Raw genomic sequence first — 72,089 nt, forward strand, 5'->3', positions numbered from 1 at the left:
AATATCCAAACATAAAAAAATTTGAAACATACCCAGGCAATGACATTCCACACTTGGTTGTCCGCCGTTAGTCTCCTTTCATCGTGGTTCCATGTAACGGTCGGGTGATTTTCCACCTATTGAAACGTGTAAAAGTGATCTCGCAGTTGGTCGACCCTTGTATACGCCCAAGCGTAACTTATTCGCGTGTGGAAATCCCTATTCACGTCGAATAGGGCGGAATGGATGGCTTGCATGTTGTGGTGGTTTGGGCGCCATATACCGAGCCATTTGCAGTATATGAGAGATTGGACAAATACGTCCTCCATCTCCCTTGTCCACCATTCACGATAAAAAACGACATCTTGAAATATATAACCGAATACCACCATGTTACGATTTTATGAAGAAGAAGAAAAATTTTGCTTCAATTTTGCTCAAAGCAGTAGTTAAATTTTGCAGTGATTATAGCCGAAGAAGGTAGTTTCAAATGGTGCACGAATAAAGTTTGATGTCATTATATAGGCAAAGTGTTAAATTGGAAGGTTGCATGGGAATTACACTAAAAAATAGGGACATACTAGTAAAATTTGATGCAAAATACATCATTACAAAAACAATTTGCTGCAAATTACTTGGAGAACTCATTGCTTCCTTCCACAAGCAATTGACATTTGATTTGATGTGTATTTGGTGTAATTTTTTTTAGCCAGCTAAATATATTTAATATTCACTTTAGTTCAATAATTATACCTAATTTTTTTAAAATCTTGCAGCTGACAAAATTAATGACGTCAGTAAAATGATGAATTACCATAACCAACATACATGTAATATTTAACCTCTCTTGCTTTCATAAGTAATGTTCATATTCACCTGCATCCACAAGAAGAGAATGTTCATTAAATTCTCCATACACAAGCAAAAAAAATATTCCAAAAAGATAGAATGACCTAACTAATTCAAGCTTCCCAATCATGATATAATCCTTTAAGTTACATAATGAAAAAATGATCCATATATATAGAGAATATTGATTTATGTGATCAATGTTAAAATGCATTCAATAAGCTTCACAGCTGCAAGGAGCAGGTTTAATGTCATTCTACAGCACAACAACAAAATTCGACAGCAGAACACAAGGCATAATTGTGCACAGGTGTGCTGAAGAATAAGTTGCAGCAGAATAACGTGTATTCTGCCGCAAAATATTTGTGCATAGTTATGAAGTAGTAAACAACAGACTCCATAATTTATTTCCATTGACGAATGAGTTATAAAGTAGATCTCTTGCTCGGTAAAGCGGTGTTGCCCTTATACATCATACAATGTGTTCATACGTTCATTCTATTAAGAGATATTGAAAGTGCAAAGATGAGGGCTCATTCTATTAAGAGATATTGGAAGTGCAAAGATGAGGGCTCAACCTTATATAATTTTTGAATTAACTCAACTTTTTGTTGGCTATAGATCATTGACATACAAGAAAAAATGCAAGAAAAATGATGCAACAATCGTAGATATGAAAGAACGCATTACGATCATTAGAAATATATAAATGCATGACTACTCCTTCCACTAAACACTATCTAGATGATTGATGGAAAATATTTTCTATGAGCAAAGCATATCAACGTACCATTACAATAGGAATAGCCATCTCCATCTCCCTTAAGGTGCACACCATTTGACTTAAGGGAACAGCTTTCGTATTGAAGCATCTCTAACTCTCTATCTCTCTTTTTTTTTTTAACCTCTCCTTTTCTCTCTTTCTTTATTTTTATTTTTTCAAAAAAACTCTCTTTTGCTTCCATGAGTAATGTTCATTTTTGTCAACTGCATCCACAAGAAGAGAATGTTCATTAGAATCTCCATACGCGAGGAATAAATCGCCATTCCAAGAATAATTCAATCTTTCCAATCATTATATAATCTTTTAAGTTACATATGCAAAAAATGATCCATATATATATAGAGAATATTTTGATTATGTGATCAATGTTAACATGCATTCAATGAGCTTCACAGCTGCAAGGATCAGGTCTAATGTCATTCTCATCACAACAACAAAATTCGGTAGCGGAATACAAGGCATAATTGGGCACAAGTGTGCTGAAGAATAAGATGCAGCAAAATAATGTGTATTCTGCCGTAAAATATTTGTGCATAGTTTTGAAGTAGTAAACAACATACTCCATAATTTATTTCCATTGATGAATGATTTATAAAGTAGATAAACCAAATACCTATCTCTTGCTCGGTAAAGCGGTATCGCCCTTATACCAAACATACAATGTGTTCATACATCCATTCTATTAAGAGATATTGGTAGTGCAATTAGATGAGGGCTCAACCTTATATTATTTTTGAGTAACGTACCATCAAAATAGGAATAGCCATCTCCATCTCCCTTAAGGTGCACACCATTTGACTAAAGGAAACAGCTTTCGTCTTGAACCAACTCTAACTCTCTATATCTCTTTTTTTTTTTATAACCTCTCCCTCTCTGTTTTTTTTTTAAATCTCTCTCTCTCTATCTTTCTTTGTACTTTTTTTTATTAAACTCTCTTGTTTCCATTAGTAGTGTTCATTTTTGTCACCTGCATCCACAAGAAGAGAATGTTCATGACATTCTCTATACGCAAGGAAAAAACGCCATTGCAAGAAGATAGAATGACTAAACTAATTGAAGCTTTCCAATCATCATATAGTCCTTTAAGTTACATATGAAAAAAATGATCCATATATATAGAGAATATTGATTCATGTGATCAATGTCAAATGCACTCAATCTGCTTCACTACTTCAAGCAACAGGTTCAATGTCATTCTATAGCACAATAACAAAATTCGGCAGCACAATACAAGGTACATTCTAGATCTTTGACATACAAGAAAGAATGCATGAAAAATGATGGAATAATTGTAGATATGAAAGAACGTATTACGATCATTAAAAATATATAAATGCATGACTACTCCTTCCACAAAGCACTTTCTAGATGATTGATGGCAATCATTTTCCATGAGCAAAGCATATCAACGTACCATCACAATAGGAGTAGCCATCTCCATCTCCCTTAAGGTGCACACCATTTGACTTAAGGGAACAACTTTCGTCTTGAAGCAGCTCTAACTCTCTATCTCTCTCTTTTATTTTTAACCTATCCCTTTCTCTCTTTTTTTAATCTCTTTAACAGCTTTCGTCTTGAAGCACTTTCTAGATGATTGATGGCAATCATTTTTTAACCACGTCAGTGGGCTGTTCCACCACCACCACCATCGACACCACCAACAGTCCCCCCACCATCAACGTATCAGTATATCAGCCTCGATGACGCAAGGTAAAATTGTCTATGAATATTTTTTAGTATTATTTATGAAAAATCACTAATTACCACGTCCTCTTAGGTCTTACCGCCGCTTCCACAAGTGCATCAATATGATGGTGCAAGGACACTATCCCCACCCATGGGCATGTTTGAGGTAGGTGCCGGCAAAGCACCAACATTTCTGGTTCGAGTCAATGAAGGTAATGTACCTTAATACTCAATTTGGTATTATTTTATAATCTAAATTACTTAATGAATTTTGCTAATGCTTTTTTAATTTGGGAGATATAGATGACTACTAGTGGGACTATGACAATGAGTCCATGTTCCGGGTCTTCGATATGTGGGCTGGAAAATATATTCTAAAGAAGTTCTCTATTGCTCGGGCGACCCTAGTCAAGCCACTTTGGTTGGCCAACAAGGTTTGGCTCCAAATCCAGACGTACTGGACCAGCGCGGACTTTTAGGACGAGTTTGCGAAGAATAAAGCAAACGGGGCAACGAACCCAACGGCGTCCTCTAGTGTGTACCACGAGGGATCCTCCTTTGTCGGTATGCACAAGAGGAAGATGGTAAGTACATTACTTTTTTTTTTTTTAAGTTTTATCATTATTTTACAAATATTATGCTAACCATTTAATTTTTCTATAGGAGGCAGCGCTCGGTCGACCGCCGAAGCAAATGGAACTTTTTGCCAAATGTTACGAGAAGAAGGCGGATGGCGGGTGGAACGAGCAAAGGATGGCTGAGGCGGCGGTAAGTCAATTAGTCATTTTATTTTTTCTTAAATTATTTTGGGATAAAGTTCTAATAATTTTATTTTTTTTTGCAAGATACATTCCAAAAGCTGATGGAGGATCATCGACTCAGCCCACGACCGAGGACCATGATATCCGGTTGGCGAAATCGGAGGCTTTGGTGGCGATGACCAAACATCAAATATGGCTGGCTGCAGTTCGTGGCAAGAATAAGAGCTGTGTACTAAGCCTTAGTTCTGAGGCCCACATCTCCAACTAGATCTACACATCACTGTTGCCACCCCCATTGTCAGTGTCACAACCAAACCCAGCTATGGAGGACCACATTGGCCGACTGGAGTGATGATGTCCATCATGATGGAAATGAGGACCACTTCTCACTGCGGGACCATCACAGTCGACCACCTCCGCTGCTGCCTCAGCAGAACCTCCGACAGACCCTTCAGTGCCGAACAACCACGATATCGACGACGATAACAAGGAGGATTTGGATTGATTTTAATTTTTTTAAAATTTTATAATTAGATAATATTTAAAAATACGGGGAGAGACTAAATTGTTGCATTTTTAATAACACAGAAACATAAATTGCTATAATTTTACTATAAAAGATAATTTACTCATTTATAATATCACAAGAGAGTTATAGCATTTTTTTCCTTTTCCTTGAGGTAGTAAATCATGTTGTATTTCACAAGTATATTACACTCAATATTAGAGAGTTGTACATATTCTACTTCCATATTACAATAAATAACAAAACAAAAATAGCTACAATCATAGCCTTTATAATTGCTTGATTCTCCTCCAACATATGGATGATTGATCTCAATTCCTGGTAAATAGAAAGCAGTTTCACAAAGCTCTCTTCCAATGATCCTCCAACTCTATTACAACTACCCTCATCTTCAACTTTTGGCATTTGGGTTGAGATTGCGGAGTTTGTCCAAGAAACATGAATAGGTTCCAACCAAGCAAAATAATTACAGTGATTTCTCCTACAGTTGCAAAACAATTTGCCCTTTGTTTCTCTATTTATGTCAGCAAGTCTAATTACAGCAGCTTTTTGGCAAAAGCATTTGGGATTTTTATACCTCAAATCAAGATTTTCGTCGTGCTTTAAAGTTTTTTTCTTAGAACAGAATGACATTTTAGGGATAGAAAATAAAAAATAAAAAAAAAAACTTATGTGTATTAATAATTTGATTTAAATATAAATAATTAAAATAGAAATTGGAATTTCACCATGTTTACAGCACCAACTATGGGGAAAAACTCAACTGATCACAAGTGCAATGGACATGGCGAAGTGGGCTTCAGTTATTTATATTAGACGTTAGGGATAAAAGAGTCATTTCCACTCACCAAAGAAGTGTGGAAAGCTATGAAAACTATGTGCGTCGTACGTATGTACGTTCATCAACGACACAGTTTTTTTGTCCAAAATGGGGTTTGTTCAGATTTTATTAGCAGGGCGTAACGTAATTTACCTTCGTGATATTATAAATAGTAATTTACCTTATGTATTTTTTTAAAATGATTCAATTTACCTCTCTGTCTAAGGAGATAAATGATTCATTTTAGAAAACAAAGGGGGTAAATTGCTACACTAAAAAATATAGAAAGGTAAATTGTTAATTTTTTTTTTTATAGAGGTGTACTTTGCTCATTTACAACATCACATGAAGGTGCTTGTATTTTTCCCTTTAGTAGTACAAATGGGGTTTTTTAGATTAGTTTTTATAGTATAATTTCGCTAGTAAACAAAGAATTTTTTATCACATTTTACCCCTGAAAAAAGAGACCATCATAGATGTTGAAACAAGACCTAACAACATTTCAATTGGAATTTTTTGAAGGATTTTTTTTTTAAAAAAAAAATTGCAATGGATTTAAACAATATTAAATAATGCAAATAATATTACACTAATATAGATCTGACTATTGAAGTGGCATGATCCACATTAATTAATTATTTTTCTCACTCGATTATATAAGAAAAACTGGACGTTGAGTTGAACAGTAGTTTGTTCTTATCCTTCTTAACTCATCATCTTTATGACAAGGTCAATGTGGTGAAACTCTTATACAAATGAGATTCGGTCGAATGACTATTGACATAAAAATATGATGCATGTGTATTTGTTATGTGATTGGTTATTTTTTTTAAAAAAAAAATTATACATCAATCACATAACAAGTATATTACAAATATCTTATAATTGTATGATTGGAATCTAATCGAACCAAATCCAAACTAAAATTTTGTTATCAAAATAATTGTACAACTTTAATGGGGAGTTCAACTTTCACATACATAGTCAAATACAAGAGACACTATGTTGATTTGTTACTTTTAAAATTTGAAGTGTTGCTTTAACTATGAGACCAACAAAAATAGGGACCCAGAAGGTCAAAACTAAATGTCCATCCCTTTTGCATGCATTTGGCCTAAACACACAAGTTGATTATTATTAATAGGGCAAATTACATCAACACTCCTCGTATTAGGTCAAAGAGATGTCGATATGATTTATTTTATATGTATTTGAAATTTTACTTTTAAATAAAAGGTATATATAATTATAATAACAATTATAATTTTAAGGAATGTATTTATAATTTTATAAAATTTATGGAGTTTTGTATGATTAAACTTAATCTGAAAAATGTCCACGGTATTTAGAATATAAATAATGACCACGACGGCGACAACTATAACAATGACAATGATAAGTATAAGGGTAAAATACCGCAAGCTCCCTGAAGTTTGGCGTAATTTTAAATTCTTCCCCGTTATTTGAAAAATTATCAATGCTCCTAATTTTAATGGCCGTCGAACAATTAACCCAAGCCGTTAGTTTCTATTAGTTTTTCATCCATATTTTTACGGTGAACAACTAAAATGTCCCTGTGGATTTTTTTTAATTTTTTATGGAATATTTTATGGACTAACTGTACAATGTTTCAAAAACTTTCATCCAATTTTTGTATAATTTTATAATTTTATTTAAAAAATAAAAAATAGTACAATAAGGGTAAAGTCGATAATTCTAAATATTCATCCAAAAATTATTTAATTTTATCAAATATCAAAAAATATTAATAATTTTTCAAATTAAGAAAGCTTTATTCGGATGTCAATATTTTAGAAGAGTTGGTGGTAATTTACTTTAATTATAGTAGTTGATAAATTGTGGGTTGTTTGGCGGCCTGGAAACTTACACGCAAATACCATCTCTTACCACAAACTCACCTAGTAACTCTCTCTCTTTTTTTCTTTTTGGTTTGCAAACAAAGTGGTCAAATTGCAAATAATCAACTGTGTTGCTACCTTTCCTCACTCAGTCTTCCAAACAACCCCTCCAAGTTGACAACATTATACATACGAAAAAACATACATACGTACATACAAGCACTAAAAGGATAGTCTTTTTGACTCTTTTCTATGGTGTCCAAATAGTGTGTGTCTGCCCAATTTCGGCAAAGCACTTCATTGGACTTTTAAGAGCCTCAAACTTGGTGGAGAAAGAAGTGAAAAAATGTTTGGTCAACTTCGGTAAAATTAGGTCCTATTCAAATATATTTATCGTTTGATATATTTTCTAATAACCACTTATAAATAAATTCCACCAGAATTATGATTTAATAAAAGCTACAGTTTATAATTTTTAATTCTACTGTAATTATTTTTTATCCAGTTAAGCATTATTGCCATTTAATAATTTCTAAATTTCTTCATTAATCGTTAAAATGAGGTTCGACTTTGGCATTCATGAACAATAATCTGCATTAGCATAATTAATTATAAAATTATGAATTCAAATAGAAAAATCACTTTTTCTAATCACATCAATTATTCCAAAAATAGTCGTAATCGATTATTTTGTAATCAATTAAGCAACTGTCGATCCAAACTGGACCATATATTTTATCAAAGACATTAGGACAACTATTGAAAGATAAAACTACAAAGAGATTGAAAACTTTTATATTTTTCATACTCTTTTATTTAAAATTTATTTTATTTTTCAATTTTAAAATTGGGCAATGAAAATGAAAGGGTTTAAATCCAAGATTATGGTGTTCCTCTCACGATCTTGTTTCTTAATATTTAACCCTAATTTCCCACTTCAATTATATATATCATGCTCTTGTGCATTTCAATTTGTCTTCCAAAAATGTTTATGTCGGTTTGCAGCCATAATATTTGCTGTCGACAAGTGATCAGTCAAATGAGAGTCCAGAAAAATGTTTAATTCCTTACACTGCCAAAATTAAAGAGTGAAATAAGGTTTAATTGTATGATTTTAGTCCCGTAAATATAATCATTTAACACTTTACTTCTGTAATTTGTTAGGGTTGTAAAATGATCTTTCATTTTTCTAATTCTTCAATTCTAGGACAAAGTTGGTTGAAACTCGACACTTTGAAAATTCATGTCAATTTTATCCTAAAATCGTAAATTAAAGAACATGAAGGACAATTTTACATCTGAAGGATATATTTATAAGATTAAATATACAATTAAACCATAAAATATTTATCATGCACTTACCGAAAAATATTTGCTAGATGTATTATTTCATTAAATATATAACACTTGTTGGGGGAGAAATAGGGAGTTCTTGTGCCACGTTCAAGATCAACAAGGGCTTTTTGGCTATTTTTACGAGGGGATTTTCTCTAATTTCGCATAATAACGGGGTCAAACCGAAAATTTTCCATTTGTGTAAAATTCCATGCATGTAATAAATATATTGGTAAACAAGCATATAAGCCACCATTAACTAACCTCTTCTTATATTTTTTTTTTCCTTAGTTGCAATATACCTAATCATCAAGAGTCAACCATTTCTTCACTGCAGTCCATCAATCTCTTCGATAATCTCATACAGAAAGCAGTCAAAAACTCTGCACCAAACCCTTTTTTTTCCAATCCATTTCAGCTCTTATATATATATGTTCGCTGCTCGATCATAACACAAATACCCTTCCTTACAAGATATATATATATATAGAGAGAGAGAGAGAGAGAGAGAGTGTGTGGGAGAGAGAGAGAGAGAGAGAGATTTTGTGTAATTTTTGAGCAGTTGCAGAGGAAGAATTATGAGGGCAAGAATTACTTGGTTTGTTACAGTTTTCATCATTGTGTTATGTTGTTCCTCCTGTTATGGGAGAAACTGCCGTTGCAGAACTTCCAGACACTCTTCTAAAACCGGCCATGCAAAGAGGCTAGCTGGGCCAAGACCTATACATGATTACACTAAAGAACAGGTGCTCAACGTCGAGGATTTTGGAGCCAAAGCCGACGGAAAATCAGATAATTTTCAGGTATATATATATATATGTATATACATATATATGGGTTAGTAATTGGTACAAGAAATATGATTTTTTTGATGTGGCTAAGAGGGTTTGAGCTAACGCTTATTTGAAAATTCTTATAAGCTCGTACATTTTATAAAATATTTTTAAAGCTTATAAAATAAAATTATAGAGCTTATACGATGTTAATAATATAATTACTTTGAAGGAATTTGTTAAGATCTTTAGATAAGTTGGCATCGATCTCCTTACGTTTTTTAAAGAGTTTATAAGCTCCAAACACTTTACTTTTAAAGTTCATAAGATCTTTTTCTAAAAATATTATCAGATACTTTATAGCATCTTATAAGCTCTGAATCATCTTATAAGATGTTTACAGCATCTAATTTATTACCATAACTGAAAGAGACATGTCGGAGCAGATACTAATTACTCATTCATGGTAGTGCAATTCTTATCGATGGTCGTTGTTTAGGAGACGAGGCCAATACATTAGCTATAACTATAATCAGGACAAATATATGCTTTCGTTATAGTTAAGAAACCATAGCAGATATTGATAAACTGCAGTTAAAACTTGAGTTTGTACATGCATTTTTAGACCATGATGATAGTATTGATTTGCTATAATTTTTAAGATGTGATTATTTTAGTTAAACTTATTAAGCTTGTTTCTATGATTTTATGTCAATTATTATTAGTTGTTGATATTTTGTAGCATTTGTAAGGTGGGTTGTTGTTGAGTTTTAGTCTGCCATAAAACAAATAGTAAGTAAATTTCAGTTAATGTTTCTAAGTAGAATGTTTATTGTTAATGTATTTACTTTTGCATGCAGGCATTCAAGAAAGCTTGGGACAAGGCTTGTGATTCTTTAGGATCAACCAAAATTCTGGTGCCCAAAGACAAAACGTACTATGTTAAGCATATTAATTTCACAGGTCCTTGCCGCTCTAGTATTTCTATGGAGGTATGTGTAATATATATATATATATATATATATATATATGTTTATGTACATGCACTTAATTACGGGCAAAATATTCTTTTATTTTTTGGTACCACAATTTGGTAGGTGCCGCTTTTAGTCCCATAAAACTCATAATGACGCATTTTTAGTTTCAAAAAGTCATGTGTGTTATAGTTTTGAAACTAAAACGACTTTGTTTTACACTCAAAATGCTTTGTGGTTTTGGGACTAAAAAGTCCCAAAATCACACTTTTTGAGACCGAAAAGGCGTGATTTTAAGTTTTATGGAATTAAAAGCATTACATGCCATAATTGTGGTAGCAAAAAAATTTTACCCTTATTTTATGGGACTGAAAACATATTTTGCCCCTTAACTAATGCTGGATTTAGCTTTTTTAACTCTAAATTCTATTACATTTTATGTTTTATTTAATTTATAGATGTTATGTAAGAATACATATTATTTAAGATTGGTTTGGTTCAAGCGAGAGGAAAAGAAAAGTGAAAGGGGGAGGGGGAGGGATGGAAAGAATAATAATTTTTTTTAAAATTATTTGGTATGATTGGAAGGGGATTAAATTTCAAATGAAACCGCTTGTTTGGACGAGAAAAACAGATTGAGAATAAAAGATTATTTTTTGTAATTTTACTAAATAACTCTTCTCTTCATTTTGTATCAAAAAATTAATTAATTAATTAATATTATACTACTATAATTTTAGTATATCAAAATTTTAAAATCTTATTAATAAAGTATTTATCAAATAAGAATAAGAATATTTCTTATTGATAAAACTAATTATCATTTCTCAACGATTTTATTATCTTTTCTCTGGCGATTATGTAAGGTATTACCAGCATAAAGGAGAAAAAACTTGAAGAAAAAATATATATACACGGGCAATAGAGTAAATCTAAAAATAAAATATATACTTTTTTTGTATTTTTGACCTTATACTTTCACTTTTTCGCCCAATTTTGAACAAAAACAAAATTGGACTTTGGAGGTATTTAATATAAATCGAGTTTTACTTCGTCTTCATCTATTCCCTCTAACCAATCACATAACTATTTATTATACATTTTTTCTCCTTTCACATCTCTTGTACTTTCACTTTTTATTTCAACCAAATATACCCACTATTCTAAAAAGAAAAATTCTACATGTGTGTATATATTAAATGAAAGTGAAATTATACTAGCCATTTAATCAAAATAGAAAATCCAATCCGCCGGACACATGCATATAATTTTCATTAGATTATCTTTTTTTTAAAAAAAAAATTCAAAAGACAATCGATAATTTTGTAATCAGTAATTTCTTTTTCATGTGGATTTTGTAGATCCAAGGGACAGTCAGGTCTTTTCCTACGATGTATGATATCCCTAGGAGACTCTGGATAATGTTTGAAGATGTAAGAAACATGGATGTTTTCGGTGGCGGAACCATAGACGGTAATGGGGATGTATGGTGGAAAAATTCTTGCAAAATCAAGAAAACTCAGGTATATACGTATACCCTTTTTATTTTTATTTTATTTTTTTTAATGTAAACGATCAAATATTACTCCATTGGAATTATCAATATCAAATATTTATATTTAACGATAATCAATAATTGGATCAATCATATACTAATTATAGATATTAGATAATTATATTTAATCAATACATACTATTAAAGTAGATTAACATCTCACGCGTAGGTGGGCTTCGAATATAATCTTATAATTATATCCTTTTTATTATGTAGTGTTCTATAAGCCCTTTCTCCAACTATCACTTTTGGGATCAAATTCGACATCAAAATCACATTTTGTTTAAAAGCTACAATTGCAATTATTTCTCATCTAATTATCCAATTATTCACATTAAATACTTTTCGTTGATTCCTCAAAAAAACCATAGGAGTGAGGTTAGTTTGAAGTTTAACAACAATTTACATTTATATAATCAATTATAAAATCACGAATTCGAACACCATAACCACTTTCTAAACTTAATTACTTCATAATCAATAATGTGCGATGGTCAAGCTGATTTGGACCTTTAAATTCCTAATAATTATCATTATAATGTATATTTTTCGAAATAAACATTAATTGAGCATAAAGTATCAGGAAAGCATTGCGAACAACCTACTTATGATATTGCAAACGAGCAAATTACCACCCCCAATGAAAAAAAATAGTAATTGCTTCATTTTAGGAGGGGTAAATCGCTATTTTTTTTTATCATAATAAATAATTTGTTTATTTGCAATATCACAAGAGGTAAATTGCATCAAACTCTAAAATATCGTTGCAAAACATAATACTGACATGTTTTTGCTGTTTCTCTCTTTTGCAGCCCTGCCAAAGCCAAAGTGCCCCAACGGTACGTTTTTTGGCTATTGTCGTTACTAACATCTTACATAAAATCGAAAAATTCTTGGACCGGACCCCTAATCCAGTATTGTTTTTTCATCCAAACAGGCTCTAACGTTCAAAAATTGCACGAATTTGAGAGTGAGCAATTTGAAGCTAGTGAATGCACAGCAAATGCAAGTGAATTTCCAGGACTGCAACGACGTCGAGGCTTCAAAACTTTCAGTGGTAGCACCAGCAGAAAGCCCCAATACAGATGGAATTCACATCACAAGAACAACCAATATCAATGTTCTTGACTCTGAAATTAGAACAGGTAATTACATAAATTCCTTTTGTTAATTACACACAATGTTTTTTTATTTCAGTTTTTCTTGTTTTGGGCTACCATGATTATTATTATGGGCGAATAGCAATTTAACCCCGTAAATAGTGTAAATGAGTAAATTATCCCTCTATGAAAAAAATAGCAATTTATTTCCTTATATTTTTAAAATGAAGCAATTTACCTCCCTGTTTAAGAATATAAATTGCTTCATTTTAATAAATATAAGTAAATTGCTATATTTTAGAAAGCACAGGGAGGTAAATTGCTTTTTTTTTTTTATCTACCCATAAGATGGTAATTTGCTCATTTGCAATATCACAAGGAGTTTGCTTGTATTTTTTTTTCCTGATTATTATGGATAATTACATAAAAACCCCTGAAATTCGGCCATACTATCAAGAATCCCTAATATTTTGAAAAATATATATATTGGCACTTTTTGCAGTTATATTTCACAATGTGACAGATTCATGAAATGTACGTACCATGAAATGTTCAAGTTGGAAAACGAGTTTTTAGCACTAATTTTCAAAAGTGGTTTGCAATATGCATAAGTTTGAGGGATGTTGGTGTAATTATTTCTAATTAAAATCATTTACATTTAATTAATTTTTGGTTTGGATAATTAGGTGATGACTGTGTTTCCATAGTAAATGGATCAAGAAATGTGGAAGTCAGAAATATAGTGTGCGGACCAGGCCATGGCATCAGGTACATATCTACCTAATCTATTACATATTACTAGCACATGTGCAAAATTAAATCTATATTTAATAAATTAATTATTTTTTTAAAATATATTTTAATTGAATAAGTATAAAATATTAAAAAATAGAAAAATGTTATAAAAAAATTATTGAGAAAAAATTTGATAGAAGTAAAAGCAATGTGAAAGTTAAGAAAAGAGAAATAAAAAATTGAAAAAAGCGAGAATTGAAAAGTTGAAGAGAGGGAGAAAATAGTTAAAAATAAATAAAAATTAATAGACCATAAATATTAAAAACACACCAAAATAATTATATAAAGGTATAATTATTTGAAGGGGCTCATTGTCCCAAGTTCTTTAATTTTGAGCAAATTTTGAATTTTTTAAATTATTAATTTGTAGAGTAAGCATTAATGGCTATGTTAATGCTTTTCAGTTTATTTGGTCCTTTAAAAAAAATTGACTAAAATATTTGGCCTCTTTAAATTATGTCCCCTGTATAGTATATATATATTATATTTTATAAGAAAAATTATAATTTTAGTTCTATAATAATTTTGAGGGGTACATTTTTTTTGCCTGACAAATTCAATTTACGTAATTTAGTCTTGTAATTTAATTTAATTTTTTGATAATTTTAGTACTTCTCGGCCACTTCAACAGAAAAATTACATATGACTTCCACATGATTCAAATTAAATTTTAATTTTAGTCTTGTAACTTAGTTGGGTTAGCATTTGTGGTCCTGCAAGGAATTGATTTATAAGATTAAAACTGTAATTTACTTGGATTTTGTACAAATCACATTTAATTTTCTAGCTAAATTGGCTAAAAAATGACTAGATTTTTTAAAATTTTAAAGTTACAAAACTAAAAATGTGAAATTAATTTCTATAGGATCGAAAATACTATCCCTAAATTACAAGATTAAAATTATAATTTTCCTATTTTATGATTTTGAAAATATTTGATCCCCCCCCCCCACCCCGAAACCTACACACTACGTGATTAGTATAAAGTTAAGAAAAATAATCAGTTAAAAAACAAGTGTGGTACAATTGCTGGTTCAGTTCGACCAGACCTAATTTGAGCGAAAAATTTCACGTAAGACTTTGATCCCACCTCAACACTTATGAAATTTGTGCATTGAATTAATTTTTATTTCTCAATTTTGGTGAGAAGATAATGAAAGCAATATTAATTAGTGACTGATAATGTTGAATTGCAGCATTGGAAGCTTAGGTGAAGATAATTCAGAACATTATGTCTCAGATATTTCTGTAAAGGGAGTAAAGATGACAGGAACTAGCAATGGAGTAAGAATAAAGACTTGGCAGGTAATATATAATTCTAATTTGAATTTTGGAGAAATACGCTAATAATCACAATTGAATTTTTGGCAGGATGTAACATTTTATTTAATCGTTTAAAGTAAATTATACATTTTATATTAAAAGTTACACTTTCCTTTCTTAAAATTTGGTATAATTATAATTTAAAAAATTACATCTAGCACTCTTGAATTTTACTTCCACATAACAAATAAGTCACTCGATGAGTTAAAATTCACCGAAATTGATGTTATTAACAAAAAAAATTACATTTACCCCGAATTGACTTAATAGTGATTTATTGCAGGTCAAATAAATCTTTTTATGATCAAATTACCCTTGTACGTCTTCACATGTTTATGCATGTGAGTAGGTATATTTTCACCGTTACAATAGTAGTTCAATCGAAAAAAATTGGTCTAACCTGCATACGTCAGTAATAAGTCAATGGAGGGTAAATATCAATTTTTATTCAGTTTATTATCGACATCAAGAAATTTAGTGAATTTTGACTAATTGTGGGACTTATTTATTAGACGGAAGCAAATCTCATGGTACGAGATATAATTTTTCAAATCGAGTGAGATTTACATGTAATTTTACCGAATCTCAATAGGAGGGAGTTAATTATCCCTTTATATTATTTTCTCTTGACATTTCGATTTTAATCCATTGTCGAAATTATGAGGAAATGTATATGAATAGTGTTTTGGTGTGAAGGAATATTGTGAATGTTGTTGTGCAGGGAGGGAGAGGAATTGCAAGAAACATAGAGTTCGACGATATTGAGATGAGGAACGTGTCCAATCCAATAATCATAGACCAGTTTTACTGTGATAAAAATAAAAATTGCAAGGAAGAGGTACGCACGATTATCCTGTTTCTTTTTAATTTATTATTTTACTTGATTATGGTAATCTCACTCATCAATTATTGTAGAAAAACTTGATTAACTTCAGTTATTAATAATATGAATGACTAGTAAGTAGTTAATATTTCCTGATTAAATTTTAATTAAAAATAATTAACATCAAGTAGCCATCAGCATTATTCCTGATTGCTGAGATCAAATAAACCATATATATATGTTTACAATTGTTTGATCTCGCTAGTAAGTATATATCTTACCAATACATTACTATAATTAAGATAATTATACGTGTACCTTTTAAAAATTTGGACATTTTGTACAAAACATAACTTTTACATTTTACAAATCCAGGGAACATTAAATTAAAAATATGATTACAGGCAATATCAGTAAAATTTTCCTAAAAACTGAAAAAGAAATTATAATATACTCAAATCTCAGGGATGTCTATGCAATTATCCTCCATAAGTATTTTTGTCCTACCAATTTTTAAAAATTCAAATTTATCCTTTATTTTATTTTTTCCCTCTAAACAAATTTAGTCAGATGTAATTTTAGTTTTTAATAATCTCACCAATTATATGTATATTTTTTTCTGTTAACCACCCACCCCTCTATATTTCTCTCTCACTTTACTTTTCTACATTTATTTAAATTTATAATTATAATTTTTTCTTTTCACAAATTTCTTTTTTCTTATCATCTCACATTAAGGTTCTTTTTACATGCTTGCGGGAATCGCGTGCTGCAATATCCAGTATATATATATAAATATAACAATAATTTCGAATTCAAATTGAAAAAAAAAAAAAGATATTAATAAAAGAACCCATCCCTCATTTCCTAACCCTGTGTGTGCATGAAATGCAGAAATCAGCAGTGCAAGTGGAGAATGTAATATACAGAAACATAAGAGGCACAAGTGCTTCAAAGATAGCCATAAGTTTCAAGTGCAGTCAGTCAGTCCCATGCAGAAATCTCATGCTCCAAAATGTGAAGTTAACTGCCCAAGAAAAGGGAGAGAAGGTGGAAGCTTTCTGCAGCCAGCTTGCCTTGCAAACTCTCAACCAGAATTCACTCCCAACTTGCCCTATGCACTAGCACATTATAACTGATTTCTTGGTCATTAGTACTAGTTTTTAGCTTAGTTTTTTGTTTATAAAGAGGAAGTAAGAGAAATAGGTCTTATAAGTTGAGTTACAGAGAGATTATTGAGGTTAATCCATTATATTCCATGACCCAAGTTTCAAATTTGTTCGATCTTCGATTATGAAGTCTTCTTTGAATCAATAATAAATTGATATATTTTCTTACCACATGGAGGATTACAATTAGAATCGTGCATGAATTATACATACCTCAAATCCCTCGAGCACTCAAGGAAAAACAATAGAGGGGGAGTTATGACGGGTGTATTTTTATGTAAAACGTGAAATTTCATATTATCCACCTGAATACTGCATAAATGACTCATGAATAGTACAGAATCATGATAATTGAAGTGAAATAATTGTCATCAGATGTAATAAAATGAATTGTATGCCACTGATTAGAATCCCCGTCCAAGATAAAACACTACCGGTTAGATGTCAATACCCAGTTCACCTATCCAACTGCTATATGACCTAATGCAGAATTCATATGGTTGCTTTGTTTGATTGAATGTAGAATTTCACTAATTTCTCCAGGAATTGCTTTATGTTCCAACACAAATTCCTAATGATATAGCAACCCACATCTTCCATATTAAATCCTCTACCAAGATTTTGTACATGAAATCCTCTACCAAGATATTAAATCCTCGGAAATCCCCTCCCCCACACAGGAACTGAAATGAGGGAGAGAGGGAGAAACAGCAGAAAATAAGTATGTGGCATGAATTCCTCCCAGCATGTTAGCTCCATATAACTATATACATTCTAACATAGACATTCTCAAAAGATTAAATAAGACTCACATTCACTTGTGGGCTGCTTGGGGTTGCACAGCATGTGAGATCTCCACCCTCCAAGTTTGAAGACCCATCAGCAGCATAAACGCCTAGATCTACCAAAAGATGGTTAATTGGCAAAATGTCCATTGTTTCATAACTGTTTGTGATGGCATCATTAATTTGCCCAGAATTTTGATCATCACCACCATCATGAACCGAAGGAGTTTCAGCATTAGACTCGGCTACTCCATCTAATAGGGCTTCCAGTGGGGACTTGGTACTGGTATACACGTCTGAAGTGAACTTCACTTCTAGAATCGGAAACTCAAAGTCCAGCAAAGACGCATGTGAAATCTCAAGGATCTTTGTTTCTGATGCAACATGTCTTTCTAGAACTTCTGCTACCACCTCAGACTCATGATTTGAAGCAATGTCATAATCTGGGTTGAAACTAGTTAATTTTCCGGGGTTAGTTTCTTCGTCAATCTGGTGCCTGCCAGTTTCCTCCGAGTCCTTGGCTACTAGATTAGGTGCAGAATCATCACTATTCTCCACAGATTTGCAATCCCCTTCAAAGGAAGTGTCTAGTGTATTTACTTCAGAACCTTCATTCAAGTGCCTGTTGCCATGGCATGTTCTGCTTTCCTTGACAGCAACAGCAGAGATATCACCATTAGATGCTGAGGTAAAATCATGAGTGCCATCATTCTTCCCGAAATCAGAGTCTGCAGAAGCAAATAGACTCTTGCTTTGAATGCAAGAAGAAACCATCTCATCACTGTTATGGTCCTCTTCATTACTAACTATAGGAGCCACATCTGAAGAAGACTGCATATGATTCAAAAGCTCCTCGTTGCCAGTTTCCTCTGAGGTTAACCTCGGAGCTTTAACTGTAAGGCTTTGAGCGTATGCCGAAGACTGTCCATTGCCATTTCGTACAGCAGGGAACTCTTCAGGTTTCATTTGAGAAGATTCCGCATGTTCATGATATTGGTTTTCCTCGTCTACTTTATTGGAAAGACCTGAAGGTGTTTGAATATGCTCAGAAGGATGAATGATAGCAGTAGACAAAAGTCCATTAAGTGCTGCTGCTAAAGCATCATCAACTGACATAGTTTTCTTTGATTGTATGCAAGGAACATCCTTCAATGGTTTCATATCATCATTGTCTTCTTCATCTTCGCCACATGAAAACTCAGGTGCACTAACAATAAGGCTTGGATGAGAATTTGCATCATGGGATAACTCAGGCATGCTTGTAGGCAAATCATTCTTTCCAAGTTCTGATGCCCCACAAGGTGGAGGATCACTTTGTTCACCGTAGAATGAGCTTGAGTTTGATTCACTGCATGAAAATGAAGGAGCAGAGATTCTTGTGCAATGTGGTAAACCAGAATAGTGATCATTCTTGGCAAGTTTTTCAAGTTGATGCTCAACCTGTTGAAGCCTTGCCTCCATGCGTTCTATGGGCTTCAGCATTTTTTCTTCAAACCTCAAGCAAATATCTTCCACTCTGCTCACTCTAGAAATAAGCTGTTCCAGAGCTCTTTCAAGATTTCCTGGCGGCAAATCATCATTGTTTCTAGACTCAACACATTTCTTTGCCATGGTTGGTATCTGAAGTTCAGCTGGTTCAGCTGTATCCTTATCATTTTCTCTCGGCTTCACATCTTGTTGGTGAACTTGGTCTTTTTCCAATTCAATATCAATTTCATCAGCTTTTCTTGACCCAGTTTCCATTTTGTCATCCTTAAGCACTTCATCAGAATCATGTTTACCTTGAACTTGTCTGATACCTGATTTTGATAATTGCAGAAGAGTAGGCATGAACATGGCCATCAGAGAATTTTGCGTTGTGCTTCCTGCCAATGCTGCCTCATTTCCAGAATCAGTTGACTCCACAGGGTCCACAAATAAATATAATTCATCAACATATACGTGGCCCTTATCTTGAAGTGACAGTAATCGAATTGTAAGCGATGAGCAAGGATCTGCATCGCTTATTTGTGCTGTAGCCTCATAAAGATCCTGCATAGGCATACAATAATATCAATACCAGATAAATTTTGTTGCCACAATAGATATTGATACTTTTCATCTTCTACACCCATAAACTACCAACCCATGTGGTTTACAACTATAATCAGAGAGCTTATGATTTCTGAAAACAAATTATGAATTTAACAAAGATGTAAGGCATGAGTTGATCGCAGAGACTGATGAATATACTTGAAAACTTCACATATGCAAAAGAACCCCATAACGATCAATCTGAGTATCCCTGTTACTATTATGTGACGTCACTAGAAAGTTGAAATGGTTTAACCAAAACAAGAAACAGAAAGTTGTTACTGTTAAACTCACCGGAAATCGAATAAATTTGGAAATAATGAATTGCTTTAAAAAATGACTTCATTCGACCAAGGATGGAAAGCAAGTGGTAATAAAAAAAGTGTGGATCAGAATATTTTACCTGTACACTTTTCCCTTTATGGGTATTAAGCTTATCTGATAAAGAACTTCTCCCAACCTCAGGTACTTTAATCTTAACCCAATCATCTTCACTGGTGACAGTATTTGCCCCATCTGTAAGAGTTTCTTCAGCTAGTTCCCCCAATAAACACTCTCCACGCTCCTCCTCAACATCTTCAATGCAAGTTGTTTGGAGTAATTTATTTTCTCTTTTAGCAAGACCACACCGAACAGTGCAGAGATACTCATTGGTAGTGTGAGTAGAATGTGCATAGTAGACCTCATATACACGGGCACTGCTCCGAACATAAATTTGACCAACACCATACTTTTGGTCAAAACATACTGCAAGAAACTGATATTGTCAGTCAACAGAAGATGTTGAGAGTCTTGCGACAACATATTCATTTTAGTCGGTGGACACACATGGAGTTCATGAGAAACTGTACCAATTTCTTCCACCATCTAATATTGTTTTGAACAATGTATATAGCACAAAGCAACGAATACAAAGAGAATCTAAAAGAAAAGTGTGCAACTTAGCAAGTCCACAATCAGAAACAGAAGAATGGGATTCATATAGCAGATGTTTTGACTCAACTCAGAAATAATATAACTTTTGGTCCTCCTATACTTGGTTACTCCTCCAAAATGAGTAATCTAACCCAAAAAAAAAAAAAAGGAAAGCATGTCCAGTTTCCTAGTCATAAGAGATTTTGGGTTTAGCAATGGGAAAAAAACAGGATATACTCTATTCACTAGAGTCAGCATCTTCATTCCTTTTTTGTTTAAATATCCTATCCATTGTCCTTCAGCAAACACTTATTTCATGGTAGAATCCAACTCTTGTAAATTGATTTCAGCTAACACAGTAATCAAGTCTGACATCAAAGATGTAACCAAAAGAATAAGACAGGATAAAAAGGCTCCCTGCACTTGAGCCTAACAGAATACCTATACATATACCATATTCAGATAGAAAGAGCACTTTTATAGGACATACTCCTCTTACTGGCATATTAACTCCTGATGTGCTACTATTGGATAAGAGCGGAATATAAATTGCTTGTTTGGGCTCAAAGACTAACTAATTGCTCTCCCTGTGGGCCTAGTTGCTGATGCAAACAAAGTGGTCGCATTTCGAAGTGTGATGTTGGTCATGTTTGCTGGCAAGAACATACAGCCGGAGGACCTTATATAGAAAGCATATAGACAAATCCATGCACACAGTAGATCATCTAGAACAGGCCATTGACAGGGAAGCTTAAACAATTTTCACACTCTCTTAGACCCCGACTTCAGTAAATACTAAGTACGTTGCATGACAAAACATGATTCAGGATTCATTTTTATGCTAAAGCAACCCTGGTAGCAAAAAAGCATGTTTGTGAATAAGTTTCCATATTATTTATGGAGAGGATAATACTTGATTCCTTTTATATTTAGGATTTGGAGCTTTTAGATTCTTAGTGTATTTCCACTTCTATTACTACAAAAATACATTAAATCAACATTAGGATAATTATGGCCAACGAACTCTAATCGATATCCTTTCGCATATACTCAAGAAAATCCAAAATCAGATGGGAAATTAATTAGGATTAGCCAACTCTAAATCAAGGGTTCTTGGCAAAAAAATACTAACAAGATGCATAGTGGCGGCTTTAATGCACATCCAAACATGTCTGCTAGATGGTGCAACATTATGAACCTATGGGTTACAAAATCTAGTAAAGGGAACTCGAGTTGGCTGGCTTTATGCTCCTCTTCAAGTTGTTACATTTACAATTCCATGTCAGCGGAGATTTCATCGTGGACCTTTGCAACACTCACAAGTGGGGTGACTCCATTGTTTTTTATGTGGATAATTTTCTAAAGAGGTCATTTAGTTTTTTGTTCAAGTATTCCAAACAAACCATGCATGCTTAATAATTCTTCAAATAAATGTTTTTCTTACACAGTTACTAGATCTATTGTATTTCGTGGAAATGTTAAACGGGCAACCGATGCAATCAACCATTCCCCATCTTCAAGCTGTGGTCAAACTGAAGTGTAGCAATTATAGTCCAAAAATGTTCTTATAATGATTGTTGGAGGATTCTCGAAGGTATGCAACTCAAAAAGCCACAAGCTAGACTTACCCGCCACTACTTTTTACCTTACAGTCAAAAAGAAGACTCCTTAAGATATGCGAACTTAAAAGTTATTCCTAATCCACTAGCTCATTTCCAGCATGAGGCAGTTTTGATTACAAGTACATTGGTTTGCACATATGTCCCTCTGTTTCCATCCAAATTAGTGCTCCGGTAGATTAATTTTACCCTGCTATCTCCTCCCAAACATTTTGCTTCATTCCCCTACCCCTTTTTTGATTCAATGTAATGAAATATGGAAATGTATAAATTCGATCCTTGCCATAATGCAGTAAATCAGAAAAGAAGATATTTGGAAGTTAAGGATTCAGCCTCTTTTACGAGGGAGGAAAAGTTGTAATCTATTACATAACAGAATTGCAAAAGACCAGAAATAAAAATGATAGATACCCCTCCGACCAACTAACCAATCAAAAAAGCAAACAGAGTACTCAATTTTGCAAAGAAAATAAATTGCAACTGAAAAAGGAAATGGACAAACCATTAAGTGCAACTCTCAGGTACAGCATTTCATGATCCACTTCACTCCATTCTGAATCGAAGAAATTTACTAACTGATTTAATTTTCTCTTTTCCAATATTCAAATTAAATCGTCAAAAAAAGCAAAAATTTCCCAGCCTACCACTAAAATTCACGAAAAGCGAAGGAAAATTTCCCATATATGAAATCAAATGAAAAATTAAAATAAAATCCATAAACTCTTTCAAGTTGACTATAACCATAAAACCCTCGTAATGAAGAACCCCAACCAAAACCCTAAAGTAGACTGCAAAGCAAACAACAGGCGAACAAAACCAACAGCGAAAAAAAAAAATTATAACTCTGAGGGGAACCAGAAAAAAAAAGACATAAACTTACCCTTAATTTCACAAGGGCCGGAATCGGGGCCACGAGGCTCGAGAACAAGAGGAGATATACAGACCGTTTTTTCGAAGTCAGATTCAGCGATCGGGTAGTCGGAGGACTCGACGGTGACGGAAGCCTCGAGGGACCCATGAACGATTACCCAATTAGTTTCGTAGCTCCACGGATTCATACTCGTCCTACTACTGCCCATATCGCGATCGCTCGTCGTCTCCATTTCTTGCGTTCACACAGTGTATCTTTGTTTATGTGCGTGTATCTATGTATGTATATATGAAGTAGCTGCTAGTTAACGCTTCAAAGGAGTTCTCTTTGCCGGTCTTTTGGCAGCGACTGATGTAGCAAACGAGATCTATTCTAGTTTATATGGTTAGGATACTTGCTACCGCACAAGAGACTCCGGTTCGAGTTTTGGCAATGGAATTCAAGATTTTTATCGAGAGAAGTGGGAGCGGTTTCGTCGAATCCAGGCAACGGAATTCACCTTTTTATATAAAATATACTTGTTTAACGCTTCCCTTTGCCAATATCTTCATTTTTCAAGATGTTTGTGGTCATTCACTGCAGTCAATCACATTTTGGAGAAAGATTAGGACCAAAAAAAACAAAACTTAACAGAAGTGGATTTGCAAATAATTTTGAGTTTCTAATTTAATTTGTATCAATATTTTTTCAAGGGCAAATTGCATTTTTATCATGCACTTTAATTTGCTTTTATATTTAATCTCATTGATATGAGATTCTCAATTTTTATCCCATAACACCTTTTTCTTAAAATGTTTAATGATGTGTGGGACTAAAAGTGTTACTTTTTAAAAGTTATGGGATCAAAAGTGAAAATTTTGTAACATTTGGAATCAAAAGTGCAAAGACTCTAATTGTCACGTGCTAAGCACCTGGCATTTTTCGTTAAAATATATAATGGAAGTGTATTATGTGACCAAAAATGTTACTTTTTAAAAATTATAAAATTAAAAGTAATAATTCAAAAATCAATGGAATCAAAAGTGAAAAGATCCTATCCCTTTTTTAATAATTAAAGAGTTTTTGTTTTGTTTAGTGTACTTAGTATCACTTTTCTATTCTTAATTTCCTATATTCTCTCACTCTGAGAATCTATTTCTTTTGAGAAGACTTGAGAATCTATTGTTTCTATATCTATTGTAGCACTCCCTACTCATTACATTTAATTATTTTTATTTTATTCTTTCTTTAATTACTTCGTTTTATAAGTAATTTCTTTTGAACCCGTCTACTTTATCAATATAATATATAAACATCATAAAAGATAAAAGACATCGCCAAAAGTTTATTATTTACCTCACCTGATATCCTTATATAAATAACCTCAAGGAAATAGTGTAATAGCCAATAGTACAAAGTTTTAACACAAACCCGACAAAAGGCTCAAATGTCTAACAGTTAAAACTCCCGCTTCAGATGGCATGGCTGACCCACTTAAATGTCTACTCAATAAGTATAGCTAACCAGTCTATATATATAAACATAGGCTGCAAGTCATGTACAATGCAATCGCATCAATTAACAAATATTTGTCATATAGCAACATCAAATGTAAGAAATAATCATACCCACGACTGTACATCAATCTACGATATAATATTAGACGTTATCGCTTATTAACTAAGGGCCCTACTTACTCTAATTGGAGTATATTAGTCAATGATTTTGCCGGTCATTATCATCTTAGTTAACGTCATACCATATACAGCACAGGATACCCATTGTATTGTGATCTCCCCACACTCTCTACTCCAGTGTGTAGCAATATCAGCACAGGACATAACAACAAGCACGGTATCTCCACACTACCCCAGTATGTAGCTAACAGTACAGGATATTCTCCAGTACCCTACGTGCCATGGTACCTAACTTAATTCTTATATTTTTCATATCATATCATCCATCACACTATCGAAAACCATTAACTATGTTCCCAATTAGATAAGCACCATCTTTTATTTCAATTCACGATCATCATTCTATTCTCTATAATAATTACTTCCTCAATAATAATTTTCCAATTTGATTTCATACAACAATTATTTATACGATCATCACATAATCATATCTTAGTGTCCCTATATTCCAATCACATATAACACATAGTAATAATTTCACCGACATTAAGGTAATCCAACAAATAATCCACAACTAATTATATACACAATCAATAGACAAAGTCCACGTATATAAATATAAATCCAAGTTCACAATCAAATATAAGAAACCAATATATATAATATATAATACTAAACATAACACTATATATATAAATCCAATTAGCTATACTTACCTTAAATTCCAAAATGCTTCAATTAACATAAGGGACTGCTCAACCCTTTATTTTGTTTCACATCCTATAATAGAATATTATACGTATAATTAGTATATAGAATATCATAAACTCTAAATAAAATATTATGTAATGTTCGTATATCTTCCATCAATATTTTAATATTTCACTTATTTTAATGTCCAAACCCTTGTAACATTTATTTTTAAATAACTACACTTTCTAAGCTTCTCAAACATATATTTAATTTGTCAACTAATTCATAAGAATTCAGTTAATCAAACCCCTTATATATTTACAACTATCATTTTTAATAATACTCTTAAATTAGATTATCATTAAAATCTCATTTTTCGTCTTCTTTTTTCAGTAAATGTAAATTTCATTAAGTAAAATGGGGTACATAAATATAGCTTAACAAGCATCAACTAGGTAGATTCCTCGACAGGCCAAGGAAGCCGCTATAAATGATAAAGTGCGCATGTACTAACAGCATAAGGAAGTTGAACACTAAGAATCCTCTATCTCACATCTTCAAGAATAAGTGTACCTAAAGTCCGTGAATCACGATGGCTCCCATCAAAACGTCTAAAATTACGCTCATAGCAGATATGATAAATCAAGAAACCGAGTAAGGCACGATAGGACGCAAAGATCACGTGCTTGCCCCTCCATATGCTAGCAGCTCACAACACGTCAGTAGGCCACGGGCGGTTCAGCCAAGGGAAGCGAAGTGTGAGTCGTATCACCCGCAACAACTTCTCGAATAGGGGCAGTGAAAGAATAGGTGACTATGATTTTTCACTGCATCGTCTGTACAAAGAACACAAGAGCTATCCAAGTGAGATAACCAAGGTCTGTCCATGGTAGAAAGCTTACGAAGTATGGGTAGCCAAAGGACAAAGGTATGCCTAGGGATCTTAAAGGGGCCCAAGAGTAGTAAAAACCAACCTATCTTGGGACCCTCAGCCTGGAGCGATCGGAGCACCACAACTGACGTCGGAGTTACTGTCTGAGTTCGCCATAAAATACGATTATTATCACCATGAATGCGTGGAAGGGAATGCATAATCTGCTGAAAATCTGTGAGCGATCTTAAATGGTATGCGTGGGATCGCAGGAGGAGCCAACGTCATTGCCCATCTCAATGCAAGCATCAACTCTGTCTGTCAGTTGTGTATTCATGAGGCTAGGTCCATTTGGAAACTGTCGAATAAGTGGGCCTAACTCATGCCAAGGATCCTGCCATAAATAGAACGTAGCTCCATCTCCAATAACATATTCAACAAACAGTCGAATAAGGAGCCGAAGATGGAGGAGTTTCCGCCAGCCCCATGAACCCCCTCGATGTAACTCCGTCCAGATAGAAGCATCTCGCAGTCACGTGTGATAGATCTAATCCACCAAGATAGATGCCTTATTGCCCCGAATAACTTACCACAGTTTAAGTCCCACAAGAGCATGGTTGAAGGTAGTGATGTCCTGGATGTCTTGACCACCTTCATTAAGAGGTCGACAAACACAATCTCAAGCGACCTTCGCATATCCACGAGCAGTCGAACCCTTCTATAGGAAAGCCCTCAGTCTCTTTTCTACCTCCCGAATGACACCCTTAGGCAAAATAAAAGCAGAGGCCCAATATACACCAAGAGCAGTAAGAACAGATTTAATAAGTTGTACTTGTCCCGCATATGATAAAAACGTATCTTCCCAACCTTTGATATGCTGATCGAGTTTGTCAAGTAGGGGTTTACAATCCAAGAGAGTAAGTCGTGACGATATAAGGGGGAGTCCTAAATACTTCACCGGTAAGTGTCCCTCTTGGAATCGCAGGCTCTCAAGCAGCTGGCCTCGAATCCCAGAAGTTGATCGTGAGAGAATCATGTGACTCTTTTGTACACTAACGTGAAAGCCAGACAAGTCACCAAATAAATCAAGGGCTCTCTTAAGAAAGCAAACCGAGTCAGTGTCAGCACGACAAAATAACAATAAATTATCAGCAAATCCAAGCTGAACCAATCTCAAAGGCTCGCATTGTCAATGAAAAGCAAAAGTCATGTCTTGATCAATCAGCTGCAACAAAATAAGGTTCAGAGCTTCCATAATCAAGACAAATAGGTAAGGAGACATAGGATCTCCCTGGCGAAGACCCCGGGCTCCGACAAAGAAACCATGAGGTTTTTCGTTAATCCTAATAGAGAAGTAAGGAGTAGTAACACACTCCTCAATCCAGCGAATAAACCTATCTGGAAAACCAAATAACCGTAAAACCGTTAGCAAGAAATCCCATTCAACCGTGTCATATGCCTTCCTGATATCCACCTTGAGTGCACATCTAGGTGGTAGTTGCTGCTGGCTATAACCTGTAAATAATTCCTATACCAGGAGTGTATTGTCACTAATAGAGCGACCTGGCACAAATGTTGTCTGTGAAGGGCTAATAATTCTCTCCAAACCCATACTCATCCGTTGCACAATAATTTTTGTAATGATTTTGTGTAACACATTACAACATGCAATAGGCCTAAAGTCTGCCACACGTGAAAGGTTATGGACCTTAGGAATAATAGCCAAGAATGTGGCATTCACCTGCTTCATAAGTCGGCAAGTGGTGAAAAAATCAAGTACAACCCGCGTCTCACGAGGCGGCTTCCGCAGTGCGCACCGTGTGGCTAGTAGTCCACTGACTACTTCCACCAATCTCAACACACACTCTCGCTCGATACTAACGAGCGCACTGACAGGAATCACAATACAAAAGCAACGACAGCAATTTGAACACACAATTTCAGAAAGTGGATTGCATTAAACTGAAAAGTGAGTATACAATGATCAACGATGCTAGAGCAAGGGGGATCGCCTTGAGGGGGACTCTAATATGTCACTAAACCAAGCTTCTTGTACTCATTCCCCCCTACTATTGCTTAAAAAAATAAATCATATTGAAAGTAGTAGATATTAAAATAATTGAAAACGCACCTTAAGAGGCCTGACGTCCCCTAAGCAATCTAAACAACATAAAGAAAAATAACAAAGCAAGTAAAAGACCAATATCTAAAAATCTACGACTGCGGATGTCCAACGTCTATCGGTGAAGGTTGAGTGGTCGGCCATATGGAACGGTTGATTGACCGAAATGCACGTCAAAGGTGCTGAGTGCACGGGCGGCCCTTGACACCGCGTCACTTCATCACCCGCAATAGGCGACCTTTAAAAAAATCCTAAGATAAACCCATCAAGACCAGGAGTTTTATCATCTGCAATGTCAAACAAAATCAATTTTACCTCAGAAGCCATCACAGGACGCACCATCTCCTGAGCCTCGGTATCTATCACAATGTGGCATGCCCATGGACACAGATAGCATAGATCAAGAACCCTCCGACGCCTCTCACAGCCCAACAGGTTGCCATAAAAGTCAACAAACTCCCGGATCACATCACAAAAGTCCATGCGGGTATGGCCATGTTCACATCAATTTGCAAGATAGGTCTTTTAGTACGGCGCTGGGCTATTTTCCGAAGAACACTCGGGAACATTGGTCACCTCCTTTCATCCACTGCAATTTGGCACATTGCGGCAGCATAATGTGCTCAAGTTGAACTGCTCGTGCATAAACTAACCTGCAGTAATGCTCAAGAGACAATAGTAAAGTATTACGTCTATCCAAAACCGCTGAGCTGTATCAAGAAAGTCCTTAGCCAGCTTAACGTTGCGTGACAGGTCCCCTTTATTCCTTCATTGCAGACGAAATACTGGTTTTAGAGCTTTAAGCTTACACACAACAAAATACATCAGAATACCCACTATGTGTTGCTGCCAAACATTCTGCACACTAGGTATGAACTGGGAGGAGAGGTCAAGATAATTATCAAAGCGAAACATACCTCCAAATTAGTGTTGTACATCCCCTTTGAGGACAAGGGGTGATGATCAGATGTACGAGGTGGGAGGCTGATATATGTAGACTGGGACCATCGTTTTATCCACATGTCATTAACCAGGATTCTATCCAACCACTTCCACAGGCTGCGGGCATCAGTACTACAGTTGTGCCAGGTAAACCATTCCTTTTGCATAGGCAGAGGAAGCAAACCAGTACTTAGTATACAATCATTAAACTCATCACTAGCTAATCGGTGATCCCCAGAGTGGCCACACACCTCACTTAAGTCACAAACAACATTAAAGTCTCCACCCACAATCCACATCTCCTCGGTACACGGCCCTGCAAGTAAGGTGAGTGCCTGCCAAAGATCTCTTCGAGCACCTACATCGTTGGCACCATATATGACCGTGACAACATAAACAACATGTACATTTCTCACATGAACATGACAAATGTATAAATTGGATACCGATATCCATAATAGTTACATAGAGTAAATCATCATCCCATGCAAGCCAAATTCTATTCCCAACACTCGCATACTCAACAAACCACTTCCAACGAGGTAAAGTAGCAAGTTGAACATGTACAGCATTAGGGGATTGGACCCGCATCTCCAGTAGACCAATGAAGTGTAGCCTGAACTCCTCAACTAGATCAGCCACAACAAGTTGGTGGTCTCTCCTGTTCAAGCCTTGAACATTCAAAAAGGCTAAATTCAGCATGGATTGCTAGTGGAGGGGCAGCATCTATTAGGACCCCGAGTGATATCATCTGCATCAGTCTTAAGTAGAGTTAGCACAAAAAATGCATTATACACAACAACTTCTTTACCTTTCTCCTCTTGACTGCTCCGCCTAGGGGATTCCATACGCTGAGAGGCCTCCCCCTCAGTCGCCGTTTCAGCTACCGAGATGCTACATATAGATTGAAACCAGGTGTGTTCATAGGCTTGCTCATCACACAATCCTTCATTGCATGCCTCAAAATCATGCAAGTGGTACATTTTGGTGGCAACCACTCATATTCAACATCAACCTTCAATGCGGCTTCCGCCACTCCTCGGTAGGTGACATAATAACGAGGTGCTTAGGCAATTTGGAGGTGATATCAAGAATAACGCACACATGAGCGAAACCCATTCTCGTGCATGCCTGAGTAATCGCATCAGGATACAACAGCTTTCCTATTCCACTTGCCACCATACTCAGCCTCTCATTAGTCCACAGTTCCACCGACAAATGACGAAATCGAAACCACACCGGAACCTGTGTGTGTTTCAACTTTCTCAGTACCATGCCCGGTTCTCACTTCTACAACACAATGGGTTGTCCTTGGAACAACCATAGGCCCCCCTCAATGATTTCCTCCATCGCCACAGTCATCTTGAATCAAAAGAAGAAGAAACCATAGGCCGTTATCGTTACATCAATCAACATAGGCCATAAAGATTTAACGTAATCTTTAAGGAGGTGAAAATATGGACGTTTACCCAAAAAAATATTCAATTGTCGTAGAAGTCCAACACCTTGACCCATTTCGGATAGTTTCCAACATAGGACGAACAATAATTTTTTCCATTTTTTCTCGATGGAGGAACATAGTACCAAGGTTTTGTGGGTCGAATTATGAAATGCACCAACAATTTTATCAATAGAATTAGGAATGCTTGAACTAGAATGAAGAGGAATATTACCGACAAAAAACCCGATCGGCATCATAGGCGGCGTGTGAACTGCAGCCACGGGCGGCGACATCGTAGAAAATGGACATTGTAACAACACTACCAGCGGTTGCTGCTGCAACCAACTCTATAACAGCATTCAGAGCAGCCGGCACGGGCCAACAACAGCGATAGACCCAGTTCCCGTTGATGGCAATTCAGCAAAATCCGACAAAGAAATAGAATCCGTCGGCAACATACCAGAAACTGGTGGAACAGCAGCAACACCTTTTTGCGATGCAGTAGGAACCGACGCAGGAGACAACACAGCAGAAATCACGTTGGTCATCTCCTTCGGTGTAGTAGTCGCAAGAACAGGTTCAGGCAAAATTTCAGAACCCAAATCCACTTGGTTCATCTTTGGAGTAGGGGGCAACGCACTCGAAGATGACAGACCAAGAAGATTCCGTCGCGCCCGTCGGAAACCTCGCACCAGCGTACTCCCTTTTGCCGGAAAACACGGAGTGGATGGAGAGGGCCAAACCGTGCTTCCCACTTCTGTTTTAGGGTTTCCAACGCCGCAAGACAAATGACTTCACCATCGTCGACAATCTTGTGCTCCAAATTCAAAAATTCTACAGTATTGAAGGAGGCACGAATCTCATCCTCCAACCGCGCTAGTGGAACAACAACGGGAATCCGACCTTCAACCACGAGAGAGACGCCATTGTCGCTGCTTCCATGGCCGGTACTACTCTCCCCAAGTGCAGTTTCAGCCACTTTATTACCCGAGAAATCGAGACCATCCTCTCCCCGATGATTCGTACGCTCGGCAACAGGTTCGCCGGCATCCTCCGTTGCGTCATCCCTGTAGCACCCCCTTCGCTACAAGGGCTATATCTACCCTAAACGTCATACTTATAGTAATCCCTGTGTTTATAAATATAAATGCACAAAATTATTTAATCCATATGTATACGTAACCCCAACGTCATAACAAGCGTAATCAACCTACAATATCATATATGCACATCAAACACTAAGTAGTCCATCATAAGTAATCTCCATGGTTACGTTCTCTCTGTACAACAAAATGTGATTTGTACTCTAACTGACAAAGAGGAGAAAACAGCATACTGGCCCGACCTGCCTGGGTATAGCGCGTAGACCTATTCTTCAACAGTCAGACACCTCAAAGTCTACTCCTGAAAGAAAATATCAGCAGAGGGATGAGCCTGCCACTCAATAAGTAAATAACCAGCCCTATCTATATATGCATATCAAACACAGCCCAAACAAGATAAACAAGCAACACACATGGGATACACTCAATTTAATTCCAACATAATGAGCTTTATTACACCACATGACTATCTCATAATAAGACAATTAACCAAACTCTATTTTTCTTCCTAGTTTGCTTACCAGAAGGTGATATTGTGTTTTTTCCAACAACTCAATCTCACCGTTATATAAATTCAAGTGAATCCCCTTGACAGCCGGCTCATCAATCTCATCTTGCATCATAGCTCTTTCAATTCGCATCATAGCTCTTTTATTTCGCATCGTAGCTCTTTTATATCGCAGCATCGCTCTTTTCATATCACATCTTTTTCATCTCGCATCAAAGCTCTTTTCATTTCATTTCGCCTTATAGGCTTTTCAACACATCAAGGGGTATTCACGCCACAATATATATTCAATTTCCACCACTCCCTCATTTTTACATATCACCATTCTCGTAAGCAACTAGTAACGTAAAACAGTATATCCATATATTGTTATTTTCAGACATCCACAACACATCAAACAACAAACATAATATTTCAACGTATTTTCTCATTCCACGTACACAATACCATCAGTCAAATCAAATCATCCATCACTCATATACTTTCAGATAAATCAATGTCAGCATGAACCACAAATTCAGGTAACAGTAAAATCACAAATAAAGATACATATATAGATAATACTAATTATTTACTTACCTCGACCTTACAACGCCTTTATCTATTCAATAGGTAGTGGTTCGGTCTTTTCACTTTACCCCGTATCCTATAATGAATTATACTACATACAGTTAATATGTTGAAAATATCATAATTTCTTTTGAAAATAATATTAAATATTATTCGTACAATTTCTAATAATTCTTTAATATTCCACTTCTATCGAAGTACAAATCTTCGTTTCCTCTTTGTTAACATACCATTTATTAAATATAACTTTCGGTATATTTATATGAATTTTCTATCAATTTCTCGCTATTATACAATTTAATTAAACAATAATACATACGTATTTGGCTAACAATTCGATGGAATTGTATAAATTAGCTATAATAATATTTAAATCTAATAAATTTAATAATATAATTGACCAATGATATCATTTTTATATCCAATTCGATATTTAATTCGACACTATTTAAATAGCCAAACTCGTAAAATACTCCGTTAAATAGTACATCGCTCAATATAAACAACATTTAATAAATGGACTAATTAAATAATACAATTGTATAAATTAATAAAAATTAAAATAAAAACTTACCTCGCTGCGAATATTCGAACAGGCACAGGAATTCCAATATGATAAATCCAATTGTGATTGTTTTGGCTCACATATATATATATATATATATATATATATATTTAGGCGGTGGGCCGGTGGGTGAGGGCCCCTTTCCTTTCTTCTTTTTTTTTTTTTGCTTTCATATATATATATATATACACATATGTTACTTATATATATATTATTAGTAATATATATTATATATATAAAATATTATTATTATTATTATTATATTTATTTAATTAATTTTTTTTTCTCAAAATATCATTTACGTCCTTTCTAATTTTATTAATTAATAGAAATTGTCCAAAATATTATAACGAATTTCAATTTAATTCGTTCAAGTGTTATTATATTCCAATTATGACCCATAATTTATTGGCTAATTAACTAAATTTTATGAAGATTTACCAGCTAATCCTACAATTATGTATTATAATATTTGGGGCGTCACAATTCTCCCATCCTAATAAAAATTTCGTCCTCCAAACTTAACTAACTTACCGGCTCAGGGAATAAATATGGGTACTTCTCTCTCATGTTCTCCTCAACTTCCCAAGTGGCTTCTCTTGGAGAGTGGTGACTCCATTTGACCCTCACCATTGGTATTTTCTTTATTTCTTAATTTCTTTATACTCCGGTCCAGAATTTCCATTGGCTCTTCCATCTCTGATATCTCCATCTCTGGCTCATGCAAAATATGACTAGGATCGGATCGGTATCGCTTTAGCATAGAAACGTGAAACACGTCATGTATCTGTGATAATTCTGTCGGTAATGCTAACCGATAGGCTAGAGGTCCAACTCGCTCCAGAATTTCATATGGTCCAATATACCGCAGACTCAACTTTCCCTGCTTTCCGAATCTTAAGATTCCTCTCCATGGTGATACTTTTAGAAAAACTTTTTCCCCTACCTTGTATTCCATCTCTCTGCGATGCTTATCGACGTAACTCTTTTGTCGATCCTGTACTGCTTTAAAACACTTTTTAACTGTTTTTATCTTGTCTACTATTTCTTGAACTAACTCCGGCCCTTCAAGCTGTCTCAATCCCTCAATATCCCAACAGATCGGACTTCGGCATTTTCTTCCATACAAAGCTTCATATGGAGCCATACTAATACTGGAATGAAAACTGTTATTATAAGCAAGTTCCATCAGTGGTAGATGATCATCCCAGTTTCCTCTGAATTCAATTACGCAGGATCTCATCATATCCTCTAGTGTTTGAATCGTTCTTTCTGACTGTCCATCGGTCTGAGGGTGAAACGCTGTACTGAAATGCAATTTTGTAGCCAGAGCCGTTTGCAAGCTTCCCCAGAAATGAGAAGTAAATCGAGGGTCTCTATCAGAAACTATAGAGGTAGGAATGCCATGTAATCTCACAATCTCTAAAACATATAATTCGGCGAGCTTATCCAAGGAATCATTTTGACGGATTGGCAGGAAATGTGCAGATTTAGTCAATCTGTCAATAATCACCCAAATAGCATCATGTCTTCTGAACGTACGTGGTAACCCAATGAAAAAATCCATAGTAATCTTTTCCCACTTCCATTCAGGTATAGTCAAAGGATGAAGTTTACCAGCTGGTGTTTGGTGTTATGCTTTTATGCTGACAAGTTAAACATTTCGCTACAAACTCTGCCACATTTTTCTTCATTGTTGGCCACCAGTAATAGGGTCTCAAATCCCGATACATCTTGGTACTGCTAGGATGCATAGCATACGGTGCGTAATGCTCCTCGTGCATAATTTCCATTCTCAACTCCTCTACGTTCAGCACGCATATATATTTTCAATTGAACAATGTACCATCTTCTTGGATTATAAATTGATTGCTCTTCCTTTTTTGCACCTTAGCTTTCATCCTCTGTAGATATGGATCTCTAGCCTGTGCATCTTTAATTTTATCCTTGAGGGAAGGCTTCACTTGTATCGTAGCCAGTAGAATATCACCACCAATGCTAAAGTGTACATCCATAGCTCTGAGGGCAGTCAAATACTCCATGTTATAGCAGATCATACCCGCTAGTTGGTCCACCGTCTTTCTACTCAAAGCATCTGCTACAATGTTTGCCTTTCCGGGATCATAGTCAATGGTGCAGTCATAATCCTTCAAAAGCTCCATCCACCTTCTTTGTCTCAAATTCAACTCTTTCTGTGTTGGGATATATTTCAGACTTTTATGATCTGTAAATATTTGAAACGTCTCCTCATATAAGTAATGCCTCCAAATCTTCAGTACATGTACTATGGCTGCTAATTTCACATCATGGGTCGGATAGTTTATCTCATGTGGCCTCAACTGCCTCGAAGCATAAGCTATAACTCTCCCATGCTGCATCAAAACACACCCAAGTCCTTGTCGTGAAGCGTCAGTAAATACCACATATCCTCCATCCCCAGACGGCAAAGCAAGGATAGGTGCTGAAGTGAGTTTCTTCAACTCCTCAAAACTCTGAGCACATTTGTCATTCCAATTAAATGGTGCATTCTTCTTCAACAACTTCGTAAGAGGTTTTGCGATTATAGAAAAGTCCTTTACAAATCTTCTATAGTAACCATCCAATCCCAGAAAACTCCGGATCTCCGACACATTTTTAGGCGCTTCCCATTCTAAAATAGCCTTAACTTTTGCTGGATCAGGTTGTACCCCTTAAGAAACAACGTGCCCCAAAAACGCAATTTCCTCCATCCAAAACTCACATTTGCTAAATTTACCGTACAACTGTTTCTCTCTCAAGATCTGTAAAATTTTTCGTAAATGTTGCTCATGTTCCTCGGGAATACTCGAATATATCAAATATCATCAATAAACACAATCACAAATTGATCGAGGAATGGTTGTAGCGTCTTGTTCATCAGAGACATGAAAGCTACAGGGGCATTCGTCAATCCAAATGGCATAACGACAAATTCATAGTGGCCATACCTGGTATTGAAAGCTGTCTTTGGGATCGACTCTTCCTCAATCCGTAGTTGCCAATACCTTGACCTCAAATCAATTTTAGAGAACGCAGTGACACCTTTTAGCTGATCAAGCAAATCGTCAATCCATGGCAGAGGATACTTGTTCTTGATTGTGATTCGATTTAGCTGTCTATAATCGACACATAATCTCATACTCCCATCCTTCTTCTTTACGAATAATACTGGTGCTCCCCACGGTGAGCTACTAGGTCGGATGAACCCTTTATCCAATAGCTCTTCTAACTGCTTCTTCAATTCTTTCAATTCTGACAGAGCCATTCTATACGGTGCAATTGAAATAGGTGCCACCACAGGAATAGTATCTATTTCAAAGTCTACTTCTCGATGAGGTGGTAGTCCAGGTAATTCATTAGGAAAAACATCAGGAAATTCCCTCACCATTGGAACGTCTAATACACCCGGGCTAACTTTCATGGTATCGTGCACACTGGCTAGATACGCCTCACACCTTTCTTTAATTAGATTAAAAGCGGTCACAACAGAAATTAAGCAGTTAGGTATCACTTTTCTTTCCCATACTATAACCGTCTTCATCTGCCCATTGACTTTAACCATCACCTCTTTTGTTTGACAATCCACTAAAGCATGATTACTAGCTAACCAGTCCATCCCCAGAATAACATCAAATTCCTTAAGGTCTATTACAACCAGATCTGCATATAAAGTAACACCCTCCACCACTATTGGACAAGATCTCACCACCGTATTCACTAATACAAACCCACCAACAGGCATAGACACATATAAATCATGTCCAAATGGTTCTATTTTAGCATGTACATGAGATGCCAAATCACGTGATATAAATGAACAAGTAGATCCTGGATCAATTAATACATGTGCACTAGAATCGCAAATAGAGAAGGAACTAGTGATAACCTCGGGTGCCGTAGGAGCTTGTTCTTTTGTGATTGCATACACCCTGGCTTGTGGTCGAGGCTGACTACTTTGTCATGTAGATGTCATGGAAAGATTCCTGCTACCTCGACCACCTCTACCTCGTCCTCTGCTCATACCTGCCCGTTGTGAGTTTTCCCCCACACTGCTAAACTCTGAAGTCTGAGATGCTCTGGAATTATCCCTCCATGTAAGACAATCCCTCATAATGTGTCCTGGTTGATGACAACGATAACATATAATTGGTTGAGCTCCCCAACATTCACCAATATGTCTCCTACCGCAGTTAGCACAAGACGAAATAGATCTTCCACTGAACGATCTGGCTGGACCTTATCTTGCTCCAGATCTAACCGAAGTAGGCCCGCCTCTACTCGAAAGTACTGAAGAAGACCTGCTAGTCTGACCTACTCCTCGGCCTCTGAACCAACCCCTCTGCAAACCAGAACCCCTAAAGGAAACTGCACCACTTTGTCCCGCTGTAGGATTCAGGTTACCTGTCAATTTCTTTCGTTTGACTTCAGTAGAACTCCTTTCAATTGATGTCTCTTCTGCCCTCAGTGCCGCTTCCAGTAGTACACCATAACTTGGAGGTTTGATTGCTATTTTCTCCCGAATCTCAAGTCTCAACCCCCTTTCAAATCTGTCTCTTCTCAATTCATCGGTACTCACTTCTTCTGGGGCATATTTTGACAATCTCACAAATTGTAGTTCATATTCAGCAACAGATAACTCATTCTGCTTTAATTCAAGGAATTCAACTTTCTTACGATTTCTGTAGACCGGTGGAGTATATTTGTCAGCAAATTCTTTGAAAAAGTAATTCCACGTCAGAGTAACAGGTCGGTTCTTGCTCCCCGGAACTGTTTCCCACCAATAAGGACACTGCGTACGTTAACTTGTTGCTTAAAATTACAATCGATTCTGTCTAACATCCTTTCTGTGTTTCTCATCCATTCCTCTGCTTCAGCAGGATCAGTTATACCGGTAAATACCTTCGCCCCCTATCTCCTCACTATTTCAAATTTTTATTAATAACTGAATCATGTGGTTGTGATTGTGGCGATGGAGCAATCCTATGCATCATTTCTAGGAATTGTTGCATAAAGGGATTTATTTCTGGTTGTGGGGTATTTCTATTTTAGGATTCTAACCCTTGATGTTCTGATCCAAAATCATGACCCTGCACAGACTCTAATTGTTGGGCCAACAACGTTTTCCCTTGACGCTTCCATCCTATATAAAATACACACATGTGAGTAGATTCCTATCATAAACACCTTACGTATAAAATTACATTTCATCTACTATCCCAACGAAATCTAATCCCTGCTTTGATACCACTTAATGTAGCACCCTTTTTGCTACAAGGGCTATATCTACCCTAAACGTCATACTTATAGTAATCCCTGTATTTATAAATATAACTGCACAAAATAATTTAATCCATATGTATACGTAACCCCAACGTCATAACAAGCGTAATCAACCTACAATATCATATATGCACATAAAACACCACAAGTAGTCCATCATAAGTAATCTCCATGGTTACGTTCTCTCTGTACAACAAAATGTGATTTGTACTCTAACTGACAAAGAGGAGAAAACAGCATACTGGCCCGACCTGCCTGGGTATAGCGCGTAGACCTATTCTTCAACAGTCGGACACCTCAAAGTCTACTCCTGAAAGAAAATATCAGCAGAGGGATGAGCCTGCCACTCAATAAGTAAATAACCAGCCCTATCTATATATGCATATCAATTACAGCCCAAACAAGATAAACAGGCAACACACATGGGATACACTCAATTTAATTCTAACATAATCAGCTTTATTACACCACATGACTATCTCATAATAAGATAATTAACCAAACTCTATTTTTCTTCCTAGTTTGCTTACCAGAATGTGATATTGTGTTTTTTCCAACAACTCAATCTCACCGTTATATAAATTCAAGTGAATCCCCTTGACAGCCGGCTCATCAATCTCATCTTGCATCATAGCTCTTTCAATTCGCATCATAGCTCTTTTATTTCGCATCATAGCTCTTTTATATCGCAGCATCGCTCTTTTCATATCACATCTTTTTCATATCGCATCAAAGCTCTTTTCATTTCATTTCGCCTTATAGGCTTTTCAACACATCAAGGGGTATTCACGCCACAATATATATTCAATTTCCACCACTCCCTCATTTTTACATATCACCATTCTCGTAAGCAACTAGTAACGTAAAACAGTATATCCATATATTGTTATTTTTAGACATCCACAACACATCAAACAACAAACATAATATTTCAACGTATTTTCTCATTCCACGTACACAATACCATCAGTCAAATCAAATCATCCATCACTCATATACTTTCAGATAAATCAATGTCAGTATGAACCACAAATTCAGATAATAGTAAGATCACAAATAAAGATACATATATAGATAATACTAATTATTTATTTACCTCGACCTTATAACGCCTTTATCTATTCAATAGGTAGTGGTTCGGTCTTTTCACTTTACCCCCGTATCCTATAATGAATTATACTACATACAGTTAATATATCGAGAATATAATAATTTCTTTTAAAAATAATATTAAATATTATTCGTACAATTTCTAATAATTCTTTAATATTCCACTTCTATCGAAGTACAAATCTTCGTTTTCCTCTTTATTAACATACCATTTATTAAATATAACTTTCGGTATATTTATATGAATTTTCTATCAATGTCTCGCTACTATAAAATTTAATTATACAATAATACATAGAATTGCGTATTTGGCTAACAATTCCGATGGAATTGTATAAATTAGCTATAGTAATATTTAAATCTAATAAATTTAATAATCTAATTGACCAATGATATCATTTTTATATCCAATTCGGTATTTAATTCGACACTATTTTAAATAGCCAAACTCGTAAAATACTCCGATTAAATAGTACATCGCTTAATATAAACAATATTTAATAAATAAACTAATTAAATAATACAATTTTATAAATTAATAAAAATTAAAATGGAAACTTACCTCGCTGCGAATATTTCGAATAGACACAGGAATTGCAATTTGATAAATCCAATTGTGATTGTTTTCGCTCACATATATATATATATATATATGTAGGGGGTGGGGCGGTGGGTGAGGGCCCACCCCCAAACCCTTTCCTTTCTTCTTCTTTTTTTTTTTTTTTTGCTTTCATATATATATATATATATATGTTACTTATATATATAATTAGTAATATATATTATATATATAAAATATTATTATTATTATTTTATTTATTTAATTAATTTTTTTCCTCAAAATATCATTTACGTTCTTTTTAATTTTCTTAATTAATAGAAATTATCCCAAAATATTATAACGAATTTTAATTTAATTCGTTCAAGTGTTATTATATTCCAACTATGACCCATAATTTATTGGCTAATTAACTAAATTTCATGAAGATTTACCAGCTAATCCTACAATTATGTATTATAATATTTGGGGCGTCACAATCCCCATCGCCGTCAAGTTCACCTTGGAGGAGAGTTGTAGTGTGTGTTTGTGAAGGTGTGGTAGTGTGTGTGAGAGAACAGAGTGTTTTTGGAGAGTCCATCTTTTTGAACGTTAAGGCTTTCTCTCTTTAATAACATAATATTTCTTAAATATAATTTTAAAGTATTTCTATGAATTTTCTATCAATTTATCGTTATTATATAATTTAATTTAACAACAATATATAGAATTACATATTTGGTTAATCATTCTAATGGAATTGTGTAAATTAGCTCTAATAATAATTATATCTAACAAATCTAATAATTTAATTAACCAACTATATCATTTTTATATCAAATGTGATATTTAATTCGACACTAATTTAAATAGTGAAAATCGTAAAATACTTTGATTAAATAGTACATCACTCAATATAAACTATAATTAATAAGTAGACTAAATAAATAATATAATTATATAAATTATTATAATTAAAATTCAAAATCCCATACCTCTGTTCTCCGCAATGTGTGTGCATGTGTGTGTGTGTGTTTATTTTTGTAAAATCTGTGCGTGTGTTTATTTTAAAATGATGCGGTGGGTGGCATGATGCTGCTCACCCCTCTTTTTTTAATTATTATTTCTATTATATTTTATTTAATCTTTTTAATAATTACATATTTTGCCACTTTATTTTTTCTTGCGACTTTGCATGGTCTTTTGTTTTTATTGTACACCAAATGCTCGGAAAAAAAACCAAGGCTACGCCCCTTGATTGTTATATTGTATGTTTAAATCGCTATTTTTTTAATTACGCTTCCGTTGTGCTTCCCGTGCCGATCCACAAGTGGTACTAAAGTCGAATTCGACGTCTAGGCCTAGAATCTAACATGTTTTGCATGAATCAACACCTTTACATTGAAAGGCAATAAAAAAATGCTAGTGGATCGGCCTGGAAACTCGCAAGCGGAAGCGGTAAATAAAACTTCATAAATTAAAAATCAAACATAATAATCCCATGATTTTAAGGAGCGTATCGTTGGAGTTTTCAGGCGTTCGATGTAGTTAATTAAATAAACAAAACTAACGGGGCTTATGGTAAAATTAAAACAAGAAGTGCAAGAAAGGTAATCAAGGATTACCTTTTGCTTGATTTACTTCGAACTTCTTTTGGTTGATTCATTCACACGAGACTTCAATCTAGAAGTTTTCTATAGACACATTTACACCACACCGAAAAATGGGATCCCTTAGTTTCCTTTGCTAGAAGAGAATAAGGGAGAAAGAACACACGAAGTGTCAAGAGAGAGGGGCGGCCGATTTTGGATGTTCTAGGGTAGGAATTAATATTTGTATTGTGTAATGTCATTAGTTATTCCAAATAACTAATATATATACCTTGTGTGGATGTATTCCATAAGATAATATATTCTTTATTCCAAATAAAGAATGACTAACATAGCACTTTTCAAAGTGATAATTGCTATTCAATTTAATTAAAATCCGCCTAATTAAGCCCATCATATATATTTAATCAAATTAAATACATGAGACTAATAAGTCTTTATAAATTAATAAGTCCAACTTATTAAATAATAAGGGCAAGCCCAATATAAATTGATCCTCTTAGTTTATCCTTGGGCTCCTGCATCTAATGGATCCCTCTGATTTGTAAGTAATCCAATTACTTATGGAATTAATTCCTCATACCTTCTTGATGGTTTGTGTGTAACTCTTTAGGTTCACCTTTCAGCTAGACTTGAGCTAGTGCCAAATACTATTATTGATTAAATCTAATTTAATTAATAATTTTCAATCAACTTTTGATCAAGAAAGCCCGTCATGATGAGTGGCCATCTAGTAATGGTCCATGGCTAGAGACTAGACGAATATCCATGTGAACTTTTAGGATCTCGAGTCCATACGGGTATGGTCTTTCTATTTACCGTCTCCCGATCTTAGTCTAGGCCATGAAATTAGGTGTCGACTCCCATCGTGGATTAGGCGTCTATGCTTTATACTTGAGATCGCATTACGCCAAATTGCTTAATATAGGAACATCTTTTCCTATTTGACCAATGACTGTGGCTACAGGTTTATAGAGCGTGAATGCATCTCCAAGTGTATAGGAGATACCTCTATCACATATTGACCAGGGACGGATCCTCTTCTTGGAACTCATCGTCCTTGTTACATACTCCGACTGCACTGGATAAGACTTATAATGATCGTGTCTATAACACAGTCATCTCTAGCATAGACCCAAAATACAGTCATCGTATGCACATGATTGTCGTGATTCCTCAAGTTTGAGGACTATCCTTGTTCTATTGAAGCCGGGGACTTAAGTCATACCGACCAGACTCTAAGTCTTCCATATGACGATCCGTGCGAGTCAGTTAAGTCAGTTGACCACCTTGTCAACTAACCCACTAAATTTGTGTAGACGTCCAACGTCTGTCACTGATGAAACGCGGTACTCATCCAATGAATGCAATACTCAGTGCAAGTCTCAGTAGGACTCTCGATGCCCAATCTCGAGGTCTTCAGCTTCGAACATTTCAAACCGACCGTCAGAAATTGGTTTCGTAGCCGCCATCCAATGCACAACCCAACTACATGGGTTATTAAGTGGTTTGTGGGCATCTGTTGTGACGTCGAAGTGGTGCTTGACGTAATTTGGTAAGCACAACATATACATGTGCCAAAGATGAATGCTTACCATATTCGTCAGGACAACATTGGTTAAATAAAGATTGCTTGAATTATTTTCAACATCGCCAATCCAATTGGCTTTTTGGTCACTTATTCCAACAATCTCCCACTTGACCTTAAAGTCAATTACCTATATTTTTTAGACTAATCTCATTATGAGCAATTTGCGATACCAGCTAGGTCTTATAGGTCTACTTTCATTTCTGTCGATGTCCTATGGGCCAACCGCATGTTACATCTTCCTATCATCCCTCCATGTAGATGATGGTGTGTGAGATTTTTTTCTTGTACTTATGATGAGATCTCGAGCTTTTACTTTATGCCATAGCCTAGTTGTCATCCTCCAAGGTAGCATACCCGACAATAGAGGGCGTTGTGTTTCAGTCCTAACCATTTTCTAATATAATTTTTAAAGTTACCAAACGTTCAATTCGCCGTGATAAGGTTCCTTGTGGTATTTCACTTGGAACCTTTCCAGTATTACAATATTATCATAAATCTTGTTTTAAGATTAAATATTATTTATATGATGCTGGAAGTTACTATCGCTATAGCCTTCCAGAATCAATTCTCCATTAATATGTGTTAAGAGGTCTTCTTTAATCCTTATTCAAGTATCAAAGATAGCCCTTCAACAGTTGTCTGTTGCCTCGTCGGTGCACACTCGATATCCATTATTATGCTTAAAAACGCATAAGCAGTATCGGACTCAATGCACCGAAACAACATTCCATGCTGCTTATAGTAAAGACGTATGGGATGTCTAACATCTAAGCTCCTCATCAGTCTCCCATGACTGAATTTTGGATAGCTTATCCCTAGATAGGAATCCAATTCCTATTATGCAATATTTTATGAATGATGTTCGTGCTTTAGACTTCCAAGACGTCTTTCTATCATTCCAAATGAACGAGACATTTTTAACATCTAAAACACTTGGAACACCATTGAGCTCCCACTGACCTTCTACCTTCTACCTAGTTTGAACTCCATAGAGGATTTTATGGCTCCAAGCCACTTATCTGGATCAATGTCCTACATTGCTTCTCCTTGTCCAGTTTCAGAAACTCGTACCTTTCAAGTAACCGAAGTGTATTGATCGTCCTTTAGAGAACTTAGACATGGTCAGTTAAGTTTCGATTACAAGTTATGTTTGCATTTTTCCATAACAAATTTGTATAAAATTAGATTCCTAGTCAAATTTTCCTCCCACTAGTCATTTGACGTATGTAGGACCATTCCTCATACTCAAGACTTTTGTAGGACACAAGTTTGCCAATCCATATCAAATATGGTGTCTAGATTACGACTTTAAGAGAACACCATGTTTTACAACTTGACAATTTTTCCAAAGTCCACATCCAGACGGGCCAACTAATTCAGTGAAGTTTTGATTGAACCATGTCTAATTCGATTTCTTCCTTACCAAAGACAGTTTAACATTGTCTATTCCGGAGGAATTTCACTGGACGAGAATTCCATTCTCATTTTGGTTATTTCAAGGACTCCCACTAAATACGCACCACCTCAATCCCATCAAAGAGTTTGTTTCCGTAACCAGTTTGGTTCACCACCTCAAGTCTAATTTCTCCGAACTTTCCAGAAGTCCTTAGACTTGTGAACCCTCTACTAGTATTTGTGTATTTAGTAACTTACAATGTCTATTTTGAATCCAATTTAATAGATCATTTTTTACAAGCATTCTTTGTCCTACAAAGTGCTTCATGGCTTTCTTCCTTCTCAAAAAGGATTCATAAGTTAGTAAACTCAAATCATCTATTGCTAGACTCTTTAAATCTCCCAACATAGTCATCCTAACAAGAGGATATATGGCCTAGCTCATGCATGCCATTCTCTGTAAGTTATGTTTTTTACTATCCATTTTAGTCATTGTTTTGAGCAAGCATAATCTAATTATGCAGTACAAAAATTTAAAAACTCAACAAACTCAAATAAATCCTTTTATTGATCAAGTTTGTAATTTAATTTGTCTAACAATTGACTAACAACTTGATCACACTGGGTTACATAATTGTATACTATTTCAACATGGATACTAATAGCTAAGTTTATTTAGTCTTATTGCTTTTGTAGTAATGGCCTAGCCATTCCTTTGTTTTAAAATGACTTGTCTTAGCGTTCTATTCCTTTTTATTTCTGCAAACCATTTGCAAAAATGCGTTTTGAGTGCAAGTGTCCAACACTTGAAAATATGAATGTTAATCATGTTTGCTCAACAAATGCCATAATTTGGGTGAAGGGGAGTTTAAGATGCTCCCTCTTCTAATGCCCTTTGGAAATTGTATGCAAATATCATAAGTAAATTTTGACTATCGAACCATTATTTTATTTTTCCTTTTACCTTCACCCATCAAGGCGACAGGAGCACTCAAGGCACTTGCAGCGGTTGACCTTGCTTCACCCTTCTTTCTCATTTGGCGTCTGGCTCCCTTGTCTTTTGCTTTTGAGGTCAAAGCTTCCAAATTCAATACCAATGGCGTAGATTCTTCAACCATTGCTTCGTATTGGTCCAACCATTTTATCAACTCATGAAATGGTCTTCTCAAGCCGATTTAGAGTTTATGATAACGAGGTCAAAAGAGAGATGAAGGGACTTGAAGGATTACGTCAATGTACATCTGCTTTTAAGATCAACATTGGGGTCTTAGAGCTTCTCCATAAGGCATTGCATCTTAGCTCAATGTTTGATAGACGACCTTCAATCATCTAGGCTTCAAAAAAAATGCTTCCGTCCGGGTACATCCAATATGCCAATTCGGTGCCGCATAAATTTGATTTATTTAGAGCATTTATTGAACCAACAACGTCCAGTCTGTCATACCGCTCATGGATGATAGAAGCAGGTATGACGCTGCGGACCCCTTGCAATTTTCCTTATGCCTTAATCCCGAACGTCAAATGTTCCTTAAGCAAGGACTCCTTTCGCAAGTCCGATGGAAGTGGCTTTTTCATGACATAAGCCAAGGTTCGGAAGTCGAGGACAATCCTTTGATTTTCACAGTCAATTTTAATTGATTATGGTCCATTAAATAAATCTCAAAAATAAAGAAAAATTAGAAAACATTATCTTAGACAAGCATTCTAAACGCAAAATAGAAACACTAAGTAGATTATAGCGATATTGAGTTTGAGTTAACACTCGATCTTTTAGTCATTAACTTCTCATACTATTTCTACAAAATCCCACCACTCTCAAGTGGGGTTTCAAAAAATTCTTTCCTAGTGGGCTTGGGATCCACAAGAACAATTTACCATGCCCCACTTTTACGATTCACATGGAAAAAGCGTCTTGTGGGAGGCAATCGATGCCATTCTCATTCCATGAGATTCCCAAGATATTTTGCCTCACCTCTTCACATGATCCCAAGGACTCCAAGCGAATCATGCAAATAGGTGTTAAGCCCAACCCATCAACCAAATCATTCGTCAATTGTCACCCCCCATGACTTGTGAGACAGGGAAACAACGAGCTTATTCCTTTGTTCATAACAATAATGCAGCTTGCCTTCTATTCCAAATGTGCCACGACACGTGAGACCATATTTGGATAGCGGTAGCTTCCTCATAATATTCTTATGGACGGAAGGCCTGGACAGATCGAAATGCCATTTTGATCCAAGTCCATTTATGGGCTTAATATTTAATTAGTGTTACTCAACGCATCAATCAAATCACACCTCAACTGTCGTCCCGCACGACTCGTGAGATAGGAAAACAGTGAGCGTGTTGTTTTGTTCACAGTAATGGTGCAGCTCTCCTCTAGTCCAAATGTGCCACGACTCGTGAGAAAATAATTAGGTAGTGGCAGCTTCCTCACCAAATTATTGTGGATGGAAACCTTGGACAGATCAAATTATTTGATCCAAGTCCATTTTGGGCCCTTACACTATAACTTGGTCCAACCAAGTGAGAGTTTAATATTGAGTTTGTTTGATCGAGACCTCATCACGAAATTGTGTTGCATGCATAACATCAAATGCTAAAGCAATAAATTATTTTATGCAACGGAGTTAAACATGCCCCTGTGGGATGATCACGAGCACAACCTATGCGACTCACTGAATCCGCACTGAATTTATGGTCAGTCTAAGATGGCCCTATGCTATTACAAAGTATTTTACCCATCAACGTATAGATGGGCCTTGTAATATCTTTGCGGACCTCCTCCTTCGTGGGCCTTCTTTTTCATTGGCTTGCTTGAAATAAAAAACCTCACGAAAATCTCCTATACTACTCTCGTTACAATTGAAATAAGAAACTACGATCAGAAGTCGGGGGGAGTACATAGTGGGGAGGAGAGCATGCCTTATTATTTGAAGGCATAAAATGAGAGAAAGAGGAGAAAATAAATCACAAGGGCACACAAGCCCACTCAACAAAATTAAAAGACATACATGCAGTTTAGGACTTCGTGATCATCCATCCACATTGAACAAGCAATAATAACAATTAATCATGCTAGATAAGAAAGTAAACATCCCATGAAAAATAATGTGATATCCAATATCACAGCATACAATTATATGCAGAAAACAACAAGCATAGAATTTGAAATTTAAAAGGATGAAAAGGTTCTGTGCATCTAATGCACGCAAACCATCAAATTAATTAAAGTAGTTAATTCTAGAAAAAAAATCAAATTTTATCAAAAACTAAAATCAGCAAAAATATATATCTTTCAAAAACTGTGTAGAAATTAAAAAATCTAAATTTTCGGAAGAAATGGCGAAAAATGGTCCAATCATCGGCCGTTAGTGATAGCAGTCTTGCATGCACGCGTGCCGCAATGCCTGGGCAGCGTGTGCGGCATCCATTGCCTGCGCGCGCTGTGCACTGTCGGTCGACCATGCACTGCTATAGTACCAAATTTTTTTTTATTCCTACACATTAAACTAAGAGTAAAAGCAAGTATTTTACCAGAACATCAAAATTTTCTTGCAATACTTAAATCATCCAAAAATGGCAAAAAAATTAAACAAGTTAATTTTCCATACAATTATTCAAGAATAAGCAAAATAAATAACGTGTTTTAAAAGCTATAAAATCACGTTATCATGCTTATTCACATAAAAGCATAGCCCCTACATCGAACCGGACTCTGATACCACTTGAAAGGCAATAAAAGAATGCGAGTGGATCTGCTTGGGAACGTGCAAGCGGAAGCGGTAAATAAAAATTTGTAAATTAAAAATCAAACATAATAATACCATGAAAAACAAAATTATTTGATGTAGTTAATTAAATAAAAAAAAATAAAACGGGGCTTATGGTAAAATTAAAACGAGAAGTGCAAGCAACATAAATCAAGGATTACTTTTGCTTGATTTACTTCAAACTTATTTGTGTTGATTCACTCTCGTGAGATTTCAACGTAGAAGTCCTCTAAAGTCACGTCCATAGCACACCCCGAAATATTGGATCCCTTAATTCTCTTTGCTAGAGGAGAACAAGGGAGAAAGAACACACCAAGTGTCAAGAGAGAGAGACGGCCGATTTTGGATGTTCTAGGGTCGGAAGTAATTTTTGTGTTGTGTAATGTTATTAGTTATTCCAAATAACTAATATATATATTGTATGGATGTACTAGAATTTGTCTAGGTTAATTCCTCAATCCACAAGGTAATATATTCTTTATTCCAAATAAAGAATGACTAACATAGCACTTTCCAAAAGTGATAATTGCTAGTCAATTATTTTCTATCCTAAAATTTTCCATCAAGTTTAATTAGGGTGTTTGGCCGATTTCATGGATATAAAATGTAAGGCCCAACTAATTTTAATTAAATTCAATTTGATTAAAATCCACCTAATTAAGCCCATCATATATATTTAATCAAATTAAATACATGAGCATAATAAGTCTTTATTAATTAATAAGTCCAACTTATTAAATAATAAAGTCAAGCCCAATATAAATTAATCCTATTCTTTTATCCTTGGGCTCCTCCATCCAATGGATCCCTCTGATTTGTAAGTAATCTAATTACTTATGGAATTAATTCCTCGTCCCTTCTTGGTGATTTGTGTATGACTCTTTAGATTCACCTTTCAGCTAGACTTGGGCTAGTGTCAAACACTATTATTAATTAAATCTAATTTAAGTAATAATTCTCGATGAACTCTTGATCAAGAAAGCCCGTCACCATGGAACCATCTAGCAATGGTCCATGGCACTATAGAGTAGGCGAATATCCATGTGAACTTTTAGGATCTCGAGTCCATATGGGTATGGTCCTTCCATCTACCGTCTCCCAACCTTAGTCTAAGGCATGAAATTGGGTGTCAGCTCCCATCCTAGACTAAGCGTTTATACTTAATACTTGAGATCGCATTACGCCAAATTGCTCGACATAGGAACCTCTTTTCCTATTCGACCAATGACTGTGACCATAGGTTCATAGAGCGTGAACGTGTCTCCAAGTGCATAGGAGATACCTTTGTCACGTATTGACTAGGGACTGATTCTCTTCTTGGAACTCAATCATCACTACATACTCCGACTGCACTAGATAAGGCTTATGATGATCGTGTTTGCGACACAGTCGCCTCTAGCATAGACCTAAGATACACTCATCATATGCACATGATTGTCGTAATTCCTCAAATTTGAGGACTATTCTCGTACTATCAGTGCCGGGGACTCATGTCATATCGACCAAGCCTCTAAGGCTTCCATATGACGATCCCCATTTTAGTCAGTTGACCACCTTGTCAACTAACCTACTAAATTTGCATAGACGTCCAACGTCTGTCACCAATGAAACGCGGTACTCATCCAATGAATGCATTACTCAGTGCAAGTCTCAGTAGGAGTCTCAATGCCCAGTGTCAAGGTACTCGGCTTGGAACATTTCAAGCAAACTTTAAGAAATTAGTTTAATAGCCGCCATCCGATGCGCAACCCAACTACATGGGTTATTAAGTGGTCTGTGGGCATTTGTTGTGACGTCAAAGTAGTGCTTGACGTAATTCGTTAAGCACAACAGATACATCTGCCAAAGATGAATACTTATCATATTCGTCAGGACAATATTGCTTAAATAAAAATTGTTTGAATGATTCTCAGAACCAAGAATTCAATTGGCTTTGGAAGCATGATTTGTGTGTTTAATTGCATATCTACATCTAGGGTTTATATATTATAGTTTTGTATTTAATTTGGGTATGTGAAATTTTTTGAAATTTGAATTTTCTAAAATTTAATTGATTCTTGTTTTTTTTTTCAAAAATTGCAGATAAAAGAAACCAAAAAGTTTCAACAAAATCGCCAAATGATAGCATACTGCCACTCCACTGGCCTACGAGCAGCAAGCAGCACGGGCACCAGGGCTTGCGCGGCCACAGGCTGGGGCGCGCGCTGGCTGGTAGCTGGCTTGGTCAGCCAGTTGTCTGGACTGATTTTTTCTATTTTTCAGAATTCTTTATTTTTTTGAATTTTTTGCATATTTTTTTGAAACAGTTAATTTTGGTGAATTTAATTTTTGGTTGAGATTTGGTAGTTTTCAAAATTAAATTACTAAAATTAATTTGAATGAGTTTTTCAAACAAGATCTTTTTTTGGCATGGGTTGCACTTATTTACATAGTTAAGTTGCATTATTTTTATATAATTCCTTGGATTGAATGTGTTAATTTATGATATTAGATATTATTGTTATAATGCATGATTTGCTTTATATGTGGTGCATGCTTATTTTGAAAATAAATGTGCTATCTTGTTATTTGAATTAACATGGATGATCACGAAGTCCATTGGACCTTGTGGATAATTCTGTTACTTTGGGGCCTACCTGCCTCTTATTTTTCTTTATCTCATCATTTTTAACCTGATTTATTAATGCTTGCTTTCTTCTTATTAATGTACTCCCCCAATTTCTGTTTGGGTTTCTTTTTCAGTTGTAGTTAGTGTAATAGGTTAGAGCCAGATTTACTTTTTTAATTTAACAATTATAAAGAGCAAACCCAGACAATGGAGGCCTATGGAAGAGATCATGGGTTGGCCACGGAGATCCATGGAGAAGAGACCCGAAGAGGTAGCGCATGATGGGGATGAAAAAATAAAGAGAAATTACAAGGCCCATAAAAAGTTAATGGGTTTAAAAGTTTGTGATAGCGTACGCCTACCCTAGTCTGACCATAGATCCACTACGGGTTCAGTGGGTCGCATAGATTTTTGAACTTGTGATCATCCAACAGGGGCGTGCTAGGATTTTATTTTGTGTGCTATACATTTTAATTAGGCTTTTATTTAGAATATTATACATGAAAAATACTAAAATGTGATTGGGTCTCGGTCATTATAATTAATAACTCTCAGTTGGTTGGACCAAATTAAAATATTAGACCCTAAAATTGAATAACAACTTCCATCCACAGTAATCCAGTAAGGAAGTTGATTTCACTCATGCATTTTCTCACTAGTCGTGGCACATTTGGACTAAAATGAAGCTACACTATTATTGTGAATGAAGTGAATACACACCTATTTCTCTGCCTCATGAGTCGTGGGGGGCGATAGCTTGCGCTATGTTTTGGTTGATGGGTCGGGTCTAACACCAAGTAACGTGATTTGCTTGGAGTCCTCAAAATCACGTGAAAATGGCTAGGCAAAATATCTTGTGAGTCTTGTGGGTCAAAAGTGGTATTAGATATCTCCCACAAGGTTATTTTCATGTGAATCGTAAAAGTGAGTAGGAGAATTTTGCTTTTGGACCCCAAGTGTGACTCCATACATAATTGAGAGGCTAATTAATAATTATTAAAAAATTCAAATTTAATTATAAATAAATTATAGGTTGAAATTGAAATATAATAAAACTTGAAGGGAGTAAATTAGAGCTCATTATAATATTTGGAAGCAAATTATATTAATTAAAAAATTAGGTAGAACGTAATGTATTTAAAAAAAATTAAATAATAATAAATATAATAACAGTGGAAATGGCGTGGGACCCACCCCCACCGCCATACCTACATACACTCAAATATATATGAAAGAGAAAAACAACCGAATTACAAATTCACACATTGCTCACACACACTTAATACAAACATTTACGGGAAAACAAAGAGGTAAGATTTTGATTATGAGATTTTATATTAATTTATATAATAATATTATAATAGTTAGTCCATTTACTAAATGTAGTTTATATTGTTCGACATGTTGTTTAATCAGAATATTTATAAGTTTGACTATTTGAATTAATGTTGAATTAAATATCTCATTTGATTTAAAAATATTATAGTTAGTTAATTAAATTACTCGATTTGCTAGATTTAATAATTACTGTAGTTAATTCATTCAATTTCATCGGGTCTATTGACTAATTACTTAATTATATACATTGGTGATTAATTAAATTATATAGTAGCCAAGAATTGATAAAAAATTCATAGAAAAATTTGAAAACTATATTTAAGAAATTAATAGTAGAAAATTGTATTTGAAAAATATTATTATAACTAGAAAGGAAATGAGATTCTAATGATAATTCAATTTAGGAATGTTATTAAGAACAATAATTATAAAGATATATATGAGGGGTTTGATTAAGTGAATTATTGGGAGTTGGTTGATAAATTAAAGGCAAAATTGCATTTTTGGTCCCGTTAAATAAGACCATTATCACTTCTAGTCCCACGCTTTTCATGGTTGACACTTATGGTCCCCTAGTTTCCAAATTTTAACAATATTGGTCCTTTAATCAAATCTTTTTGCTATTATTAAATAATCTACCCTTTATACTCAGAAATAGGCCCAACATGCTTCCAAAATAAATTAAGACCTCATAAATTCATACCTTTCTTTGACCGTTTTATTTTCGGGTATTCCAAGTCCTCGATTTTACGGACTTCTTCCAACCACACTACCACAGCAGATGGTTCGCAAGAACTTGACTCCTTCAGTAACAAACAGCACAACCCTATTTCGTTTCCTACCTTAAGGTGTAAAAGGGACTCCAATATAGCGAATGAATAGAATTTTGGATAAATAGGTTGAACAGAAGCCTAACTTTGATTGAAGAAATATAGAGAATATTACATAGATATTATTCCTTCGTTGGAAGAGACAACTGTTTAGCCTATCATATTAGAGGACTTGACTCGTTGGGGAAACCCCCATAAACTGAAAGGTTAAAATACTGCAAAGGATTGAAAGACTCAAAACTCTAATGCTTTGAAGAGTAGGAGAAGTTTTTCTTATGATCCCCTTCTGCTTCGTTGCATCTTTATTTACAAGCGTCCGCGGACTTCATATTCGGACTCCAAACTTATTTTTTGATGACGTCATTGCATTCGTTATCACCTTATCTCTTTCGAATTAAGTCACTGCGTTCGTCATTGCCTCGTCCTTTCCAGCTGTTGGTCATATGGCTTGTCGGCCATGTGATTTCCAACTGGTTTCTTGCTTTGCTGACTATTGGCCCTTGTTGTTTTCTGCCGACAGTCTTATCCTTAATTTTTTTATATTTTCTAATTTTTACTTCTTTTTTAAAAAAAAAATTCTTTTTTCCTTGTTCTGGTCTGGTTCGGGTTTATTTTGTGTGGCCCAAACTTTTGTCCCGAATAGGGGTTTCTCTTGTTTTTCACAGCAAGGGCATAAATGGTTATGCCATTGCCCAACATCGTATCGCACGTCTTCATCCTTGTTGCTTCGGTCGACGGTAGCTTATTTTTCCAGATTAACATCCGTTTCTTTTCGATTAAGCTTTCTGCGAACTCAGTGTTTTTTTCTATCATGGAATTTAATAGGAACGATCCATTCACTTTATTTGAGAAAATTTTGAATAGATACTTGACTTTGTCCATCTCCGTGAGATAGACCCATAATCCCCAAGCTCTTCTATTAGAGATACTATCTTCACTAATGGCTGATACTAGGGGAGCTTTTCCTGATGCAGCTTTAATTTTATTGAAAGCCACCATATCTGGTCTCTGCAACTTCATGAAATGAAATGCTGGATGAGACCCTTTTCTTGTTGTTTCTGGAGCTATTGATATGAATTTTATTTCCAAAACATTGCCTCTTTTAGGTGGGGGTTGGTTTGCCATGAATCAAAGACCGCTCCACTAATCCACTCCGGAAGTATTGAGATTTTTGGAAAACTTGGTGACATAGTATGAACTGAAGCAAGAGCTCCAAAATCATACCATTCTCGAACATCTTCTGGTTTCGACCCTTCTAACATCCACACCCTGTTATATTTTCCAGATGTCTTGATAATGGTCTTGCCCGGGTTCACTCCTTTGGTAGAAATTAATTTTTTCCACGTACGCTAATAGTCCTGCCAGGCAGAAGAAGATATTAACTCGTTAGTACTAACCTTAGAAGTGCCTGTCATCGGCGCTGGGTTGACTTGAATCTATAGGAGTTTGCACTTCCTGTGACTCAATTGTTGCCGTTTCACCAGAGTCTGGCGATGGCCTTGTGCAATCGGTACTTGAATTTGATGCTACAGGTTTAGAGCCCTGTACTCTAAGGGCATGTTTAGGGTCATGCTCCCTCAACTCGTGAGTCATCCCCGAAGGTGACGCCTTCCGAATCAGTTCTCGTAAGTCGTTCCATAGCGTGGTGGATGCTAATAAGGAACTTCTTATTGTGACCTGGACAGTGTCTAGATCAGCTCTTTAGATTTGTTCGGCAACTTGGGCATTAACCGCTAGCTGTCCGAACTTTCTGTCAAGCTCCTCGAGGTTTTTTCGGAGGTGCCTGAGTCTCAACATGATGGAGTTTGCTTCAGATGCCTCCATTTCTCGTCAGGAAATCTGCAAGAACATTCTCATGAGATTTGGTAACAACAATATTATAACAATAATATTGGCATTCTGCTTGCCATCTGATAATACGAGCTTTCTCTATTTTCGATTCTAAATTATTTTTTAAGAAAGGCTTGACATTAGTATTATCAACTTTTAAAGTAAATTCTTTAGCAAGTAAAAATAAATGCTATTTTTTAAAAGCCTTCAAACCCGCAAAGGATTTTTCTCATTAATATGCCAAACTTTGGCTTGTTGTTCTGAGAACAACCCTCCTGTGTATCTACAAGGTTCTTCCCCTGTAGTTGCTTTTCTTCATGAGCACTACTGCCCGTTGTAGTCATTGGTGTCTGTGTAGACTACCAATTCATCCTTGTCTTGTGGTCTAGGAAGCTTTGGCAGGTTACTGCAAACCTGTTTCACGAAACCTTTCTATTTCCACTAAGAACTCTCCGTTTCTTTCAGAAGTAGTCGAAAATCCTTTCTGTATTTTGGAATATCCTTAATGAAATTCCTGCAAAATTAACAACTCCCAAGAAGCTCTGCAAATGCTTCTTGTCATTGAGTACATTTGGGAAATTGCGGATTTTCTCCACAATATGGTCCTGTAACTCAATTCCTATTTCGTCAATAAGGATTCCTAAAAATTCAATCTTATTGACAGCAATAGTAGCTTTCTTTTCAAAAAGTACTAAACCTTCTCTATGGCACGCATCAGAAAATATTTCAAGATGTTTAATATATTCCTTCATATTTTTTTATGCAATCAATATGTCAATATTGACAAACATGAATTCGAAGTAATCTTTAAAAAGATTATCAAATTTTCTTTGAAATATCTAGAGTGCATTAGCTAAACCCATTGGAAGCACATTCCAGACATATTATCCCTGTGGTGTGGAGAATGCAGTAAATTTCTTTGATTCACTCTCCATCTTAATCTGATAAAAACTAGATTTGCAGTCGAATTTAGAAAATACTTTTGCTCCTTTAATGCAATCAAATTAAGTGTTGTCTACTAGGATTGTAATAACCATCAAACTCTAATATTTTATTAATGCCTTGATAGTTAATTACCAACCTGGGTTTACCTCTCTTAATCTCACTATGGTTTCTTACCAGAAATTCAGGGATGCTGTTGGTAGAGATTCCAGGCTCGATGAGTCCAAGACTGATATGCTCTTTGATAATAATCTTCATATCTTTCTTGTATTCCATATTCATCTGGATAGGTTTGTATTGAACGTACTCGTACTTGCAATCTTCCTTGAGCTTTAGAGTAGCTTCGATCTTGTTCCTATCACACCATGCCAGAGGGTTTTCATTGAATTTCCTCTGGATGAGCCTCTTGACATTCTCAAGAGAAAGCCTGCTTTCTTCGCTGATATTTAGCGACTTCATTTCCAGTAGTGCTTCTTTAACATAATTTTCTCTTCAGATTTCTTATAGAAGCTATCACTGTCTATTAGTCCTTGTTGCCTGAAAGACAAAAAAACCTTACCAAATTTCTTCTTATCTTGCATTTTTGGATCAGTTAATCTGACATCAAAATCCACGTTTGCTGCGAAAATTTATTGGCATTATCCTGTTAAATGCCTTTTCTTTTCGCAACACCTGTATCTCACTACCACAGTTAGTAGTAAAGATTAATAGATTCTTTTGATTATCTTGCATATATCTTATAAATGTTTGGATAAAATTGTTACCTAGCAAGATATCGGCACTTGTATCATGAAAGTAAATATGAGGTGTTTTTACCCTAAACCAGGACGATTCGAATGCTCCTCCGATTATGATCTTGGCTTCTCGTATTCCCTTATTGAGTATCAGGATCAGGAGTTTTTTGTGAAAAATTCCTTCTTGCAATAACGAGTAAGGGTTTCCTTGCTTCTTTAGGGAAAACTCCAGGCTTTGCCGTGCAAATTCCTGATCCTGAATCAATATAAACTGCGAAATATCCTGTCTTATATTGATCATACAACATACCAACAGATATGTATATAGAAAAGGGACTTGTCATTCAATCTTTATGGTGACACCATCAAGACTAAATTCAATTTCGTTACCTTTCCTTATGGTTTATGGTTTTCAAGGAAACTTAACCCCAAAGTCATACACCCATTTTCTACCTTTCCTTATGGTTTATGGTTTTCAAGGAAACTTAACCCCAAAGTCATACACCCATTTTCTCGTCCTGCTATACCTGTAACTAGAATTACATGGCCTGCTATTTCTAATAGGCCTTCATATTTCCCAACAACATGTTGCTACAAATGATATAAGTCATCACAAGGGAAAAAAATTTCTTTCTTAGTGATGTCAAATATTACTTGTATTTCTTTTCATCCTTCAGGGTATCTAAGTTTTACGTTATCTACCCTAATCTCTTGAGGAGTTAAAGCCTTTAATAACTCTTTCTCCTTTCCTTTGTAGCCTGTAATCCTATCTTCTGAAAAGGACATTCGACTACTAAACTCAATTCTAGAACTAAGTGTTCTATCTAAAACTGGGTGATCTTTTATGATGATATTAACACCACCTATTCTAGGTATCCTAATAGGATCTGGTGTCATTACCTTGGCGAATTCCTTGAAAATTCTAGGAATTGCAATATACTCTTTTCTAAGAAACAAATCTGAATGATGCGTATCGAAAAGGGCATATGAAATTATATAAGTTATAGAATACGATCTATTTCCTTCTTTCATTAGATCTTTTCTTTTAAAATATTGATGAAGAGTTAAGACTCTACTGAAATCTTGGTCTGCTAGGTTGTATGCAATCCTAGGATTAATGTCAAACATTAATTTTCCTGCATACAAATTACCTATCATTGTTCCAAGACAACCATCTCTTATGTTGTTGATTCTTCTATTTATTATAGATAAATATATTTTTGAATCAATTCCTTCTTTAAAAGTTGTTTTTACTACTATTTCAATAGTTCCTATGTGGATCCATTTCATAGTAACAACTACTTCTTCTCTAAGCTTACTTAATTCCTCAAGAATCTCTTCTATCCATAAGTATAGCTAACTCATCTGAACTTACTTTGTAGATTATGTGATGCTTTCTTTGGTTCAGGACTTTCCCAATTTCTCCAATCCTAAATCTATCGTATAGGCTGAGAAATCTTGTCTCATGATTCTTTCCATAGTTTTGTTGGACACTGTCATTCTGGAAAAGAATCCTGTCAGGTTTTCGAAAGTTTGAAGCCTATCTCCTTCGTTGTAGTTATTCTGACTCGGTTGAAGATCCATCCAAATCAGTTTCTATCTCCTCTTCATAGACGCTTTCGTCTGGGTACCAAATCGCCATAGTAGACTGCATCCAAAATGTCATCCGTGGCTTCAAATTTTCGTAATTCACCACGTTTCTGCGGGTAGTCGGGGGATATATGTCCTTTTGCTCCATAGGTCCAGCAATTGCAATCTTTGAAACTTTCATTAGCTCGGGTATGGGCTCGTCTGAAAGTTCTTCTTGTAGGGGTTCTTCCGATGGATCTTGCATCGGTTCGTCTGGATCCTTGGGGTGAAGCCTTTCTTGGTCCTGTTCTTTGTCCAGATTTGTATGTTCTGGCTTTCGACTTGGACCACCATGCTCTCCTTCGGGAAAAGGTTCTTCTGGAACTCCTGGGGTAGGAATCAGTACTTTGCTTCCTCCTTTTTATTGGCTCGCTTGATTCTCCTATAATAGTTGAAAAATCATTGTTATCACAACAGAGAGGAGTTCGTTTGATTTTACCTCTCAGTCTTTCCATGTTTTTCTAGATGGATGCTTCATAACACTAATCCTTCATTTTGTCTTTAAGAAAAGACATTCTTCGCGCCACTTAATCTAGCTGTCCTTTAGGTACTTTGTATGACTGGATCAACACCATGGAATGCATATTTTTTAGAAGAACATTGGAGCTGCTACTTCTGTTGCTACTTCACTCTGGAAGAAATACTTGCGGAACCAATAGATATATTCATCTACTGCGCAAATACTTCTTAATTCAAGACTGAAAAGAGCCTATGTGTATTCTCTAGCCTTTTCTGCTCTACTTCCTTCGAAGTATCCATCTTCGATGAAGTGTATCTTGATAAGCCTTCCTAGCTGATCTGCTATTGCACCTTTCGAATCTCTGGCAAGGATGTTGGCTTTGGTATCTTCTGGGGTATTATCCCATCAGATCTTCATAGATTCCTCCAAGCTCAATTTCACAAGTTTTATGAAGTTTTCCTTGTCGAGCTCTAGGGTAGTTGCTACTATCTTGATTGCTACAACCCATTCGTCTATCAATTTCTCGGTATTTCAGAAATCAATAATATCCAGGTTCAGTATAGCGCCATATTAGGGTTGGAGCATGGTCCTTGCCCAAGGTGTATTTTCCGGCACTCTCTTTGGATTTCTTCCTGAATTTTCCTTTAGTCTGGTTTCCACAAATGTTAGAGTGGCATTAGTGTGGAATCCGTACTTTCTCTCATTGATTGATCCGGTGGAGAATCATTAGAACATGTACTTCCCTCCCGCGGTGGTAGTGCTGGAGTGATTTCATTTGTTTGGATATTGACCAAATCCACAATCTCGAGTGGGAAAAAGATTCTGCCAATTCTTGTAAATTTGATAGATCTACTCTTGTTACCTCCATTATTTTATTGATATGATAAATGCGATAATCAGATTTTCTCTGGACTTCGGCTTCAGAATCTCCGTGGCCTTCCCCTTCTGGTGTAGAAGAGGTACTGTTCCAAGGGCGTCCCTGATTCTCTCCTGTTTGGATCTAGATGTCTCAGGGTTCTCCCTCTGGTTTCTCTTCAGATCTGTAATTTCTGTCCTCAGATCTATAAGGCCTTTGTGTAGATCGGGAAGGATCTTAAGCGCCTCGTCCACTTTGTGGCTCAAAGATTCTATTTTCATAGGTATATGGATTAACCTATGTCCATATCTTGAATTGTCTTTTGTATCTCCCTTAGATCTTGGGAGATTTTCGATGTATCCGGCTCGAGTTCTATCAATCATAATTTTTTTAACTGAAATTATGTAGGAATTTACCCGTTCTGCATGGACTTCAGTGGAGTGTAGACGCCTCACCGCATTTCCTAGTAGTACTTGTCGAACTTCAAAATTTCTCAGCCATTCTTGTTCTTCTTCTGGCGTGAGAAGTCTTGGATCAATCCTCTTGGGACCGCTGCAACACTTGTCAAGAATTTCCATAAGAAATTCTCTTCTTTGTATTTCCAAAATCTGGAAATATTCCATGTTTTCAGAGTAACTCGAACTTTCGTTCGGTTCCAGTTTCTCTTAAAAAATCTCCTCCATTAGTGGATAAATAATATCAAAATGTTATATAATCATATATTATTTTAATAAACCTAGGCTCTGATACCATTTTTCGCGAGCAGGGTTTTAGCATGCAATTTAGAGATGAAGTGGGACTAAATATATCAATTTCATAAAACTAATGGACTGAAACTGTTGGCCCCGAAAAGTGAGGGACCAAAAGTGAGATCCACCCTATCCTGAGGGACTAAATCTGTCATTTCTCCTAAATTAAATATATACCTAGGAACTTTAGTCATTTAATAGAAAATAGAATGGAGGTTTGAATTTCGATATAAATGAAATATTAAAGACTGGTAGAAATGTACGAATATTATTTAATATCTTATCTAGTAATTACGATATTCTAAATATATTGATTATACGACGTGACAACAAAATAGGGGGTTAAGCAGCTCTTTATGTTAACAAAGTCATTTTGAGATTTGAGGTACGTATAGCTAATTGGATTTATATATGTATTTTATATATGTGGATATTATATATTGGTTGTTTATATATTTGATCATGGACTCTTTGTTTGGTTACCTTGATATCGGTGAAATTATTACTATGTGCTATATGTGGTGGTATTGTACGGATGTAAGATGAATGATTATGTGATCATATAATTAATTGGTGAATGTAATTGAATGAAAAAGTTATTGATAGAGGAAAATAATTATTAAATACAGTTGAATGATGATGTTAATGTATTGTTATTATGAATTGGAATAAAAGATGACTTGCTTAACTGGGAGGGGGCATACTACAATGGCTTATGATGATATGTTTAATGACGAGCTGTGTGTTGTCATTGATCAGTGGAGATGATGTGGCATATTATTTAAGTTGTGTGCTGTGTGATATGATTAATGATGGGATATCATACGAGTTGTTTGTTGTGTGGTATCAGTGATGATGGGGTATCATACGGTTGTATGCTGTGTGATATAGGGAAAAATAAAAAAGTAGTATTATGATTGAGATGATGATAGCCGACAAAGGCCATTGAGTGACGCACTCTAGTTTGATTAGTCAGGGCCCTAAGAAAATAAACTATAACATTAGATATTATGTTGTGGATTGATATATGATTGTAGCCATGTGATACGTCTTATATCTGCTGTTATTACATAATGAATACTGGTTGGTTGGTATGACTTTTTTATGCCTGACTTGCTGCATACGTGTGTATATATAGACTGGTTGGCTATACTTATTGAGTAGGCAGCTCATCTCTTGCCACATACTTTTTCAGGAGATAGATCACCCTAACTAGTTGCATAGATTTTGAGCCGTAATGTTATTCTTATTAGGTTATCCGTGACATCTAAAGTGGAGATTTTTAGCTGTGTAATTATTAATATAGTAGTGTTTTGCCGTGTTTGTGTTTTAAATTTTGTACAGTTGGTTGCGTGTTATTTTTCTTTGAGGTTGTGTATATGAGGACATCTTGAAAGAGTAAATATTAACTTTTGACTATGCTTATTATCTTGTATGGCATTTATATATTATATTGATAAAATAGACTTTATTTGTTGATTAAATGGAATTTTCTTACAAAATAAGTTGGAGTTAAGAAAATGGTATAATAATTAGTGATAACTAAGTGTTGTGAAGTAAAGGGTGCTACACCAAGCCCACTAGAAAAAGTTTTCCCAAAACTCCATTTGGGAGTGATGGGTTTTTGTAGAAATAAATAAGAGGCTTAATAACTGAGGTCCAAGTCCTTAACTTGAACATAATATTATGATAATCTCTTAAATTTTCTATTTATTGTAGATGTCTAAGGATCCACTTAATTCCATACTTGAGGTTGATAAATTTGATGGAACAAACTATTCGAATTAGCTAAGAAATCTAAGGATAGTCCTCAATTTCGAGAACCAGACTTATGTTCTGGATAAGTCTCTACCTCAGACTTTGTTGAAAGGGTTTCTGCTTGAAGAACGTTTGACGTTCGAAAAGTTTACTTAGTGGCATGAGGAAAATCATTTAGATGCAGTATCATATTGGGCTCAATGAGTAACGAGATCAAAAAATTGAAGACGTCTGGTCGATAATGCACCACATGAAAGAACTTTATGCAGTACCAGACTAGCATATTAGATATGCAGTGACGAAGGCATTTTTTGATGGTAAGATGATTGAAGGATCGTCCATACGAGATCATGGAGGATGATGCTATCCCTAGAGGAAAAGCTCAAAGACCTCTAGGCTGATTTGGGGAAGGAAGAAATGTACATTGATGTGATCCTACTCAATCCATTATCAACTATAACACGAATGAGCTTGAGAAAAGCCTTCATGAGTTGATTAATATATTGGTCCTGTACGAGACAACGATTGAAAAATCTGTATCGTCGGTACTAGTAGAAGAGGCTTCAACCTCTAAAGTGAAGGACAAGGTTGTTGGATGTAAGAAAAGGAAGAAGAATGAGACATCTTCTACTGCTACTAGCACTTCAAGTGCTCCTGTTATACCACTAGGCTTGGGGTAAAGGAAAGAGGAAGAGGGTTTGTCAGTCATGAATTCTGAATGATGTTTGCATCTATTGCCGAGAGAAGCGCCATTAGAAGAGGGAGTGTCCTAAGCTCTTCTTTGGTGAAGGTAAAATCTTAATTGAGTACTAACATAAGCACCATTCTATTTTTGTATTGGATACCAGTAATTCATAATCTGTTAATGGTTTGCAGGTGATGATGAGGAGTAGAAGAGCCGAAATAAGAAGATCATAAGGCTTGGTGATAGCGGGGTTGTTGTTGCTAAACCAGGGATTTAGTTAGGCTTAGTGGTGATCATATAAGGATAGTGTTTATGTAATCTAGCATGATCTAAGTAGTCTTTTCAATTATTGTTGGACAATTTTGATTACATATTTTGAGCAATAAAGTTTTTTATTAGACATTGAATGGGATTCGTGTCTGTTGGGAGAAACATAAAATTTATACTATCTCATAATTGGATTATGCCTACTCAAATAAAGAAAATGATAAATCAAGAATGAAACTTACAATGCTGGTAGGTCAATCTCTTCCAGTTGAGGATGAGAAAGAGTGATGGATTTGAATAGTACTAAAAGTAGGAGTTTTGGATCCATTAACTTCCAAAATCTTTTTTGAGAAGGAGAAAGACCTCAAAAACTCTTTTGTGGGACAAGATGAGCTTAGCAGTTTCACATTGGATTGGATCCAATGCGATATCTATACTCATCTAAATTAGAAAATATCAATATGGGGTTCACAAGTCTAATTCCGTTTGATAAGGTTCGAAGAATTAGACTCAGAGTGGTGAACCAAACTGATTGCCTTTCAATTCGATCGAGAGGATGTGTATTAAGTGAGAGTTCTTCAATATCTAAAATTAGAATGTGATTCTCAATTAGTGAAATTCTTTCTGAAGGGACCACAGGTGGCCGATCTCTGATAAGGAAAAAATAAACTAAGTTGGGCTTTGTTTGATTGATGTTTCACTGAAACAATTTGGCCCTTATTGTATGACAAACCCTCATCCTACAAAGTACTTGAGTTGATAGGATACCTATATACGTAAAGGAAATAGTGGGAGTTAGGTTTTATACAACATCTCAAAAACATCATTTGTAATCGAATACTATCTCTAACTAATCATATTCCAGTCCTTGTTTGTTCGAGTGATTGGATAATAATCCAATAGGACATAAGGAGGAGCATGTGGGACATTTTTCAAAATCAATGGCTTGGAGCCTAATGATTCATTGAGTTCAAACTAGGTTTCAGAAGTCACATAACTGGAATATTAGATTTTTTAAAATCATATTGGGTATGATTTGATAAAATGAGCCCAAAGTCAGTAGGAGTTGGGTTGAGTTCCATTGAGTTCATTGTGTAAACGTCTTACTCATTTAGAATGAGGTTAAGATGTTTGGGAAACACTAAGATACTAATATAATGGTTCAAGCAATTCTCCATAAAAGGAAATTAGATTCCTACACATATATAAGGGAAGAGTTGTTCAAGAATCAGTTGCGGGAGACTGATGGGAAGGCTCAAGTTGTTCAAGACTCGGTCATAGTTGACTGATGAGAAAGTTTAAGCTATTGAAGACTTAGTTGCATCTAACTAATGAGAAAGCTTAAATGTCTAGGTTTTTCCCTACGTCTTTGTCGTAGGCAGCACAAAAGTGTTGGTTTAGTGTGTTGGACCTAGTGTTGTGTATTCTATGGGCATGACACAACGTATATCGGGAATACAACGATAAATCAATAGACATTTGTCAAGAGCAATCTTTAATACCTGAATAAGATTAAAGAAGTGATCCTAACACACGATTTATGAAGAGTTGATTCTGGAAGGCTAAGCAATACTAGTTTCTAGATTCATGTAAATACTGCATATGGATAAGTCCTAAAGTATAGGCATGTTCAGGCTTGATGGTGAGCGTGGTAGCTTGAAATGATTTCAAGCAAACATCGCATTTTGAAATTTGAATGTGGGACAACTTTAACAAGTCGACCATGGGAAGTGGTTTGAATCGAAAACTACATCCATTGGATGGATGTGTTGCCTAGTATGGTTGAGTCGGTTGTAGCCTTGGAGGCAAACAACAAGGCAAGGGTGAAAGCTTTTGTGCCCGAGATCTCATAACAAGATTTAAAAAAATTCTAAGATAATAACCATCTGCAGGCAGCGATAGTGATGAAAATGCAAGGCTGAACCGTGTATCTCCAGTAGAAAATAAAGTAGACCTACAAGACCAAGCCAATATTGTAGATTGCTCATACTTAGAAGGTTTTGAGGGACATACGTAATTGGCTTAATGGTCAAATCGGAGTTGTTGGAATGGGTGACAAAAGCCAATTGGATTGGTTGTTTGATATACGCCAATCTTTATCGAATAATATTGAATTGATGAATACTGTATGAACTCATTGAAGGATGCGTGGTACGGCCTGGGAACGTGTTAGCGGAAGCGGTAAATAAAAATTAGATGTAGAAATTAAACGAATCTAAGGGGTGTACCCTTGGAGTTCCCAAACATTCGATGTAATAAAAATAAAACGAACATGCGCTGATGTAAAATTACCAAAACCAAAAAAATAAAAGGGTGAAAAACGATACCTTCGTTTTTCATGATCGCTTGAAATACTCTTCACTGAGGCTCCAATATAGTAGCCCTCTAATTTGTCTACATCAAAGCAGAGTCGAGATCTCTATGTCTTCTTTGCTAGAAGAGAAGAAAATTGCACCTTCTGCACAAAGAGAGGGGCGACCAACAACTTGTGGAAAGAGGGGAACTTTTTCTTGTTGTCGTGTTGTAGTGATCATAACTATTTCATAAATAATTATATTTCATATATATATATATATACCTTGTTCTGATAATTAAGAATGTTGCTAAGTACATTCTATCCACAAGGTATATTTCTCTTTATTCTAAATAAAGAATTCCCAAAATTACTAGAATTGCACTTTTTAAAATTTCAATTCGCTAGTCATTTATTTCATTCCATGGAATTATTCATGGGCTCAAAATAATTGGGCTTGGCCAATATTTTCCCTTAAAAAAATACAAGCCCAATGAATTTTTATTTAAATTCAATTTAATTGAGCATAATTTTTATTTAATCTAATTAAATACATAAGCCTAAATTATCCTTATTATTTATTAAGATCCAATTTATTTAATTATAAGGACAAGCCCATATAAATTAATGCCATTAATTTATTCTTGGGCCTTTTTTTTCCATCCAATGAATCTCTCTTTATAGTAATCCAATTACTTGTGGAATTAATTCTAAATTAATTCTTTGTTTCTTTCCGGTGTTTCGTGTGTGGCTCTTTAGGTTCACCTTTCAGCTAGACTTGGACTAGAATCTAATACTGTTATTAATTAAATCTAATTTAATTAATAATTCTTGAATAACCCTTAATCAAGAAAGCTCGTCACCATGGGTGGCCATCTAGCAATGGTCCATGGCACTAGAGACTAGGTAAATTACTATGTGAATATTTAGGCTCTCGAGTTCATACGGGTATGACTTCCATTTACCGTCTCCCGGCCTTAGTCTAGGGTGTGGAATAGGTATTAATTCCCATCCTATAGGCGTTTATACTTAATACTTTAGATTGTGTTACGCCATGACATAAGAACCTCCTTTTCCTATTCGACCAATGACTGTGGCCATACATTCATAGAGCATGAACGCATCTCCAAGTGCATAGGAGATACCTCTGTCATATATTGACAAGGGAAGGATCCTCTTCTTGGCACTCACTATCCTCGGTACATACTCCGAACCGAATAAGGCTTATGACGATTGTGTCTGTGATAACCACCACTCGCACAGATCCAAGATACAGTCAGCGTATACAAGTGACTTCCGTGATTCCTCAAGTCTAAAGACTACTCCCATACCATCGAAGCTGGGGATTCCAGTCATACCGACCAAACCTCCAAGGCTTCCATGTGAGGACCCTGCGAGTCAGTTCAATTGGTTCAACACCTGGTTAATCAACCCACCAAGTTCGAATAGATGCTATGGGTTTGTCACCGATGAAACGGTACTAACCAAATTGAATGCGACTCTTAGTTCAAGTCAACATATGACTCTTGATGCCCATTCTCGAGGTCCTCGACTTGGAACTATTTAGACCCAACTTTTTGGCAGTTAGTTTCATGACCGCCATCCAATGCGCTGCCCAAATGCACGGTTGTCAATCATTCTGTGGGTTTTGTTGTGATTTTTTAAGTAAATATGTAAACATAGAAAATGAAATAATATTACTCATTTTGTTCACTTGAAATAATATTACATGATATCGATTGATTTGCCAGAATAAAATACATCTTAAGCCAATCTGATTGGCTTTTGGTCAATTATTCTAAAAAGCTCGCGCTTGACCTAAAGCCAATCACCCATTGTCCTCAAATCCATTTTATCAAGATGCTGAGTATGAGCAATTTGCGACACCGGTTTAATCAATGGATCTGTTGTGTTTTCAGCTGAGTTAGCTCGGTCCATCTGCATGTCACTTCTGCTTACCATCTCTCTAAGTGGATGGTAGTGTCTAAGAATGTATTTGGAATGGTGATGAGATCTCGATTCCTTTGCTTATGCTATTGCTTCGTTGTTATCACAAAAGATAACTATCAGTTCAGCAATGCTAGGCATTACACCCAAACTCTTGGATGTAGTTTTTCATCCAAATCGCTTCCTTAGCTATTTTTGAAGTTGCTATGTATTTAGCTTCCATAGTGGAAACCACTGTGGTTGCTTGCTTGGAACATTTCCAAGTCATCGCACCACTATTTAGCTAGAATACAAAACCTGATTGAGACTTAGCATCATCATCATCTGACTAGAAGTTAGCATCGTTGTAGCCTTCCAGTATCAAATCTTTACCACCGTAGACCAAGAACTTATCTTTAATCCTTTTCAGGTACTTAAGTATGGTCTTGACCACACTCCAACGTGCTTCACCAGCACACACTTGATATCTGCTCGTTATGCTTAAAGCGTATGCGGCGTCGTGCCTAGTGCATTGGACAACATACTGAGTACTGCCCACAACTGAAGCATAAGGGATGTCTGACATCCGTTTAAGTTCCTCATCAGTCTAAGGAGATAGTTTCTTGGACATCTTAATCCCATGCCTTATTGGAAAGAGTCCTCATTTTGAGTGATTCATCTTGAATCTCTTCAAGACTTTCTCAATGAACGAGGATTGGATTAATCCTTGGATCTATTCATGTAGATCTTGATGCCAAGGATGTAGGAAGCTTCACCCATATCCTTCATGGAAAATTGAGTGGACAACTATGCTTTTATTTTTTCCAATATCTTGACATCATTCCCAATGAGCAAGATATCATCAACATAAAGTAAAAGTAGCATAATTGAGCTCCCACTGATCTTCTTGCATGCACAAGGATCCTATTCATTTTTGATGAAATCATATCCCCGTATGACTTCATCAAAATGTGTGTACCGGCTTGGAGAAGCTTATTTGAGGCCATAGATAACCTTTGGAGACGATAGACTTTCTGTTCTTCTCCAGTGGAGGTGAAACCTTCCCGCTGATCCATGTAGATTTCTTCCTTAACGAAACCATTCAGGAAGGCCATTTTCATAATCCATCTGCTATATTTCATGGTCATACAACGCTGCTACGGCGAGCAGTATCCGAATGGACTTGGCCATTGCTACTGGCCAATAGGTTTTCTCAAAGTTGATCCCGGTTCGTTGAGTGTATCATTTGCCACGAGTCTAGCCTTAAAGGCTGTAACCTCTCCATTAGCTCCAAGCTTACGTTCGTAGACCCATTTGCAACCAACTGGCTTAACGCCTTTAGGTGTGTCTATGAGGGTACAAACTTGATTTGAACCCATCGAGTCCATTTCGGATTCATGGCCTCAAGCCACTTATCCGAGTAGGTGTCAGATATCGCTTCTCCATATGTTCTTGGGTCACCGTCCAATTGGCTAGTCAAGCCTAAGAATCCATACCAATCGGGAGGTTGGGATATTCTGGTTGATCTATGGAGAACTGGAGCACTAGTACTGGGAACCATAAGTACAAATGGTGTTGCATGATGTTGATGAGGTATCTAACTTGATTCTTAAAGTAGTTCCTCATCACATCGGCTATCCGTAGGAAAGTCCTTTTCTAAGAATACTGCATTCCTTGAGATAAAAACCTTTTGTTTTGATGGGTCATAAAAATAGTACCCCACAGTTTCTTTCGGATAACCGACAAACCTGCACAGACTAGATCTTGATTTTAGTTTGTCTCCAACTAGTCTCTTGACGTATGCGGGACTACCCCATACCCTCAAATACTTGTAGGAGGCAGGCTTCCCATGCCATTTCTCATATGGCATCTGGGGCATAGCTTTGGACGGCGCCATGTTGAGCAACTTGCTCGTTGTCTCAAGAGCGTATCCCCAGAATGATAGGGCAATTAAGTAAAACTCATCTTTGATCGAACCATGTCCAACAGCGTTCCTCCTTTCGGCCACGTCGTTAAGCTACGGCGTTCCAGGAGGAGTGCATTGAGAGAGAATTTCATTCTCTTTTAGGTAATCCATGAACTCTTTTACGGCTAATTTGATTCTCTATTTCAGGTCTGAATTCTTTAAACCTTCCAAAGCCCTCAATAAGGTAAACATAACCATACCGTCAGTGATCATCTGTAAAGGTTATGAAGTACGAGTATCCTCCTTTAGCCGGAGTATTTAGTGCTCCACAGACGTCTATGTGGATTAAGTCAACAGACCAGTGGCAAGCAAACTTATCCAACAAAAGGTTTCTTGGTCATTTTTCTTTTTAAACAGGATTCGTAGGTTGATAGTTTGTCCAAGTCGTCTACCTCTAGACTTCTTAATTCTGCTTTGGATGTCATTGGTCATTGTAGCTAATATGATGCTGCGGACCTGCGGTTGTCTTCATGCCACTTCTTAAACGTATCATGTTATCCAGGCGATCCTTCCGGTAATGTCGTCGGCAGCGGATTGTCCAAGACATAGCCTTGGTTCTCGAAATCTAGGACAATCCTTAGATTTTGCAGCCAGTCATTGTAGTTCATGCAATTAAATTTATTAGTCTCCATTATCAAGTTTAAGGGGTTCTTAGACATTACTCTACAATATACAATTAAAAACAGAAATCAACAAATGATAGTAACATTATTGACAAGTTGAAGACATAGCTTTTAGTTTTTAACTCTCTCAATATTTATATGAAAGCCTACCACTTTCAAGTGGGGCTTCGGAAAACCAATTCTTAGTGGGCTTGGGATCCATAAGAACAGTTTACCATGCCCAGCTTTTACGATTCACATGGAAAAAGCATTGTGGGAGGCAACCAATGCCATTCTCATTCCATGAGATTCCCAAGATATTTTGCCTCACCTCTTCAATGATCCCGAGAACTCCAAGCGAATCATGTTATTCAGTGTTAGGCCCGACCCATCAATCAAATTACACTTCAATCATCGGGCCCCACGACTCGTGAGATTGGGAAACGCTGAACGTGCTTTCTGTTCCCAACAAAGTTGCAACTTTCCTCTATTCCAAGTGTGCCACGATCATGAGACCACACTTGGGTAGTGGTAGCTTCTTCACCACATTGTTGTGGATGGAAGGCTTGGACAGATCAAGACAATCTTGATCCAAGTCCTTTTTGGGCATAATATTTAACATGGTTCAACCAAGTTGGAGCTAATGTTGAGTTGTTTGACTGAGACCTCATCACATAATTATGTTGCATGCATAACATCAAATGCTAAAGTAATAAATAAATCACTGCATACAACGCAGTTAAGTATACTCCTGTGGGATGATCACGAGCCCAACCTATGCCACTCACCGAGCCTGCAGTGAGTCAATGGTCAGTTTAAGGTGGCCCTATGCTATGACAAAATATTTTACCCATCAACATGGGCCTCTTTCTCCTTGAATCTTCTTCTTCATGGGCTTGCTTTAAAAAAAAACCTCACCAAAATTCCTATAGTACTCTCATTACATCTTAAAAAGAAATACCGATCAGAAGCCGGGGTAAATAAATAAGGAGAAAGATAGCAAGCTTTATTGTTTCAAGGCTAAAAACGAGAGGGAGAGAGAAGATAGCATTTTCTACCATAAACATAAACATACAAGAGGTCGTGGGCTTCGCGATCATCCATCCATACATTTTATAATATATATCCCATGTAAAATTACAATCTATGTTACCCAATATCACAAAATTAATTATATGAAGAAAACACAAGTTAGGAATTTGCAATCAAAATGATAATAAAAAAATATGTGCATCCTATGCACATAATAAATCAAATTAATATGCAATTTTAATTTTGAGAAAAATAAAATTGTATCCAAAAATTAATACAACATAATTGATAATGAATAAAAATTCTAAAAAATTAAAATTTCAAAAAAAAGGCCCAATTGTCAGCCACTGGCCCTACAGAGCGTACTTTCGTCGCTGCCCGCGCTACAAGGCGTGCATGCGCCGGCCTAGGGTGCGCCCAGGCTCCCTTGCCTGCGTGTGCGCCCTGTGTGCAATTTTTCT

The 72,089-nt window shown here is 35.7% G+C and overlaps 3 protein-coding genes and 2 long non-coding RNA genes across 5 annotated transcripts; 1 reads left to right on the forward strand and 4 right to left on the reverse strand.

Moving 5' to 3' along the window:
* The first annotated feature begins 9,075 nt into the window (after positions 1 to 9,075).
* On the forward strand, positions 9,076 to 17,219 carry LOC105173346 (polygalacturonase QRT2). Its single transcript, XM_011095051.3, has 9 exons — positions 9,076 to 9,402; positions 10,233 to 10,364; positions 11,708 to 11,869; positions 12,714 to 12,740; positions 12,839 to 13,046; positions 13,688 to 13,769; positions 14,993 to 15,101; positions 15,841 to 15,957; positions 16,837 to 17,219. Exons 1-9 carry the CDS (start codon positions 9,178 to 9,180, stop codon positions 17,065 to 17,067), a joined length of 1,293 nt encoding a protein of 430 aa, XP_011093353.1. The 5' UTR covers positions 9,076 to 9,177; the 3' UTR covers positions 17,068 to 17,219.
* A 467-nt stretch (positions 17,220 to 17,686) lies between these two features.
* Positions 17,687 to 23,871, reverse strand: LOC105173341 (40S ribosomal protein S27). Its single transcript, XM_011095047.3, has 3 exons — positions 23,384 to 23,871; positions 20,373 to 20,716; positions 17,687 to 19,927 (listed from the first exon to the last, which is right to left on the reverse strand). The coding sequence occupies exons 1-3, from the start codon at positions 23,604 to 23,606 to the stop codon at positions 17,909 to 17,911; spliced, it is 2,586 nt and encodes an 861-aa protein (XP_011093349.1). The 5' UTR covers positions 23,607 to 23,871; the 3' UTR covers positions 17,687 to 17,908.
* Positions 23,872 to 27,743: 3,872 nt separating this feature from the next.
* On the reverse strand, positions 27,744 to 29,159 carry LOC148785045 (uncharacterized). Its single transcript, XM_088875209.1, has 3 exons — positions 28,992 to 29,159; positions 28,217 to 28,295; positions 27,744 to 28,069 (listed from the first exon to the last, which is right to left on the reverse strand). The coding sequence occupies exons 1-3, from the start codon at positions 29,157 to 29,159 to the stop codon at positions 27,744 to 27,746; spliced, it is 573 nt and encodes a 190-aa protein (XP_088731335.1).
* Positions 29,160 to 32,193: 3,034 nt separating this feature from the next.
* Positions 32,194 to 33,877, reverse strand: LOC148785046 (uncharacterized). Its single transcript, XR_016062916.1, has 3 exons — positions 33,815 to 33,877; positions 33,250 to 33,316; positions 32,194 to 32,463 (listed from the first exon to the last, which is right to left on the reverse strand). It is a non-coding gene; the product is annotated as an uncharacterized LOC148785046 (long non-coding RNA).
* Positions 33,878 to 39,141: 5,264 nt separating this feature from the next.
* Positions 39,142 to 40,828, reverse strand: LOC148785047 (uncharacterized). Its single transcript, XR_016062940.1, has 2 exons — positions 40,776 to 40,828; positions 39,142 to 39,413 (listed from the first exon to the last, which is right to left on the reverse strand). It is a non-coding gene; the product is annotated as an uncharacterized LOC148785047 (long non-coding RNA).
* Between the last annotated feature and the right edge of the window lie 31,261 nt (positions 40,829 to 72,089).

Source organism: Sesamum indicum, linkage group LG11 (genome assembly GCF_026168435.1).
Source record: "Sesamum indicum cultivar Baizhima isolate 11 linkage group LG11, ASM2616843v1, whole genome shotgun sequence".
Taxonomy (NCBI): Eukaryota; Viridiplantae; Streptophyta; class Magnoliopsida; order Lamiales; family Pedaliaceae; genus Sesamum; species Sesamum indicum.

Coding starts and splice junctions, on each gene's coding strand:
- LOC105173346 (XM_011095051.3), top strand. CDS start 9,178: ATGAGGGCAAGAATTACTTGGTTTGTTACAGTTTTCATCATTGTGTTA. Junction 11,870..12,713: donor GCAAAATCAAGAAAACTCAG/GTATATACGTAT, acceptor TCTCTTTTGCAG/CCCTGCCAAAGCCAAAGTGC. Junction 13,770..14,992: donor GGACCAGGCCATGGCATCAG/GTACATATCTAC, acceptor GTTGAATTGCAG/CATTGGAAGCTTAGGTGAAG.
- LOC105173341 (XM_011095047.3), bottom strand. CDS start 23,606: ATGGAGACGACGAGCGATCGCGATATGGGCAGTAGTAGGACGAGTATG. Junction 20,717..23,383: donor CGGCCCTTGTGAAATTAAGG/GTAAGTTTATGT, acceptor AGTTTCTTGCAG/TATGTTTTGACCAAAAGTAT. Junction 19,928..20,372: donor ATAAAGGGAAAAGTGTACAG/GTAAAATATTCT, acceptor ATGCCTATGCAG/GATCTTTATGAGGCTACAGC.
- LOC148785045 (XM_088875209.1), bottom strand. CDS start 29,159: ATGGACTTTTGTGATGTGATCCGGGAGTTTGTTGACTTTTATGGCAAC. Junction 28,296..28,991: donor GTCCTGTGATGGCTTCTGAG/GTAAAATTGATT, acceptor CTTATGAAGCAG/GTGAATGCCACATTCTTGGC. Junction 28,070..28,216: donor CTTTAGGCCTATTGCATGTT/GTAATGTGTTAC, acceptor AATTATTTACAG/GTTATAGCCAGCAGCAACTA.